At 39.9% G+C, this 63457-nt stretch overlaps 2 protein-coding genes and 1 pseudogene across 6 annotated transcripts; 1 reads left to right on the forward strand and 2 right to left on the reverse strand.

The window, feature by feature from the left end:
* Positions 1-15919: 15919 nt before the first annotated feature.
* Positions 15920-26211, reverse strand: LOC122015019 (wall-associated receptor kinase-like 14). 5 transcript variants are annotated; one of them, XM_042571647.1, is made up of 4 exons: positions 25383-26211; positions 18591-18647; positions 18421-18504; positions 15920-16466 (listed from the first exon to the last, which is right to left on the reverse strand). In XM_042571647.1, the coding sequence occupies exon 1, from the start codon at positions 26107-26109 to the stop codon at positions 25513-25515; it is 597 nt and encodes a 198-aa protein (XP_042427581.1). In that variant the 5' UTR covers positions 26110-26211; the 3' UTR covers positions 15920-16466; positions 18421-18504; positions 18591-18647; positions 25383-25512. The 5 variants fall into 5 exon arrangements, with proteins under 5 accessions (XP_042427581.1, XP_042427582.1, XP_042427579.1 ...); XM_042571648.1 differs by having other exon boundaries at positions 15920-18504; positions 18591-18627; XM_042571645.1 differs by having other exon boundaries at positions 15920-18504.
* Positions 26212-29004: 2793 nt separating this feature from the next.
* Positions 29005-31423, forward strand: LOC122013742 (annotated as a pseudogene).
* A 6003-nt stretch (positions 31424-37426) lies between these two features.
* On the reverse strand, positions 37427-40590 carry LOC122015319 (wall-associated receptor kinase-like 14). Its single transcript, XM_042572144.1, has 3 exons — positions 39661-40590; positions 38791-38853; positions 37427-38714 (listed from the first exon to the last, which is right to left on the reverse strand). The coding sequence occupies exons 1-3, from the start codon at positions 40379-40381 to the stop codon at positions 37543-37545; spliced, it is 1956 nt and encodes a 651-aa protein (XP_042428078.1). The 5' UTR covers positions 40382-40590; the 3' UTR covers positions 37427-37542.
* Positions 40591-63457: the final 22867 nt, after the last annotated feature.

Here is a 63457-nt window from a genome sequence, read left to right on the forward strand (position 1 = left end):
GATATTAACAATTTAAAAGAAATGCTAGAAAAATTTACAACAAGATCAAAAAATCTTGACTTAATCCTGAACAATCAAAAAGCATGTTATAATAAAACCAGACTCGGATACAAGTCGAACTCAAATAAAACTTTTAAGTCATTAATAACTCAATACAAATCAACTAATCAAGCTTGGGTTCCAAAAGTGTGTCTGACCACGCAAGTAGGACTTAATCAATATTATATACCTAAAGAAAAAATATATTATATAAACTCGATTAAACCAAATAAAAAACCAAAATACAAACCTAAATCAAAAAATTCAAAATTTAAAACTCAACAAAATATAAACTATCACCAAGTTAATTACAATTATAAAAGAAACAGACACAAACCTAAAACGAAAATTTAAATTAAAGGTCAATAATTCAGGGGGAGGCTCTAGAATAGCTGGCACCTCCAAAATTAACTAACCCGACAGGGTAATTAGGATTAGTTAAAAAGAGACCAAGTTTAACTTGAATAATGGTACTGGTGAAGTTTTTGGATGATAGTACGTTAGGAAAGCTTGGGCATTGCATGTCTAGAAAGATATGGTTTCGAACTGGTGCATTTGGCCAAGTGGAACTGACCGAAGCTACCCTTAAATGAATCCTAACCAGTTAGACCAAGATTTAGTACTAAACTCCGTGGATAGGACTATTCGGAAAACCTCGAAAGGTTGGTTACTACTAATGACGTCCATGTGACTCACCAAGCTTAGAAGTTTATCCGAAGATTGCCTATTTGTGGAGACCAAAGCTAAATCTGAATCTAACACAAGTTAAACCAAATCTCCATAATTAAAAATCCAATTTCATCTCACAAAATCATAGAATTCCCTGATTGATAATATAGATCAAGTGAGATGAATAAGGCTTAAATTTGTTTACTTAAAAATTAATTTCAAAATTTTAATTTTAACTTAAAAATTAATTTCAAAATTTTAATTTTAAACTTAAAAATTAATTTCAAAATTTCAATTTTAAACTTAAAAATTAATTTCAAAATTTTAATTTCAAACTTAAAAATTAATTTCAAAAATTTTAATTTCAAACTTAAAAATTAATTTCAAATTTTTAATTTCAAACTTAAAAATTAATTTCAAAATTTTAATTTTAAACTTAAAAATTAATTTCAAAATTTTAATTTTAAACTTAAAAATTAATTTCAAACTTAAAAATTAATTTCAAAATTTAATTTTAAACTTAAAAATTAATTTCAAAATTTAAATTTTAAACTTAAAAATTAATTTCAAAATTTTAATTTTAAACTTAAAAATTAATTTCAAATTTTCAATTTTAAACTTAAAAATTAATTTCAAAATTTCAATTTCAAACTTAAAAATTAATTTCAAATTTTAATTTTCAACTTAAAAATTAATTTCAAAATTTTAATTTTAAACTTAAAAATTAATTTCAAAATTTTAATTTTAAACTTAAAAATTAATTTCAAAATTTTAATTTCAAACTTAAAAATTAATTTCAAAATTTTAATTTTAAACTTAAAAATTAATTTCAAATTTTAATTTTAAACATAAAAATTAATTTCAAAATTTTAATTTTAAACTTAAAAATTAATTTCAAAACTTTAATTTTAAACTTAAAAATTAATTTCAAAATTTTAATTTTAAACTTAAAAATTAATTTCAAAATTTTAATTTTAAACTTAAAAATTAATTTCAAAATTTCAATTTTAAACTTAAAAATTAATTTCAAAATTTCAATTTCAAACTTAAAAATTAATTTCAAATTTTAATTTTCAACTTAAAAATTAATTTCAAAATTTTAATTTTAAACTTAAAAATTAATTTCAAAATTTCAATTTTAAACTTAAAAATTAATTTCAAATTTTCAATTTTAAACTTAAAAATTAATTTCAAAATTTCAATTTCAAACTTAAAAATTAATGTCAAAACTTTAATTTTAAACTTAAAATTAACTTAAATAATGCATGCTCAAAAATAAAAAGACTAACTTTAAATCCTACTTACTGTAGGAAACCAAGTGGATTTTGGACAGTGGTTGCTCCAAACATATGACTGGAGATCACACCAAGTTCACTCAACTCACTTACAAAAGCTTAGGAACAGTTGCCTTTGGAAACAACGGCAAACTCAAGGTAATTGGTATAGGTAATATTGAATTAAAAATAGACTTTATAATTACAAATGTTTTACTTGTTGAAAATTTTAAATATAATCTTCTGAGTATAAGTCAATTATGTGATACTAGGTATAAGGTTAAATTTCTATCCACAGAGTGTTTAATCAAACATCTAGATAATCCTACCATAAGCCTAAAAGGTTTTAGAAAAGACAACATCTATGCCATCAACTTAACCACTTCTTCCATTAAGTGTTATTTAACACAAAAAGAAGAAACATGGTTATGGCATAGAAGAATGTAGGGGTGTCAAAAATGAACCCGACCCGACGACCCAACCCGTGTCGACCCGAAAAAAATCAGGTTCGGGTTGGGTATTTTCGGGTTCGGGTCGGGTTCGGGTTGGAGGGTTGAAGAGTAAAAAAATTTCGGGTTGGGTTCGGGTTGACCCGGGTTGACCCGGGTTGGCTTAAATATAGGGTTTTGACGTTTTGTGGGTCTTTTTGGGGTTAAATCAAATTTTATTTTAAAAATTTAGATGTTTTTATGTACATTAATATCATATTTGTATGATAATGATGGAGTATTGAGATAAAAGTGAAGAATTATAGGAAAAATAGCCCAAAAAAGTCGTTTTGAATCGGATTTTCGGGTTATATGGGTCGGGTTCGGGTTGATCGGGTTGGTCGGGTTCGGGTTCGGGTTGAGGTGTTTTGGGTTGAACTCGGGTTCGGGTCGGGTTTGGGTCGGATTTGGGTTGGGTTAAAAAAAAAAAGAAACTCAACCCGACCCGACCCACCCGAATTGACACCCCTAGAAGAATGTCTCATTCCAACTTTAGAAATATAAGCAAATTAAATGGACTAGTGAGAGGCTTACCAAAATTACCTAACATAGATTCAACCATATGTAATGCTTGTCAACAAGGTAAACAAACTAAATCCACTCACAAACCAATAAATCAGCCACAAACCAACTCAATATTAGAACTTCTACACTTAGATCTTTTTGACTCTCATGGAGTCAAATCCATAAATGGAAACTTATACTGTTTAGTCATAATAGATGATTATTCTAGGTTTACTTGGGTAAAATTTTTAAAACATAAAGACGAAACTTTTGAAATCTTTACAAACTTTTGCAAATAGATTGAAAATGAAAAAGATCTTAAAATTAAAAGAATTAGGAGTGACAATGGAGGAGAATTTAAAAATCATAATTTTAACAAATTCTATCTTGAAAATGGCTACCATCACGAATATTCATGTCCTAAAACCCCCCAACAAAATGGAATTGTAGAAAGAAAAAATAGAACCTTACTAGACGCCTCTAGAACTATGTTAAATGAATATAACCTACCTAAATATTTCTGGGCAGAAGCTGTTAGCACAGCCTGCTATGTGCAAAATAGAACAACATTAAATAAAAGACATAATAAAACCTTCTTTGAAATATTTTATAACAAACAACCTAACATAAAATATTTTAAAGTATTTGGGTGTCCAGCCTTCATCCTAAATACTAGAGAACATTTAGGAAAATTCACCTCTAAAGTAGAAAATGAAATTTTTGTAGGATATTCTCTAAACAGTAGGGGTTACAGAATATATAACAAAATTACGCTAAAAATCGAGGAAACCACAAATGTAAAATTTGAAGAAACCCAAGGACAAACTCAACTTCAACCTACTGAAATTAATGATTCTGAAGAAACCAATAAATCCCTAGACTATGAAGAAGATGAACACACTCAAGAAAATGAACCCCCTAGAACTATAAAAGTAAATCCTAACCATCCAACTGATCAAATAATTGGTGACCCAGACCTAAGGGTTCAAACCAGATCATCTTTTAGGAACTTGAGTCAAATCTCCCTGATTTCAAAAATTGAACCCAAAACTGTAGATGAATCCCTACTAGACCCAGACTGGATTATAGCTATGCAAGAAGAACTAGCCCAATTTGAGCGTAATGAAGTTTGGGACCTAGTACCACCACCTAAGAATAAGAAAATAATAGAAACAAAATGGGTATTCAGAAACAAATTAAGTGAAACTGGGGAAATTACTAGAAATAAGGCTAGACTAGTTGCCAAAGGGTTTAGTCAGGTTGAAGGACTTGACTATGATGAGACCTATGCCCCAGTAGCCAGATTGGAATCCATTAGAATGTTACTAAGTTATGCAGCCCACAAGGGATTCAAACTATACCAAATGGATGTTAAGTCTGCCTTTCTTAATGGACTAATTAAAGAAGAAGTTTATGTAGGTCAGCCTCCTGGGTTTGAAAGTCTAGAACACCCTGATTATGTTTTTAAGTTAAAGAAAGCATTATATGGACTTAAACAAGCACCCAGGGCATGGTATGAAAGGCTAACATCTTACATAACATCTAAAGGATTCAACCAAGGTCAAATTAACCCAACATTGTTTGTTAAATCATTAAATACAGACATATTTATTGCACAAATATATGTAGATGATATAATATTTGGTTCAATAAATTCAGAATTTTTAGAAGAATTTATTAATCTAATGGAAAAAGAATTTGAAATGAGCTTAGTAGGAAAATTAACTTATTTCTTAGGATTACAAATCAAACAAACAAATGAAGGAAATTATATTTATCAACACAAATACACTAAAGAATTACTTAAAAAAATTCGGAATGAAAAATACAAAAGAAATAAAAACACCTATGGCAGTAAACACAATCTTAGATAATGACCCAAATGGAAAACCAGTTGATTTAAAATATTATAGGAGTGCAATAGGTAGCCTACTGTACAAGCCGACCTGATATTTTATTTGCAGTTAGTATGTGTGCTAGATACCAAACTTGTGCTAAGGAATCCCATTTGACACAAGTTAAAAGAATTTTTAGATATCTTAAGGGAACAACAAATGTAGGAATTTGGTATCCTAGGACCAATAATTTTGAACTAATAGGGTATTCTGACTCAGATTATGCTGGATGTAAATTAGACCGCAAAAGCACAAGTGGTGGATGCCAATTATTAGGTTCATCACTTGTCAGCTGGTTTAGTAGAAAGCAACATTGTGTTGCTCTATCTACCACTGAGTCAGAATACATAGCTATAGGCGAATGTGTTGCACAATTATTATGGATGATGCATACTCTAAAAGATTTCAACTTAAATATCACAAATGTAAAAGTATTAATTGACAACATAAATTCAATTAACTTAACCAAGAACCCTGTGCATCATTCAGGAACCAAACATATTGAAATTAGGCACCACTTTATCAGGGATCATGTTACTAAAGGTGATATTGAACTCAAATACATTGAGTCCAAATCAAATTACTAGCTTTTTGAAAACTAGCTTTAAAAAAAATCAAGTCTTTTATGTTCTTAAGTCTTGAAAGTTGAATCCTTTACCAACTCAGTTTTAGAAAATCAATTTTACCTAGTTTTGAAAAATAGATCTTTTAAACTTGTCTCAAAACTTAGCTCTTTTACAAAAGATAAATTACTAAATTTAACTCCCCCAGATTAACTTGACAAGACTCCTTACTTTGTCTGAAGTCTGTATTTTTAATTACTTGAAACATGCTTATTTTTGATGAATGCCAAAGGGGGAGGGTTAGGTGGGTTAAGTTAGTCAAACCAATTGAAAATACAAACTAACTTAAAAACCTCCACATAATGATGTTATCTATTTTTTTTGCAAATATCTTCACTAACTTAACCAGGTTGTCATTCCATCAAAAAGGGGGAGATTGTTGGTGCGATTAGCACTAACGATTTAACCCAGGTTTTGATGAATGACAAATAGGTTAAGTTAGGTTTATTGTTGATCTAACACTCTGATCGAGTGTGCAGGACAGGTCGACGGGCTGACCGGATGTCTGGCACGAAGCCCAGCTAGGTCGATGGGCTGACCGGATAGCTGGCACGAAGTCCAAGCGGGTCGACGGGCTGACCAGACGCTTAGGCACGAAGCCCAGCTAGGTCAACGGGCTGATCGGATAGCTGGCACGAAGTCCAGACGGGTCGACGGGCTGACCGGACGTCTGGCAGGAAAGTAAGGTAAGTCACTGGAGGGGAGTGACTGCGAGGACGCGTTCCCAGGAAGGGAACATTAGGCGTCGATCCGACTTAGATCCATTTCGGATATCTAAGTCGAGATCGTGACTAGATTCCGGTCTCAGAAAGACAGAATCTAAGTCATACTTTTTCTGTTAATTCATACTTTATAAATTGTGCTAACAATCTGTGTTGCAGGATATATTTTGCCTCAGACTAACCTTGTTTTGCAGGAGAAGGAATCTCTGGAAAAAGGTGGTCCGGGCGCCCGGAGGGGATCCGGGCGCCCGGAGGCAACTTTTATCCTCTGCGTCGCCTCACCACGTGGAGCATCCTGACTGGACTTGCCACGTCGCACCAGGGCGCCCGGAAGGGATCCAGGCGCCCGGAGCAGCATATAAAAGAAGCCCCAGGGGTGGAGCTTCAATATCATCTCAGAATTCCCAGATTGCTTTGCTGCTCTGTGCTCTAGCGACGCTAACAAAGATCCGACAACGCGCCCTTGCTCTTTAAAGCTTTCTTTTCTGTCGGTATAGCTTTGTGTTTTGTTTCATTAGCATTTCTTGCACTCTTTTTGTAATCACATTCGAATTGCTAGTGATTGCCCAACGAAAGTGGTCAAGGACCACGGGCCTTCGAGTAGGAGTCGTCACAGGCTCCGAACGAAGTAAAATCAATTGTGTTCATTTACTTTTCCGCTGCATACTTTTACACTCAAGTTTTCGAATCGATATTCACCCCCCCTCTATCGAACGATCACGGTCCTACAGAAACAACGGGGCAGAACCACATAAAGAACGTGAATGTCCAAATGAAAGAATTCTTTCATATAACTATGACTGAATACATAAAGAGATTAATATAATAATATGAAACATTTCAAAATCGCAATTCAAAATTTAAAACTCACCATCAAGCCAACAGTATAACCGTCTATATACATTTTGTAAGATCAATGCGCTAGTGGGGGGGTGAATAATGTTCCTGACTTTTTCACTTTTTTTTTTTTGCGTAAAACACAGAACACGCAGTGGAAATAAAGAAGCTAAGTAAAGGAAGAAAACAAAGAGCCAAGCTGATACGGGTTGGTTTTACTTAGTTCAGAACCTGTGACGATTTCTACTCCAAGGCTTGAGATCGACGATCGGTTACGTTAGACAATTCAATATCAATTTGTAAATTACAAGTACAAAGATGAGTATAATAAGATTATAATTTAAGTGTTATAAACAAAAATTATACCAATGACTTAAGGATTCAAAGAGTCATGCTTTCGATCGTCGGAGTCATGTCGCAGAGTCGTAGAGTCGTCTTTGAAGCAGTGCACAAGAGAGAGATCTCAATTCAAGTTCTATTTTGCTCTCCGGTTGAATACTGCTTTTATAAGTTGTTGAAGGCGCCTCCAGCTATATATTTTATCCCATTCTCCTCGGTCGTGATCAACACCGTATTCTGCGAAGTTTATCCCTTTGAAGGCACCTTCCAAGAGCTCCAATAGGTGCCTCCAATGCTCCATGGTACTTTCCATGTGCTCCAGGGCTCCTCCCCATGGTGAAAACCTTATCCGCATGGTTTATTTGTACGAGAGAGCCTTAGCCCTCTCCAAGGTGCCTCCGCGTCATTTAAGTACCTGCAGGCATGTTAGTCTAAATAACAAAGATACCCTATAAAATAAAGTTAGCATAATAAAATATGATTAAATTAACAGTCTCTAACTGTCTGGTTTTGACTTTCGGATTTCCTTGAAACCCTAGGTCGAATCAACGCCTATTATTTCCTCAACGGGGAATGCATCCTTACCTACTTTTCTCAGGAGAGTTTACATTTTGCCAAATAGCTTTAGACCATTTGGACTTTTGCTCAGTATTTGAGACTTCGGGACTTTCACTTAGTGTCCTCGACCCTAGGATTTTTGCCCTACGTCCTTGACCTGCCAAGACTTCGCCCAGTCCCACAGACTGGGACTTTATTGGCTAGTTGTAACTAAAACTTCATAGTCTTAACTAGGACTTTTACCTTACCTAAGATCATTTAGGACTTTCTTGCACACTTAGTTAGACTTATTAGAATAACAGCACAGCTTAATTTTGAATATTTGTCAATATCAAAACTCAAGTTAGATTATCTAGTGCCTCCAGCACTAACACATTTTGCCCCCAATCTTTCCTTTGCCATTACCGCTATCATATCTCTTTCAATTCTTAAATTGAAAAAGATAAAATAAGAACACAGTCATAAAATTGTAATTTAAACATTTTATTCGAACTAGTAGAATTGACACCATAAAAAATTAGAACAATTTATCCATTCATACCATAAAGTATAAACCCTAAAAACTTTGGGGTATTAACTGCTTAAATTAGGTACATTACTCATTTTATTGATAATTCACTACAAAAACTCACATATCTTATTCATTTTTTGAATTGAAAAAGAAGCAATATAAACTCATTAATAAAATTACAATTCGAACACTGAAACTTAATTTTATTCAACCTTACAAAATCGACAATACATGAAGTAAAGCTTTAATTTTTCACACCATTAGACAAAAACATAGACAAACAATAATCTTAATTTTATTCTACAAACAGGAATAAATAAATTAATCGAAAATTTAGGGCACAAAAACATAATTTACTTTCTACTCGAATACGTTGGTATTTGCATTCAAAATACAACACAAATGTCCCCAGTAGCAATCCCTATGTAGTTGGCTTGTGACACGTTGGAACTATTAGAAGATGCAATTGGAACCGGAAAGAGCTCGTCGTCTTCCTTACTGGTGCCGAGCCGCCCAAATGTCCCCCTTCCCCAAGAGAACAAGCTTCCATCCGCTGAAGCAAAACAAAAATTACATAGAAGATACAAGACTACGGATCGAGGGGATGAACTGTATGTTTGGGGGGAGAGAGGTGAGGATACCAGTAAGAACGAGAGTGTGAGCTTCTCCGGCGGCGACGGAGACGACCTTGTGAGACATACTTTGATCAGAATTTTCGGTGGCGGCTGCGCAATTTGTGTTCGCTATACGGATCACCGAAATTCACGATTTTTAACCCGCCGGTAGAGGGGCAGCGAGGATAAGGACCAATGAAAAAGACAAAAATAAACAAATAATTAAAAATCAATTTGATATGACTTTTAAACGAAAATTCTTCGATGATTTTTTTTTTATTTTGATTCAGCACAAAAATTGGTCCAGCGCTTTGCTTTGAGGCCACAATACGATTTTTCAGGAATATCCATTTATAAATATAAAACTGTGTGCAGCTACAGTAGTTAATTTATCAAATTGTCGAATTAAATATAAATATACCTAAATAAATTAGCATTTGTTAAATGGAGAATAAATTAAAATTAAATTATATTTTTTTAATTTCCAAAGTCATAAAATAAATGCTAATTATAAAGATTCTAATTATAAACAAATATTTTTTTGAACTTCAGCGACCTGCGAATCTTAGGCGCGAACTCAAAGTAAAGATTCTATTTTTGTAGAATTATAAAGAAAATATTATAATGTTTGCATGTTGAATTATAAGAGATTTTATAATTAAACAAGATCTTTTGTTTGATCTAAATAAAATTGTTTTGTTGTGAAAAATTTTAAAAGACGTTTAATCTATTTTTCACACCTTCCGTTGCACATCGAACAATTAAATACCAACATTAAGTGCTTAAATTAGGTACATTACTCAGTTTATTGATAATTCACTACAAAAACTCACATATCTTATTCATTTTTTGAATTGAAGAAGATGCAATACAAACTCATTCATAAAATTCTAATTCAAACACTGAACTTAATTTTATTCAACCTAAGAAAATCGATAACACCCATGAACTAAAGTTTTAATTTTTCACACCATTGTATAGAAACATACACAAATAATAATCTTAATTTTATCCTACAAATAATAAATCAATTGAAATTTAGGGTACAAAAACATAATTTACCTTCTACTCAAATACGTCGATTTTTGCATTTAAAATACAACGCAAATCACTTTTTCACGTTAGTAGTCCTCTGGTTATTCTGATTACCACCTTTTTACTTCTTCATACTTGCATTTGTCAATGATCCTTGGGTTGAAGGTGAAAGTTATATTCTGCACTCGAAGCTTTAAGTTCTGCACTTGAAAGTGAAAGTCGAGTTCTGCTCATGCCTCTTTGATTTTTGCCTTCAACGTTGAAAGAATTGTGTTGGACGGTCGGGGAGAGTTCGCTAGAAGTCAGAGGAGTATAAAATGAAGAAAAAAGGCAATTTGATAAATTGAAGTAGATTAGGGAGTTGAATAATAGAAAGACATTTGGTCAAGGAGTGGGAACGTATTTTGCTTACCTAGAGACTGTCAAGGGAGTGAAGGTTGCAGTTAGGGATTTAAAGGCAATTTACTATTTTTTTAATATATTTTTTATTTTTATTTTATATTTTTAAACTCAAGCTTATGAAATAAAAATAAAATAATTTGGTTGGTTATCTTTTTCCCGTGTAAATGTTGTTTTTTCTTTTCTATGACAATAGATTGCCATCCTAAAGCTTAGGATTAAGAGTGTTTCTTACCATACCTTAAATTTATTATTTTTTAAAAAATAATTTAAAAGTTTATAACATAAGTGCGAGACTAGTTCAATAATTTACACGAGCTATGAGCTATGAGTATGTACACTGTTCTTTTTAGATGAGTATAGTACTATAAATAAAGTGAATTAAGTTTGGTGTTTGACTGTCCATAAAAATCTATTTATGTTCATTTAATAGTCAGATCAATTAAATGAATAAATTTTTTTAAAAAAATTATTAATCAAATAAATAATCTTAAATATATAGTGTCATGTTAGTTAATATTTGTAAATAATGATCATAAATAATCGTTGTGAATAATATTCATGAATAATGTTTATCAATAAAATTTTTATCAATATGTTATATAAATAAAGAAAATTATAAAATAAATAAATAAATTTATATTATCAATTTTAATAACTAACGAAATAATTTAAAATGTACAAATTTCAAATAATCAAAGAATCAAAATAGTTTGAATTAAAAGATTGATAATATCTAAATCAATCAAGCTCTTAAAAAAAAAGTAAGCCAAGTTTAAATAATAATTTCAATGACTTAATTCAATTTAGGCTCCATTTAATTTAATTTAGTTGTCTTATTAAATAAATTTAAATTAAAAACTTAATAATATCTGAATGAATGAAACTCAAGCCCTTAAAAAAACTCAAAGTTAAACTTGAATAATAATTTTAACAATTTAATTTTTTTCATGCTCAATTTTAATTTGACTTTATCCTATCAAATAAAATTTAAATAATATAAAGTTTGTTTGACTCGTTTACCACGAACTTAGGAGGTTTTTTTTCCTTCTTTTTAAGAGCTAAAGGGCACAAACTGTAAACTTTCTTTTGTTTCATTTTATTTTTAAATTTTTAAATATTTTTAGATTTCTCAATGTTTCATGCTATGCAATGCCATGAAAAATTATAACCAATTGGACTTTTTTTAATTTTCAATGAAAAATATATATATTTTTAAAACGTGAAAATTATTTTCTTCCTATCCTGTCGTTGTTCTAAGAGCATCTCCAATACAGCTTTTTTAACAGATTTGTAAAGTTGAAAAAGCTCAAGGAAAAAGCTCTAATGAGTGGAGACATAAGCTTTGAGGTTTTTATTTTAAGAGCAGGTTTGATATTTCAAATATTCTTTTTTCTCTTGAAGATAGAGTCATTAATCATTGAAAAATTAATGTTGCATGTCTGATTTTTTTAAAATCATTAAATATTTTATTTAATAGTTAAATTATACACTTTTCTTTTGAAAATAAATATATTTGGTAAGTTAACAAAAATACAAATGACTATAATTAAATTAAAATTCATAAGTTAGTTAAATATTAAATAAAAATTACAAATTAAATTAAATTAAAAATCATAAGTTTATTAATTTATTAATTAAAAATTACAAATAAATTAATTTAAAGATGAGAATTAAATAAAATATTAAGTAAAAATTATATAGAGATATTAAATGAAAAAATAAAAATAAAGATGTATGATTTGTAATGTAGGACCCACAAATTAAGTAACTTAATGATGATGACGACAATCTCCGATGCAAATTTTGTGAAAGATTTGTAAAATTGAAAAATCTAATTAAAAAGAGATTTTATGATTGTGTAAGTGAAGTTTGGGATTTTTAATTTAAAAATATATTTGAGTTTTTAAATCTATTTTTTTCTCTTGAAAGTGATTATTTCTAAATAATTAAAAATAAATTATTTGGTGTAATATTTAATTATAATATTTTATTTCATAAATAGTTAATAATAATTAAAATGATTTTTTTATTTTAAAAATAACTATATTTGAGATAAGTTAAAAATATAGAAATGATTATAATTAAACTAAAATCATACATTTATTAATTAAAAATTATAAATAAATAAAATCAAAATCATAAATTAATTAAAATATTAAATGAAAAATATGTAGATATATTAAATAAAAAATTAATAAATAACAATATATGATTTATAATATAGGACACACACAAAAAATTATATAGAAATTTTTTCATTGTGGAGATATAATAGATGTTTATGCTTGTGATGTGGCATATTGAAAATTATAAAAAAGTTCATTGAAAGGTTTAACCATTGGAGATATTTTAAAAGCTTTTTATACTTCTGATGTGGCATATTGGAAACTACAAAAAAGCTTATTGAAATATTTAACCATTGGAGATGCCCTAATTACCAACAACCTTCTTTCCGGCTTTAGTCTTTCACCGACACTTTTTTGTTTTTTCTTAAATGATCCACGTATTAAGTCTTCTTGTCCCACGTAGGACTATAAACTACGTTAGTGATGGTAAATAAATTTAATATTTGATTTAATAAAAATTTATTTATATTTATTTAATATATTTAAAGTTAATTAAATAAATAAGTTTTAATAGCTCGTTAAATTAAATAAATAAATTTCAACACATATATATTGAGCTTGTTAATATTATTGAACAACGTTCGTCGGTAATATTCATGAATAACGTTCGTGAACAATATTCATGAGTCATATTTATTAATAAAGTTTTTTTTCAATATGTTAAAAAAAAATAAAAAAATTTAAATTATCAAATTCAATAATCAATTAAATAACTACAAGTTTCAAGCAATCAAACAAGCATGAATTATTCGATAATATTTAAACGAACCAAGTTCAAATCAAACTCAAGCTAAGCTCGAACCAAGCTCAAGTCAAGCTTGAATTGAGAGTTCGATAACATCTAAACAAATCAAGTTTCAAACAAGCTCAAGTTCATAAAAAATAAACTAAGTCAAACTTGAACAATGATTTCAAAAGCTAAGTTTGATTCATTTTAAGCTCGGCTCGCTCGGTTATCTTATCAAATAAGGTTAAACACCCCAAAACTCGATTCGGCTGGACTCATTTACACCCTTAGTCCCACAGTTTCACGGTTGATTTGATACTATATATACTGACAATAACCCTCTCTCTCCTCCCTCTCTTTTATCCATGTTTAAAAGTGCATATATTTATTTCTCCTATATGTCTTAGTCACTTACATTAATAGCTAGTAATCATTGGTGATTTACCTCTTCCGTATTAGTTTAGGAACGAATTGACGAGGGCACTAGGCCGAAGGAATCATCTTTTTGTTACATATTTAAAAATACATGGTTTCCTCGGGACGGTGTGATGGTTAAGACATGAAATATTATCATATAAGATCTTGGGATAAAAACTTGATATATCCGAATATGTCTTTCCTTATATCTTGATCATATATACTAATGATTAATAGTTATTCATAATTTATATCTTTCGTATCAATGGATGGGACGCTGAAAGCACTGAATAGTGAATTATCTTTTATCATATATTTAAAAATATATATATCCTCTCCTATATCTTAGTTATTTGAGTTATTTGTATTACCAGCTAATAGATATTCATAATTTATTTTTTTCATATTAATTTAAGGACAAATTGAGAATGAGCTTTCGACCACATGTTCGAAAATATGCTACGTTGAATCAAACCCTCCAGTTGCTCGCCATCGCACCATGCCGTGGGGCCCAACACTTTCATTATTGAACCTCCGACGTTGCCCTTTTGAATCATATAAATCGCTTGCCCACCTAAATCGTTGGTCTAATATAATTGACTCGTTATTTAGTTGACTTACCTAAACCACCCAATGTGTCTGTCATGCTAAATAACTCAACTTGCATATATAATTATATCTCGCCTAACCAACTTGACTTGCTTGACTTCACTACCCATAATTAACCGCTATGTTAATTATGGGTAGGAAAAATTAAAGCTATTGTACCTCTACCACGTTTTCAGCACTAAGTAATAAGTATAGAAAAACTAAAACCACTAATAATCAGTCTTCGAAGAACAACCAGTTTTCAAAAAAATTCTTCAAAAAGGGAAGGCATTCCGCATCTCAAATCACTTGGAGATGATTCGGAACAGCCCTTGGACCACCAATTCCTTCCTCCTGGATGCTACTCTTAGTGCGGTTGAGCAGCCTGATGTGGCAGAGTGGATGAAGGATGTGGGTGTGACCCTTGAGGATGTCGACAGCCTACTCGAGAGGATCCTGGACTACTGGAAGCCGAACAAAGAGGACGAAGCAAAAAAGAATAGGAAGATGATGATCAACTTCCTTTCAATGAGCAGCCGCCAAGCCATCCTAGTAGAGCTCAAAGAGATGGCCTGCTTGTTGAATTACCAGGTCAATAGAGGGGCGACTTTAGGCCTCTGAGTGGAGATGATGGAATCTATGAATCCAACCCATGATCACTACTCTGCTATTCTAAGAGAGGAGGTGATACGAAGAAATAGACCAAATCAAAGAACTCTTTCAACAACAACAACAACAATAACAACAACAACGATGTGATGAGGATGGAAATGCACCCTTCAACATTGGCTTGGAAGGTACAAAGTGTGGGAACACAATCCTGGCTCGCGCAATCTATCATCACCCTGGGGTGCGTCAACATTTCCAATATCGGATATGGTTGGATGCTCCTTCATCAATTGACTTCAAGAGTAACGTCATCGCCTTTAAAGAAATTGTAAGATTATTGACCGGGAAGCCATGTACGAACACTGATTGTTGGCCACTTATCAATGATAAATTAAGCTTCTTCTCCTATTGCTATTGATATGCTAATTCCACTTGCTAAGGAATGTTATGGCCTTGATGGATATCCTCTATGGGCAAAGAGTATGGGACTCATTTTTAGGCGGATAGACACGAGTCAGTTGCAAGGAGATTTTAAGACGATATGACCTTCACACTTTATTATGGGATTATTCTCGGCCAGGTGAAAGAGAACGACATTTTCAGTGCCAGGAATTGTTTGGAAGATATTCAAATCGATGTTATGATGAAGATCTGTTCCAAATATTGGTTGCAGAAGGCACAGTAAGATATAATTGGATGAAAAACATTGAACACGAGTCATTCGACTTCAAGACAGATCCATGCTTTTTCAGAATGAAGGTTGGTGAAGGTTCCAGGATACCACTATAATGCCGCCATCTGTATCTACCTATCCATTCAAAAAATATTTCAAAAATTAAAAAAGCCATTGAAAAGGCTGGAGTGACGAACAAGCTGAGAACTTTGATCTTGCACAGGGAAGAAGAGAAAAAAAAGAACATATTTATCATACGGGAACAAAGATACTTGAAAGTATATATATCTGTAAATCTCAAACATTTATGTACGTTACATATGAGAGGTATCATGATTCAAGAAGTCCCTAGTTCGATTGACACATTGCATTGCTTGAGGTGCCTCAACCTTGCGGAGAATAAGATAGAAACACTACCAGAATCCCTCTGCAACCTCCATAATTTGTGTTCTAAATTTTTCTAGTTGCAAAAAACTTAAGGAGCTTCCAAGACAAATCCACAAGCTCAGAAATTTACAGATTTTGAAACTCGCATGCTGCCTAAGGATTCAAAAGCTGTCGGAGTCGATCACTTGCCTTGTGAATTTGAAAGAATTAGATGTTGGTGATTGTTGTTATCTTTCGAAGTTACCTGATGACTTGAGCGACATGAAGAACTTGATGCAGCTTAAGATGCATGGATGTGCATCATTGACTAGAATGCCTATTGTTATTAGGCAATTGACAAATATGGAAGTGTTGTGGTGATACGATGCTATCGATGGTCTTGGGAATGTCATGTTGCCAGAGTTGCAAGCTCTTACAAATTTCGAGTACCTGCATATACAACACCTTGAAAGATTCGAACTATAGCAGAAGAAAAGAATATTACTCCACCTACAAATTTACTGGAGAATCAATGTCTAAATGAGTTGATGTTGCATTGGGAATGGTGGAATGATATGGTTGCTGAAGGAACTTTGGAGCCCACAATGCTACTGACCCAAGGCTTCCAACATAACCTACGAGACTTAAAGATGGTTTCATACATGAGTGACAAATTCCCAAGTTGGCCGATGATGGCCGAGGGAGATCCTCAGCTTGTATTTTTGATCTTGGATCATGAGCAATATCATGGAGTTGAAAGAAGCAATCTACTAGAACCTTATCCTCTTCAGAAGCAGAATATATAACAGCAACTTTAGCAACATGTTAAGTAGTTTGGGTTAGAAGATTACTTACAGATCTTCACCAACAATAAAAAAAATGCAACAACTATTTTTTATGATAACAAGCCAACAATTGCAATGACAAAAAATCTAGCTTTCCATATGAGACTAGTTGCAAATAATGAAATTATATTGGAGTGTTACAACACATATGAACAAGTGACAAATATCTTAACGAAGTCACTTCCAAGAGATAAATTTAGGAGTGTTAATAAAATGACTCAAAATTAATATTTGAGTTAGTGGGGGTGATGAGATGACAATTAGTAGTAATAGTGTTACATAGTGGTTAAAGAAAAATGTCTATGTTCAATGTATCTTCATTAGTTGTGTTAGTGGGGTAGAATAGTTGAGGTAGTGGGCTAGAATTATGGAGTTAGTTATTTTTCATGAGTTGTGTAAGTAGTTTAAAAATTGACGACGTGTTTGAATCAAGTATTGAAAATTATTGTATTCCACTTATCATCTTGTCCTCTTATCCGCTTCCCATTTTTATTTAACAAAATTTCATCTCTTTCCTCTCTTATATGTATGTAAAAAAATAAAATTCTCTATTCTCTCTCCTTTAATTGCATGCAGCAATCATTGTGATGTTGGCTTTTAAAAATCAGCAACACAATTTAAATACACCAACTATTGTTGTGGTGTTGTTTTTTAAAAATAAGCACCACCCTGATATTATTTTTAAAAAATAGTATAACCTTGATGTTGTTTCTAAAAAATAGCAATAAGGTGGTGTCGATTTTTAAGACTAGCACCACCAACGTGGATTTTTAAGATCATCACCACCAAGGTGTTGGTCTTTAAAAATTAACACCACCTTGATGCTCTCTCTATATATCATTGTTGATTTTTAAAAAATTAGCACAAAGATATTTTTTTTTTAAAAAAAAAAACAAGTACTGGTATTTAAAAATTAACACCTTGGTGTTCTTTCTCTATGCATCATTGCTGGTTTTTAAAAATTAACACAAAGGCACGAAGGTATTTTTTTAAAAAGCGGCATTGGTGATTGATGTATTTAAGGTGGCATTTGGTTTAGGAGTTTGGGAATAAGAGAATGAATTTATTCCTAAATCTTATGTTTAGTTGATAGAAATGAAATTAAAATTTTAGAATGAAATCCAAAATTTAGATATTTATGGTGGTTGTGGCAGAAGCGATAGATCAGGCATGATAGCCTTGAGCAGGGAGTTATTTCTCTCTTTTATGATGCTTTCCTATAATATACATTTTCTCATCTATAATCCAAAGGGTGACTTAAGTCCCAACGGATATAACCGAGTTTGTACAAAGTAGGAATCCCCTGGGATTTCATTCCCCTAAGGATGGACCATGGAGGAATATCTGGGATCACAAAGGATGACTTAAGTATAGAGGAGTTGGAGTTTTGTCAGATTAGATCGGTGCTCTCTCACGGTTGCTGATCTTGAGTAGGACGCACCCAACATCCCAACGTAACAAATATGTATATAAATAATGTTGCATGGTTTTTTTGGTAAATTAGATAGAAGAATAATTTATCTATTTATATATATATATTTTTTTATCTATATCTCTACCTCTATTATTTTCTAATTAATTTCACATAAGCACCACCACGGCGACAGCTAAACAAGATCCAGCTACGATGCCTACTCCGATGCCTGCAGTAGGAAGAAAACGCTTAAAGAGGGATTTTCAGGCAATTCTCAAAGACACAGAAATTGAGGGAGGGAGGGGGGGGACTTACCTTCTGTCAATTCCCCAACGTTCATATGCTCTTTGGTCTGATGAAGTTCACTTGGCCCTTAGGCATTGTCCAAAGGAAAATAAACAAAACTATAGAATTATTTCGGTAATTGACTAGGTCAACCACTTAACTCTAAGAAATGTTCAAAACCCTCAACAAACTACTTTGATATTCCTTTTCATCCATTGCAATCTCAAATCAAAGCATTAAATTGATTTTTATTTTTACATGAATCAAACCGAATTAAGACCAAAACAAAATAAAATTTTAGTTATTTCATCAAACATTTTCATTCAAAGGTCATTGATGATCCTAAAAAAAAAAAATCTTGAATTCATGTTAAATTAACATCACTGAACTCCTAGTAACCTCCTGAGTTTTTTTAGCGCCATTAATGAAGGCCTTAAAAAGATTAATTTTGTTTTTAATACATCCATGTTTTTTTTAAAAAGATTTGGAGTAATTTAAATCCTTCAATAACTTATGCCAAAAGTGTTCGATAACTCTTGGTAAAAAATGTTCGGTGGCTCTGAAAATCTCAAATTCATGTCAAATGAATATAGTTATACTCACATTGACCCCTGAGTCTATTCATATTTAAAAAAAAACACTTGAACTCTGTAAGTCTACCATTGAGTTTTGGCTAAAAAGTTATTGATTACCATAAAAGCTCGAATTAATTTCAAATTTGCATCCTTGCACTTATAGTGATCCTCTAAATCCATTCACATATATTTTTTTCAATCTTGGAACTTTTAAAATCCATCAGGATAGCCCTTTAGCCCATCAATTATTTTTGTACAAAAGTAATTGATGGATCTATACACATTAGATTCACTCCAAACATGCATCATCCTATCTCTAACACTCTTTAAGTCTGACCATGCTTGATTTCCTTGATTTCAATTCCTTTTCAGCCTTCAATGAGTTTTTACTAAAAGTGATCTAGATACCTCAGATTCACTTCAAACCTAAATAACTCTCTTCATGAAACTCTCTTGAAATTTGACAATACTCAACTTCTCAAATAATTTAGGACCCTTTTCAACCATTAGTGAGTTTTGAAAAACAAATACAGCCATCAATGAGTTTTGATACATAGAACATAGTTATTAATGGACCTAGATACATCAAATTCACTCCAAATATATAATATTCTATTCCTAGCACTCTCTTGAGTTTGACTATATTTAATTCCCTTAATCTTAGTCCCTTTTTAGTCATCGATGAGTTTGGCTAAAAGATATTGATGGGCATAAACACATTAAATTCACTCTAAACCTAAACCATTCTTTTCATTATACTCTCTGAATTAATTTGATCATGTTCAACTTTCGTAATTTCACATTCTTTAGCTATCAGTGAGTTCTGAAAAAGGATACTAGCATCAATGAATTGCAATAAGAATGAGAATGATAATATTATGGAATGGAAATAGGTATGAGCATGAATATCACTTTTAAAAATAATATTTGGTTAGTTGAATATTTTCTATCAGAATAAACTAAAATTTCTTTTTTACTCTTAGAGAAAAATAAGAGAAAAAATTAAATGTGAGAGGAAAATATGAGAGAGAAAAAGATAGAGAATGTGTGATGGGAGAGAATGAGGATAGAGAAAGTGTGATAAGAGAGATTAAGGAGAGAAAAAGTGTAATGAGAGAGAGTGTGTGATCGGAGAAAATAAGAAAGGAAAAATATGAAAAATGAGGAGAGAGTGTGATGGGAGAGAGTGAGAAGAAAGAAAGTATAATAAGAGAGATAGCGTAATGAGAGAGAAACTGTGATAAGAGAAAATGAGGAAAAAGAGTGTGTGATGGGAGAAAATGAAGAGAGAGAAAGTATGATGAGAGAGAATGAAGAGAGAGAAAGTGTGATGAGAGAGATTAAGGAGAGAGAAAGTGTAATGAGAGAGAATGAAAAGAGAGTGTGATGGAAAAGAATGTGTGATGAGAGAGAAATGGTAAAGAAAGTGTGATGAAAGAATGAGAAGAGAGAAAGTATGATGAGAGATAACAAGAAGAGAGAGTGATATGAAAGAAAAATTGAACAAATATATTAACAATATTTTCGTCCAAAATAATTTAGATGATATCCAAGTTTTTAGATATGGTGAAACTCAAGAGGTGGATTTCATCAATACCTAAGTTTTTGAATTTCATTTCAAAATCTTAATTCTCATTCCTATCAACCAAACGCAAAGTTTGGCAATGAATCCAGTTCTCCATTCCTATACCCGTGTACTAAACACCACATAAATTTTGGCATAGTCACTTATGGACCTAAACACATTAAATTCACTCCAAACCTATACTTTTCTATCCTTGACACTCTCCTAAGTTTGGTCCCTTTTCAACCTTCAATGATCTTTGACCAAAAGTCATTAATAAACCTAAACACATTAGATTCACTCCAAATATGAACCATCTCTTTCTAGCACTCTTCTAAGTTTGACCATGCCTAACTTCCTTAATTCAAATATCTTTTCAACTATAAGTGAGTATTGGAAAAAAGAAAGGTCGTTATTAATGAATTTTGGCACATAGTCACCGATGAACATAGACATATTAAATTCACTCCAAACCTACACTACTTTGTTCCTAACACTCTCCTAAGTTTGATCATGATTAACTCCCCTAATTTCAGTCCCTTTTCAGCTATTAATGAGTTTGGCCAAAAGTCATTGGTGAACCTAGATACATCATATTTACTCCAAACCTGAACCCATTTTCCTCTTGACACTCTTATGAGTCTGACCGTGCTCAACTTCCGTAACTTGTGTCCCTTTTCAGTCATCGATAAGTTCAAGAAAAAAAAAGAGATTACTATCAATGAGTTTTGGCACATATATGCTTTTATTATCACTGGTAGATCTAAACACATCAAACCTATATGCTTTTATTCCTTGCACCCTCCTGAATCTGACCATGCTTAATTCCCTTATTCCAATCCCTGTTTAATCACAATGAGTTTGGCCAAAAGTCATTGTTGGACTTAAACACATCATATTTACTCCCAACTTAAACCATTCTCTTCCTAAGTCATTGATGTACTTAGACACATCAAATTCACTCCAAACCTATATGCTTTTATTCCTTGCACCCTCCTGAATCTGACCATGCTTAATTCCCTTATTCCAATCCCTGTTTAATCACAATGAGTTTGGCCAAAAGTCATTGTTGGACTTAAACACATCATATTTACTCCCAACTTAAACCATTCTCTTCCTAAGTCATTGATGTACTTAGACACATCAAATTCACTCCAAACCTATATGCTTTTATTCCTTGCACCCTCCTGAATCTGACCATGCTTAATTCCCTTATTCCAATCCCTGTTTAATCACAATGAGTTTGGCCAAAAGTCATTGTTGGACTTAAACACATCATATTTACTCCCAACTTAAACCATTCTCTTCCTAAGTCATTGATGTACTTAGACACATCAAATTCACTTCAAAGTTGCATTATTCTATTCCTAAGTCTAACCATGCTTAACTTATCTAGTTCTAGTCCCTTTTAAGCCACAATGATTTTTGACCAAAAGCGATTGATGACCGAAAAGGGATGGGAATTGAGGAAGTTGAGCATGATCAAACTTTAAAGTGCCAAAAACAAAATGGTTTAGAGTTTGAGTGAATTTAATGTGGCTAGTCCATTAGTGATTATGTTCTAAAACTCATTTATAGTTGTCTTTTTTTCTAGAACTTACTGATGGCTATAAAGGGTCTAGAATTAGGGAAGTTGAGTATAGTTGGGATCAAGAGAGTATTAGAAAGAGAATGGTTCAAGTTTGGAGTGAATCTAATGTATTTCGATTCATCAATGACTTTTATTTAAAACTCATTAATGAGTGAAAAGGAACTAGAATCGAAGGAGTTAAGCATGGTTAGACTAAGAAGAGTGTCGAAAACAAAATGATATAGGTTTGTAGTAAATTTGATGTGTCTAGATCCATTAATAACTTTTAAAAAGTCACTTATAGTTGAAAAGGGACCTGAATCTCAAGGAAGTTGAGCATGGTCAGACTTAGGAGAGTGCCGTGAAGAAAATGATTTAGGTTTGAAATGAATATAATGTGTTTAGATTCATTAATAACTTTTGATCAAAATTCATTAATAACTGAAAATAGATCAAATCATAGAAGTTGGGTATTATCAAACTCAAGAGAGTTAGAAATAGAATAGTGTAGGTTTGGAGTGAATTTGATGTATTTAGATCCTAAAAGACTCCATACATATATATAACAAATATGAGCTCTTAACAACAATAACTTTTTAGTCAAAACACATTCATGGATTTAAAGGGCTAAAAAAATTAAAAATGTATAGATTCAAGGACCGTATTAATATGAAGTTAATCCTAGATTTTAAAATCATCTACGATTTTTAGATGGAAGTACTTGATAAAAAAAACTAAATCTTTTTTTTTTTTTAAATTCGATTCTGTTCAGCTAAGATAAAGGCTGGTTTGAGGCTGTAATGGATGGTTGAACAATTCGGAGAATAAATAAGCTTTTGATAAATATTGAAGTTGAGTGCATATATTTTGAATTTTGAGTATTTTTTTTTTAAATTAAGTGTTCTCATAAATTATCCATATTATTTTTTATTAAAATACTAAAAAAACACATTTATCATATCAATAATGGAGAATGTAAACAATCCCAAACATGTTATAGTGATTAGTCATATTATATTGGATCATTGCATAACTCTTCTTTAATGGGTAGGAAATGGATTAACGATATTTTACTAACCGCTTAAGTAAGTTTTAGTATTTTCTAAATCACATTTTTATAATACTTAAATCACGTACTGTTCCTGAAATACCTCTCTTTCTCTTAGCTCCACCCATCAATTTTATTCTAAACGGGATAATGGATCTAAAGAACTCCAAATTACTTTAAATTAAAATTAATATACTTCTAAAAAACTCTTTAATACATTTATTGTTGATGCAGGAAGTATTAGATGATTGAACCTAAGTTTTAATTATAACAAAGGATTCAAAGTTAAGGTTTCTTATTGTTCTAATAAGTTGAACTAAATATGCAAGAAAGTTCTAAGTGATCTTAGACAAAGAAAAATCTTAGTTGAGGTTAGGCAAGTGAAAAATCCTAGCTGCGGTTAAACAACGAAGTCCCAATCTAAAAAATTGAGCAAAGTCTTGGCGGGTCGAGGACGTTGGGTAAAATCCTAGGGTCAAGGACGCTAGATGAAAATCCTGGGGTTGCGGACACCAAGTGAAAGGCTGGACAAGTCAGGATTCGGACGTCCAACATGAAATCCTGATGTCTTAGACGCTAAGTAAAAATTCAGACAGTCTGGAGGATCAGTCTAGAAAAAGATAAATTCTCTTGACAGAAGTAGGTGAGGACGCATTACCCGTTGAGGAAACAATAAGCATCGATTTGACCTAAGATTTTCGAGAAATTTAAAAGTCAAAATCGGAGAGTCCGAAAACTGTCAAATATTTTATTTCTATATTATTTTATTGTGCTATCTTTATTTTACAAGATATATTTGGTATTTTGGACTAATGTGTCTTGTAGGAATGAAATGCACAAAAGATGACCTCATGTGAACAGTGTTCAAGTTGCCTTTCATGATTTATCACAAGCTCAATATAAGGTTAGAACAATGATATTCAATAACTAACACTATCAATAGGGATGTAAATGAACCAAACGGTTCGCGAGCTATTCGGAGCTCGATTCGGTAAAAAGCTCATTCGAGTTTGTTCGTTTATCTTATCGAGCCGAGCTCGAGCTTAAGGATATTCGGCTCGTGAGCTCACGAACATGTTCGTTTATAGGCTCGCGAGCCAAAAAAACAAGCATTAAACCGAGCAAACAAACGAGCTCTAAAACGAGTCAAAAAAACGAGCTCTAAAACGAGCCTTAAAATGAACAAAAAAACGAGCTCTAAAACGAGCCAAAAACAAGCTCTAAACGAGCCCGAAAATGAACCCGAGCTCGCTTAACGAGTTAGGCTCGTTAACTTTGATAATCGAGCTAATAATGAGCCAAGCTCGAACTGTTCGCGAGCTTGATAATTCTAAAACGAGCCGAGCTCGAGTCTTATGATAAAAGCTCGATTCAAGCTCGAATCCGAATATAACTTAAATGAGTCGAGTTCGAGCCTAATACTGTTCGGCTCGTTTACATCCCTAACTATCAATAAATTCATAGAACTACATGATTTAAAAATATCAAAATTTTAAATTTTCGAATGGTGTATATCCATTCGTAATTCTTAATATACTTTTACCCTCAGAACTGAATTCGTAACGTAAATTGAGACTAGTCATTTTTAAATTGGTATAAAAATATAAAGATGTGCTCTCAAATTAATTTATTGCTCTCAATTTAAACGGTCAAATTTAGATTTGGTATGAAATTGACTGATAGACCTATAGAAAAAAATGAATATTTAGGAAATACTATAAGTTATTAAATATTATGAAATTTGGATAAGTTGATTTGGATAATACAAAAACTTAGGGTGTGTTTTGTTTACGTTTTCAATTTTCATTTTTTTAAAAAATATGTGTTTCTAATAAATGATGTTTGATTTGTATTCATGTCTATTTTTTTAAAAAAAAATAGATAGTATTTTTTGAGAAAAAATAGAAAATGTTTAAAAATTATTTTTTATTTTTTAGAAAACGTGAGAATGAAAATAAATAAAAAAATGCTCAAACCAAATGTAGCCTTCAGGCTGCCGGATTAATTTAGCATATTTCTTTAAAAAAAAATCCAACCTAAATGACGGAAAACGTACGGGACTCACCTCCGGCGCAACCGCCGCCGTCGGCGAAGCCGTCGCCGGTGAACCCTTCCTTGCAGTTGCATCGGTACCCGGCGGTTCCATTCCCAGATGGCAAATCTATGCGGGAGCAGGTGGCGTTGCCCGCGCACCGTCAATCTCCTGGGAGCCACCATTCTACCTCGGCCGACTCGAACTCGAGCGTCGACTGGTTGAAGGCGTCCCTGCCGTACCTCAACGACGTGAACAGGAATTTGCACCGATTCGCCATCTCCGTGAAATTCTTCTTGGAGTAGAACCCCTCCGTCCGGCCGCTGGAGTAGCACCGGATGTCGTCGCCTGTACGGCCGCAGCTCGTCTGGTTGAGGCGCTTCGAGATGATTTCTGTGTCGATGCTGCACTCCTGCCCCTCGCTTCCAGTGCAGTTGCGGAGGAACAGCGCGTTGCTCGCCGCCATGGACAACGTGTCGCTAAAGAGCACGGCCGCGTCGGCGATGGAGCGGTTGCAGGAGGCCGACACGTCGAGAATTAAGGAGCTGGCGGCGACGTTCCGGACGAGGTACGTGCCGAGGCGGACCTCGCCGGAGGCAGAGCAGTTGAGGAGAATCTGGCATCCGGCGGAGAAGCCGAAGGGGTATAAAACGGTGGTGGATCCGCAAGTCCGGTCGCAGCGTGTTGATTCCACGGCGATGGAGGCGGAGGGGGCGGCAGCGTCGAGTAGAAGAAGGGCGAAGAGGAGGGATGGAACCATTGCAGTTCAGCTTCGAGAGAAATCAAGCAGTGAGGAAGGGCATGGGGATGAAATCAGCGGCTGCATATTAATCATTTATTTGGGGTGATGGATGGCAGAAGACTTGGGGCAAAAGCCCGGACTTTGTGTAGATAAGGCAGAGTGGAGTCAAGCGAGCAATAATTGATTTTTTGGAATTTAGTCTCGACACGGTAATAAAACCCCTTGACTAGTGTGCAGTCAACATCGAGTCAAGGGAGGAATAATTTGGAGTGTAAGAATGCTTAAAGAGGCAACCCTACGAGTAGTGGTGGATTCAAGAATTCAAATATGGAGGGATAATTTTTACATGAAATAAAGATGATATTTTCTATTTTCATCGGCGGAACCCTATACTACTAGGAGTTCCATTACCGGCAAAGGGAGGTGATCGTCGATGCCGCCCCCCCTCTGCATCCGCCCCTACCTACGAGCAATTTAAAAGCTAGATAACTTTTGTTTGTTTTCGGCTTGTCTAGTCTAGGCCTTCCTACTAGGTCACCATTAAGTTTATTTTTCAAGGAAATAAGACAAGAAGATTGTCCAGGGCACTATGGTCAAAGCCGCCACCTCCAACTACCACTGGAAAGGAGCGTGAGGAGTTCCGCGCGAGGAGTACTCCATTTAGTCGATGAGCCTAATTAAGGCCTAAGGGTGGTTCGTCCCTAGAGCTATGACAAATCGTCTTTTTATTTTTTATTTTACAAAAAAAAAATTTAAAGATTGAGTTTTTTTGACTCGTGTATTTTGACTCTCATCGTTTGGGAGAAATTTTTCATCCCTATAACAGAAACTGACTCTTTTGATTTAAATCACTTTTTTCAATTTTCAAAAAATCTCTCTTTTGTCTCTCCCTCACTTCTCTTAGGAGTTCTCGTATTTTGAAAATTCAAACGGACTCAAAATTTAGAATGGTTTTATTTTGAATGTCATTATATTTTGAGAGACAATTAATGATAAATACTAAGCACTTTAACAGGATAATATTCTTAAGAAATTAAGATTTTGCCTTTACTTTGACCTAACACTCTTATTCGTATGTATAAAGTTATCTGAAGTCGTATGTCGATATTTGAAGAGATCACGATTGACGAAATTAAGTAGATAACGACGGTACAAAGAAGAGCATATAGAGCTTTTCTTGGATTGCTTAATTACGCGAGACTCTCTACTTTAAAAATATAGGAAAAGTAAGCGGACCATTATATAACAACACCTCACTAATAGGACAAAAATACTTTAACTAACAATTTTTGAATTAGTCAAATAAATCAAAGAAATAGTCAAGCATATTCCAGCTCTAAACCTCCCTTTTGACTCTGATTACTTAATCATAGAAATAAATACATGATTGGGAAGGTGTTTTATTGAGAAAATCATCAATATGACTCCAAATCAACAAAAGTCTTATGTAAATATGTTTATGGAAAATATAAAGAAAAAGGTCATTTAACTTCTTTATATTATAAAATTTTAACAGTAATTTATTATTTTGATGTTTTCATATTATTCATTTGTACATGAAATTACTAGTAGAACAGACTATGAAGACATTGTAAAATATAACCAATAAATGAAAGGATTACAAAAATGACTGAGTTCAAAAAGATGACTAAAATTCACTAATATAATTATAAACAAAGAAGTAAACACATCAAGATGTTGGATTGAGACGCATGTGAAAGGGAGAGTGAATTACATGGTTTTCAAAAATCTTATCTTTTTGGTTTTGAAATCAAAGTACACAGCGGAAAGAAAAAAAACAAAAGCATGTAAAAGACACGATTCAGTTTTTACTTGATTCGAAGTCTTCAGCGACTCCTACTCTAAGACTCAGGTCTCGTAGACCTACTAATAGGTAATCCACTAAAAACCTCTTTCAAAACTGCCAGAAAAGAGATCCAATACACAAGAATCAGAAGAGTGTAACAATTTACACTTTCCGTTTGCAGAAATTAAGTACAAAACTTAAGTTTTTGTTATCAAACACTTTTGTAGATGGTCGGCTTGAGCTCAGTGTTTGGAAGGTTTCTCAGCAGCAATCAGGTGCAGTAGAATCATAGTAGGGCAGCAGCAGGAAGTCGGAGCAGTCAAAAAGTCGATCGGACGTGTAGAAGTTCGTATGGAAGTTCTGTTTTGAAGCTTGGTCGAGACACCCATTTAAAGGTGTGAAAGACGTCTTCCATAGCGTTGAAGGCGCCCCTAACGTTTCAAATCTGATTCCAAACTTGTTGTTCCTTATCTATGATGAAGTCCAAATTTTATACCTTCACTACAAGAAAAACCCTCATAGACATCGGTGGAACAACAACAGTTTTAAGTAAAAACCGATGTCTTTGAGTATTTTACATCGGTTTTTCCAAAAATCGGTGTCTATAAGCGCAGATTTTCGCTCATAGACATCGGTTTTTTAGCCGATGTCTATGAGAGCCTTTTTTTGTTAATAGACATCGGTTTTAACAGCGATTTTTAAAATCCAGTGTTAAAGAACCAAAAAATAATAATTTAATTTTTCCACTAGCCAAAATTTACAACACTTCACAAAGTTCCCTCCAAACCTAAACTAATATCGCGCCCCTTCTCTCAGCCTAAACCTAAACCTAAACCTCCGACCATCTCTCTCAGCCTCATCTCCCTCTTCCCCTTCCTGGATCTCTTCCCCTTCCTGGATCGACGCCCCTTCCTCTCCCTATTAGGATCAAAACCACCTGCTTCTGTCATAAGCAAAATCGCAGCATAAATCGTTCCATTCTGCCTCCTCGTCCGATCCTCTCTTCCTCCTCCTCCTTCCTCTCTTCGCTCTTCCCGGCTAAGGTAGGGGCCGACGAGATCGCATCGAAGCACTTGATTCGTTCGATTCCGGTTCCCGTTCGCGAAACCAGTTTCTTTCGATCGAGGTGATGGCGGACGTACAGATGGGGGAGACGGAGACCTTCGCGTTCCAGGAGGAGATCAACCAGTTGTTGAGTCTCATCATCAACACCTTCTACTCCAACAAGGAGATCTTCCTACGCGAGCCGATTAGCAACGCCTCGGATGTGAGACATCGCTGCTTTCCATGTTGCTGCTCCCGTTTTTTCCCCTGTGTTGTCGTTGCTGAAGCAAATCGTGTGACTGCAGGCACTCGATAAGATCCGGTTCGAGGGTCTCACCGACAAGAGCAAGCTGGACGCCCAGCCGGAGCTCTTCATCCGCCTCGTGCCTGACAAGGCGAACAAGACGCTTTCCATCATCGACAGCGACATCAGCATGACCAAAGCTGGTAATTTCTCTTCTCCGCACCTTGTCGGGATGCTCGTTCGAATGTTTGTGTTCACTGCAAGTAGTTCATCGTAATCCAACTTTTTGAGGGTACACCATTTTTTGGTAAATGATGCTCTCCAAGTGATGGATCGGCGAAACCTGAAAACATGAAATAGCTAGAACATTGGTAATTGTATTTGTCTTTGTAGATCTGGTGAACAATTTGGGCACTATCGCAGAGTCTGGCACCAAGGAGTTCATGGAGGCACTCCAAGCCGGCGCGGATGTGAGCATGATTGGTCAATTTGGTGTCGGTTTCTACTCCGCCTACCTGGTCGCCTAGAAGGTTATTGTGACAACCAGGCACAATGACGACGAGCAGTATATCTGGGAATCACAAGCCGGTGGTTCATTTACTGTCACAAGAGACACAGCCGGCGAGCAGCTCGGCCGGGGAACCAAAATCACCCTCTACCTCAAAGAGGACCAGGTACTTGTTTATCTCTAAATAGTCTAGATTTTTAGCTGCTACCGTAGTTTTCTCAATTTCTCCCACCAGTTAGTAATTAAAGATACAAATTGCCCCATCTTGTAGCTGGAATACTTGGAAGAGAGGAGAATTAAGGATCTGGTGAAGAAGCACTCGGAGTTCATCATCTATCCGATCTATTTATGGACAGAGAAGACCACCGAGAAAGAAATTAGTAACGATGAGGACGATGAGGAATCGAAGAAGGAAGAGGACGGCGACATTGAAGAAGTCGACGAAGACAAGGACAAAAAGTCCCAGAAGAAGAAGGTGAAAGAAGTCTCCCACGAATGGCAACAGATCAACAAGCAGAAAAATATCTGGCTGCGAAAGCCAGAAGAGATCATGAAGGAAGAGTATGCTTCGTTCTACAAGAGCCTGACCAATGACTAGGAGGAACACTTGGCCATGAAACATTTCTCCGTAGAAGGACAGCTCGAGTTCAAAGCCATCCTTTTCGTGCCGAAGCGTGCTCCGTTCGACCTATTCGACACCAGAAAGAAGATGAACAACATCAAGCTTTACGTGTCGGACGCTGAATGATGGACGCTGAATGATTGACACTGAATGACCAGATTGACGCTGATTGACGCTGATTGACGCTGAATGATTGACGCTGAATGATTGACTGCTCAAATGCATAGCATACTAGAGTTCGTTTTCCTAGTGCGTTCATTATGTTATTACTGATTTCTTTGTGTCATTTTGGCGAGGCAAAGTAACCATATCGTGGCATTGAAAGTGCTTTTCAAGAGCCAGCTCAAACAATCTCAAGTTGAGCATCAACTGCAACGTGAAGTTGAGATACAAAGCCACCTCCGGCATCCAAACATATTACGCCTATATGGTTACTTCTATGATCAGGTTCGGCTCTATCTTGACTTATAAAGATTGTAGGCATATTGAACCTGAATTTTGTTTATGCCACCTCAGTTGACCTAGATTTTGTATCACAGACTCAAGTTTACTTGATACTGGAATATGCAGCTAAAGGTGAACTCTACAAGGAACTACAGAAGTCAAAATGCTTCAATGAGAGGCGAACTGCTACAGTGAGTTCTTTGCAAACACACACTAACGGTTATCAGTGTATGAGCTTTTATCTATTATTGCCAATGAAGGACTAACACTCTAATCATGTACCCATAGAATTTGCAGTTCCTTTCTCACTGTATGTACAAGTGTTGTGCATTTGCAAATTTAATGAGGCTAGTGTGTCTGCAAACTTGAACAAACATTCTGATAATTTATAAGCTTTATGTGTTTTTTAAGAAATGCCTTAAGGTACTTCTTAATGAATTTTCTCATGTTGTCCAGGTACTTCTGTAGATTCTTCCTCATGATATTTTTGTTTATCATGGCAACGTCCAGAAGTCTATGGCAGCCGCTTCTGCTGAGGGTCGCCTCGATCCCATACTTGCCTACACTGCCGGAGCAGAGATCGAGCAGCTGCAATGGTCTTCCTCCCAGCCCGACTGGGTTGCCATTGCCTACTCCACTAAGCTTCAGATTCTGAGAGTTTAATGGAAAGCAAATGGATATTAGAGCAGTAAAGATATTGCCTTTGACTCAGCGCTTTTCATTGTACTACATCAAGATGATACATTGGATTTATTTGGATTAAATTAGGAGGAAATGTAGCACAATTACTCACTATTTGATTCTATTTACTGAACTGGTACCTGGTAGCACCCCACTCAATTGATTTCATAATTAGTGCATAGCTTCATTTCATGTCCTATCATTTCTCTATTGCACTAGGCTTTTGATTATTTTTGGGGTATAGTTTCCTTATTACTTGCAGGATCATAATACTAGTTGGATGAATTGTTTGGATCCTCTACTGGCATGTTCTTCAGTTTGCCTTTTTTTTTTTTTTTAATTTACTTATAACCTTCTTGGGCATTAAAATTATATTTTCTTTTCTATTAGAAACTTACATCTTTGCAGATGTTTGCCTTCTTCTGTGTATCTTCCTGCTTAACTTTATTTAGTTGCTTTTGATCTTTGTATAGCACTAGTTATACATTTTTTTTTAAGAGAGATGATTTAGGCGTGTTTAAGATCTTGGTGGATGATTCATTGGATTCATGGTGTTGGATATTGTCAGGTAGCTCTTGTAATTCCCTGTGATTGAACATTTTGAAGTGGAACTGGAGGTATATTTGGAAGTTAGTGTTTAGGGTTGCTGTAGAATGATGCTTTGAATTGTTGTTATCTGGAGCTTTGATCTTTTGCTTCACTGAACTTATGCAGGAATGCAAAACATTAAGGATCCTGAGATACAATTTTCCCATGTTATATGGAGCTTTGATCTTTTGCCATGAATTTTCCAATGTTATCAATGTAAGTAACATGATACTTTCTTATGTGATACATTTTTTTCTTTTCTTTTATTTATTTATTTATATATATGGTTGCATCTATATATGGTTGAAATTCATGTTGACTAGTTAGCATTTTAGCTATTTTCCCTTTGAAATAAAAATTTGTTTTGATGTTATTGTATCATTGAAAATCATATAAATGAATTGATGTTACTCATCTTTATTACTGCTGAGGAATTTATTTACTTTTCATGTACTCTTAGTGATAAGCAGTTATGTCATTTGGGTCGACTACTAATGAATTGAATTTCCATGTACTCTTAGTGATAAACAATTCCCAGGAATGATAGATCTATCACTATATGATGTGGTTGAGATAATTGATGAATGTTTCTCTTTTTAAGCATTCCAATTAGTCATCTTGTTACCTGGTGCTCTTACTGCTTTTTCAACTATGATTTTTAGTCTTGGTTTACTAATATATTATTTATGTATTTTTACAGTTTACAAATCTCAAGTACTCCATAGTTGAAATTGATGAAGTGTGGTTCGAGTGGGTTGAATGCATGCTAGATTACATTTGAAGTGCGGTTCTACCTTGATGTGTTGTTAAAAGAATGTTCTACCTTGATTCTGATATCTATTAGCTTTTGATGTAAAAAAAATGTTTGTGTATTTTATGGATATTGTTGTAAGAAGAATATTTATGTAATTTGTGAATATTTGTGTATTTTACGGATACTGTTGAATGAAGAATATTTGTGAATATTTGTGTATTTTTTTTGTTACTGTTTCGAAAATCAAATTTGTACTGTTAAAAAATACTGATATTACATCGGTTTTCCACCGCTGCAAAACCGGTGTTATTAACTAATATTACATCGGTCGTATACCGCTGCCAAAACTGGTGTTATTAACATATAATATTACATCGGTTTTACACCGTTTATGAAACAGTGTCATTAAGTGATACTACACCGGTTTTAAACCGATGTCTAAAATGGCAGACTTTTTACATCGTCTTCATAGACATTGTTCGAAAATGTAATAGACACCGGTGGAAAATCGATGTCTATGAGGGTTTTTGTTGTAGTGCTTGGAAGACATCTTCTATAGCACCAAAGGCGCCTTCCATGAACAGTACAAAGGCGCCTTCCAATCCTTGAAGGTACCTTGGGAACTGTTCACCCAAGGTATTTTTTGCTCCTTTTGTCCTGCAAATTAAGTTAGTCCAACACAACAATATCTAACATGCAAAACAAAGTTAGCACGGTAAAAATATGATTAATTTATGATTTAGACCCTATCTTCCTGATCAAGATCTAGTTAGAGTCTCAATTTAGGTTTCTGAAATTAACCTAAATTGGACTGACGCCTACTGTCCCCTCAATCAGGATGCGTCCTCACTTAGGGTTGTAAACGAGCCAAGCCGAACCGAACTTTGGGATGTTCAAGCTTGTTTGATAAGGTAACCGAGCCGAGCCGAGCTTAAAATGAACCAAGCTTTTGAAATGATTGTTCAAGTTTGTCTTGATTTATTTTTTATGAACTTGAGCTTGTTTAAATCTTGACTTGAGTTTAGTTCATTTAGATGTTATCGAACTCTCAATTCAAGCTTAACTTGAGCTTGGTTCGAGCTTGGCTTGAGTTTGATTCGAGCTTGGTTCATTTAGATATTATTATGCTCTCAATTCAAGTTTATTTGATTATTTGAAACTTTTAGTTGTTTGATTGGTTATTGAGCTTGATAATTTAAACTTTTTTTATTTTATTGTTTATTTAGCATATTGAAAAGAGTTTTATTAATAAATATTGTTCACGAATGTTATTCATGAGCATTGTTCATAAACACTGTTTATGAACATTGTTTACGAATGTTAATGAGCTGAACACATTACACATATATGTTATGGCTTGTTTATTTAGTTGAACGAGTTGTTCAAGATTGTTTGTTTAATTAATCTTGTCTATATTGAACGAACATAAACAAACTCTTACTAAGCCGAACACCAAACTTGTTCATGAACGTTTGGTTCATTTACAACCCTATTCTCACTTAGTCACTCTCCTCTAGTGATTTACCTTCACTTACCTGCCAAATATCTAGTCCTCCAGACCACCAAACCTGTTTAGACTTTCTCTGGTCTTGCTTAGTATCTGACCAAGCTGATCTACTAAGACTTTCCTGCAACACTGAGTTAACACAATAGATAAAATAGTAAAGTAAAATAGTGTTAACAAATTTCAGGATTCGCTGGTCCGGTTGACCGCGCGCGGTCAACTAGAAATCAATCGGTCACATATAACCTAGGGTTACCTCCCTTAGGGCTGCCCAACTTCACTCACTAGGACTTTCATTATCTAGCTTATCTCACCAGGACTTCCACCACCTAACTTTACTCACTAGGGCCCAACTTCACTCACTAGGACTCCCACTACCTAACTTCACTCACTAAGGTTCAACTTCACTCACCAGAATTTCCATCACCTAGTTTCACTCACTAGAGTCTGACTTCACTCACTAGAACTTCCACTATCTAGCTTCACTCACTAAGGTCTGGCTTCACTCATCAGGACTTCTCCTTGTCTAACCTCCAGCTAAGACTAGTCACTCAGTAGACTTCTCACCTGCCTATTCTTCAATTAGGACTTACTCTTGCTAGTCATCTGGTCCTGACTAGACTTTTTTCTTCCAAATATCAAGTCCTGTTTGGATCAACCCTTGGTCAAATTGACCAGACTTAGGTATATTGTCAAATATCAAAACTCTAGAAGTTGATTACACCAATACAAGAGAGTAAACCATTCCCTAGCAGATACTTTATCTAGTAAGGAGTTTAATCCTCCAAGACTTCCATTTGCCACGAGTTCACTTTTCCACAACTTTCATATGCTAAGAGCTCACATCTCTAGGACTTCCATCGATCATGAATTTACACCTTTCATATGCTAAGAGCTCACCTTTAAAACTTTCATTTTCCATGAGTTTAGACCTCCAAGACTTCCATCTACTATGAGTTCACACCTTTAAAACTTTCATTTGCCATGAGTCTAAACCTCCAAGATTTCCATCTACTATGAGTTTACACCTTCAAGGCTTCCACCTATCAGGATTTCATACCTCTAGGACTTCCATCTATTAGGTTTTCACACCTCTAGAACTTCCATTGCCAGGAGTTTACTTCTTGGGACTTTCATTTGTCAAGACGTCACGAACTTCCACCTACTGGGAGTTCACTTCTTCTAGACTTTTTGTCTTCTAAACTGGTTAAACTACACCTATAGTTACTATCAATATATCCTACATCTGCGCACTTGACATGAGTAAGAATATCATATCACTTTTGTTTAATATATCAATTTTGTCTAACTTAAACATTATGCCAATGATTTTGCCAACCATATCAAAATCAATCTAGCTCAAGTATGACTACATCAACAACCTCCTATTAGTACAATTATGTCCTAAGTGGTCAAGTCCAACCATATGGTTTTGATGTATTTGGAAAACGTTTAAAAGAAAGGTTTGTATTGTGATATTCAGGATATATGTCAAGTGTGCAAGTGCAAATTTTTTTTATACAAACATTAGAAATGCAATAAGGAAGTTCAAATGCGTCAAGGAAGATTGAACATTTAGTAAAGGTGGTCCAACAAGTTTTGGTAAAAGTCCAAGTAAATTAAGAATTAGATATTTAACAGTGAAAGTTCAAATGGCTCAAGGAAAACTGAATGTTTATAGGTAAAAGTAAATATAAGTCAAAGAAGATCAGATTTTGGTAGTTGGAAGTCTAAGCAAGTAAAAAAAAACTATATGTTTGGCAAAATATAAGTCCTGATAGGTCAAAAGAATTGGATGTTTGGTACTTAAAAATTTAGATAGGTTAAGAGAATTGGATACATGATAGATATGGAAGATCTAGAGGTGACATCTCTTAATAAATATAAAGTCCCAGTATGACAAGATTAGATAGACAAAATGTCCAAGAGATGACCTCTTGTGGCATTGTGGCAACAAGAGGTCAAGAGATGACCTCTTGCCATGTGAGGTATGAGAGAGAGAAACCTCTATTTTGGATACGGATAGTTCTCTTTCTTAAGCAAGGACGTGATCAAGAAACCGGTATTTCAGAATTAAAGTCAATAAGCTAGTCTAGAAATAGTCATAGTCAATCAATTGACCTAGTTGGTTAATTAGGTAGTCGACCAAAGTTTAAACTTTTTTAAAACAAAACTGCTCAATTCTAGGAGCACTACATTGGCTTGTTAATAGTTGATTGATGGCTAGACAATTAATGTTATATTCAAAATATTTGTACCATTAGTAGTGTTGATTTAATCATGCCCCAAGCGGTTGAGTTTGACTATATAATTTTGATGTATTTTACAAAAGTTTAAAGTTAAGTTTATATTGTGTGTCAAGTGTAGGTTGTTGACACTAATTACATTGCATTATGTTGTGTGTCAAGTGTAGGTTGTTGACACTAACATTGCAGATGCAATGAGAAAAGTTCAAATGTGTCGAAAATGATTAGACATTTGACAGAAATAGAATGTCCAATAGACATTGAGCCAATTAAATAGTATCGGATGTTTGGCCGTGGAAATTCAGGAAGGCTAAGAGGATCGGATGTTTGGTAGAGGGAAATTTAAATAGACAATGAAAGTCTAAGCAAATGAAGAGAATTAGACTATGTCAACAAAAGACACGAAGAGTGTTACAAAATAATGGCACTTTTTATCACGGGAAGGAAGTGGAGGAAATGAAGGTAAGCTCTCTATGTTCAAATATTTTAATGGACAATTTAGATGAATAAAATCAAAATTCATAACTTATGATTTGCTTTAATCTACAATTTATTACATTACATGGAACTCTAATTATCAATAAGATGGCACATTCTATTCATAAATTTAGAAGTTTAGAGCCTTATATAATGATTCAAATTAACTTAATAATGCTTTAGATAAGATTTCATGGAGGTGGAAATTATAAAGTTGTTGGATTTTTCTTTGTTCTTTAGTTTCTACATGATATCTAGTAATCCCCTGCTAATGACCTTACTCCAATCCAATAGAACATGCCTCCCTGACCTTACTCCACACTGGCATCACATGTTCCAAGACCCCATTCAAGGGGCCGATCTCTCGGATTGGATCAGCACGTTAGCATTTTTGGGCCAACCTACAAGATTAGGTCTTCTCGAGCTCCCTAATCTGAACTTGGGACATAATTAAATATGATTTATCGGATCATAAACTAAGCGTATAGATGCTCTCTCGCTCGATAATATTTCTTAACAAAATCAAGTTGGGCTAGCGATGAAGAATGCCGGAGGAGGAAGCATTAGACAAAGACGACGACGAAGAGCAGCTTTGCTCACTCCCCCATGGCTCCTTGACGCACAAGAACGGCAACGCCATCTCTTTGCCTTCCTCCTCTTTCACTTCGCTGGCTCCTCCTTCCTCCGCCCTGATCCTCTCCAGCTCCTCCGCCACCTCCGTCATCGCCGGCCGTGCTTCTTTGTGGAAAGCCAGGCACCGGAACGCCAGCTCCGCCACTTTCATCACCGACTCCATTCCCCGGCCATGGCAGTTTTCCTTCACCACAGGGTCCACGATTTCCTCCACCTGTCCCTTGGCGATCCTGTCCGCCGCCAGCGCTGCCAGGTTCACCTCGCTCGGATCCCGGCGAAAGTCCACCGCCTTCATGGCCGTGATCATCTCCACCAGCACCACCCCGAAGCTGTACACGTCGCTCTTATCGGAGAGATGGAAGTTCTGGTGGTACTGCGGGTCCACGTACCCCGGCGTCCCCTGCGGCGCCGTGGAGATATGCGACCACTCCGCCGCCACAGCGCGCGACAGCCCGAAGTCCGCCAGCTTGGGCCGGAGGCTGTAGTCCAGCAGGATGTTGCTCGACTTGATGTCGCGGTGGTAGATGGGCGGGCGCACGGCTGTGTGGAGGTACGCGATGGCGCGCGCGGTCTCGGCAGCGATCACCACACGCGCCGGCCACGGCAGGACGTCGCCGAGCTCTCGGTGGAGGTGCTGCGACAGGGTGCCGTTGGGGACGAACTCGTAGACGAGTATGTGGTGGCCGCGGCCGATGCAGCAGCCGAGGAGGTGGACGAGGTTGGGGTGGCTGACGGACGACACAAGCTTGATCTCGTTGATCACCTGCATGACGTTGTCAGTGTCGGGGTTCTTGAGACGCTTGATGGCGACGAAGCCGCCGTCGGCGGAGAAGCGGCCTCTGTAGACGGTGCCGTAGGCGCCGGAGCCAAGCCTGTACGCGTCGGAGAAGTTGCCGGTGGCGCGCTCAATGTCTTTGTGGGAGTAAATTGCGACGGTGCCGGAAGCGGCGCCGGAAAGGAGGAGGCGTTGGGCGACGGCTTCCTCTGTTTCCGAGGCCTTGTCACCGCGGAAGAAGAAGCGGTAACAGAGCACCGCCACGCCGAGTGCCAAGAAGGATCCAGCCGCGATTCCTGCGATCGGAAGTAAACGCTTAAACAAAGATTTGTGGACAATTCTAAAAGAAGAAAAAAAGGGAAAAACATTTACCTCCCATAATTACTCCAACGTTAATTCCCTTCCGGCAGGGGTGCTCTGAGGAGCACTTAGATGCTGTCCCAAGAAAAATAAAAATATGAAAAAAAAAATTATAATATTTATTAAAATTGATCTAATTTGATTATAAGATTAGAATTGTAGTTAGAAAAGTCATAATTAAAACTGTTTTATGTGATATTAATTTTGAGTAAAATTATTTTACAGTAATTGTTGTTGTAGACTTGTAGGAGAGAAAATTTAAAACGTGACATTATTTTTGGCTTTCATTTTTGCTAAAAACATAATTATTATCATATCAATAATAGAGATGTAGGGAATCCGAAAGATGTCAGCACCACCGCCACTTCCCAAAGTCAATAGAGATGAGTCATCTTGGAGCACGACACGACTCTTTTTTAATCATGCATTTTAGTCCAAAATCAAAAAGATCACTTCTTATTTTATTATTATTATTTTTTAATATATATATATATATATTATATTTTAAAATTATTTTTGTTTTGATTAAAATTGATCAAATTTAAACAACTTTTGATCGTCGTTTCCATTTGGAATAATTTAAACTAAATTTAATTGAAATTGTTTTAAATTATTTTAATTAATTTTTAATATTATAATAATTTTAGTCATAATTAATTTAATTATAAAAGTTTTAATTAAAATTATTTTAATTATAGTAATTTTATTTTAACAATATTTAATTAAATTAACTATTTTTTAAATACTTTAGCTAAAGCTAGAATAAAAATATTTTTGAAATATAAAGCGTTGTACTTTTTTTTTATTATTTTTTTAATAGATTAATTTTAGCATATTTCTTAAAAATTAAAAGCGAAGTGACGGAAAACGCGCGGCACTCACCTCTGCCGCAACCGCCGCCGTCGGCGTAGCCGTCGCCGGTGAACCCTTCATTGCAGCTGCATCGGTACCCGGTGGTTCCGTTCCCAGACGGAAAATCTATGCGGGAACAGCTGGCGTTGGCCGCGCACCGGCAATCCCCTTGGAGCCACCACCCGACCTCGGCAGACTCGAACACGAGCGTCGACTGGTTGAAGGCGTCCCTGCCGTACCTCAACGACGTGAACAGGAATTTGCACCGCTTCGCCATCTCCGTGAAATTCTTCTTGGAGTAGAACCCCTCCGTCCGGCCGCTGGAGTAGCACCGGATGTCGTCGTCTGTACGGCCGCAGCTCGTCTGGTTGAGGCGCTTCGAGATGATTTCTGTGTCGATGCTGCACTCCTGCCCCTCGCTTCCAGTGCAGTTGCGGAGGAACAGCGCGTTGCTCGCCGCCATGGACAACCTGTCGCTAAAGAGCACGGCCGCGTCTTTGATGGAGCGGTTGCAGGAGGCCGACACGTCGACGATTAAGGAGCTGGCGGTGACGTTCCGGACGAAGTACGTGCCGAGGCGGACCTCGCCGGAGGCAGAGCAGTTGAGGCGAATCTGGCATCCGGCGGAGAAGCCGAAGGGGTATAAAACGGTGGTGGATCCGCAAGTCCGGTCGCAGCGTGTTGATTCCACGGCGATGGCGGGGGCGGCGGCGGCGAGTAGAAGAAGGGCGAAGAGGAGGGATGGAACCATTGCAGTTCAGCTTCCAGAGAAATCAAGCAGTGAGGAAGGGAATGGCGATCGATGGAATCAGTAGTTTAATTAATAATTGAATTGGGGACGATGGATGGAAGACTTTGGGGATGAGCCAGGATTTGTGGGATAAGGCAGAGTGGAGCAGAGTAGTGGAAGAACACGCATTCTTTGGGTAGGGATCAAATAGGCACCGGGCGGACTACTGTTCTACCATTATCATTAAGACTCCTACATTTATAAGTATTTATTAGAGTAGAAGAGGGGTCCACTTTTACAAATATTAAATTAATATTTTATACAGAATAAAGATATTTTTAGGTTGAAAATTTTAATGAGATTGATTTTATATACTATTTTTTTTAAAAAAATAAGACAGAATCTATATTATTTTACTATATATATATATATATATATATATATGGAAATTTTGAATTTAGAGTTGGATGGTACAAGAAATTTTAGATGAGATGCTTTTTTAGACGCTTAAAGAAAAAAAAGAGTGCTCCTAGTGAAATTATGGTTTATCAAAAATAGTCTAGGCTAATTATGGCAGATTATGGGGTTTTTTCTAGGCTAATTGAATTATACGTAGATTTTTTTTTGTAGTTGCATGCCCCAGTAAATTGTGGTAGTCTTGTTTACCTTTTCAAGTCAACGTTGACCAGAAAATTTTCCTTCTCTCTTTGTGAACGCAAATCCCATCCATTTTAAACTTCTAGCCATTTTCTTTGCATTATAGAATTGTGGCCGAGACTAAATACTCCTTGGTCAAAGGAGTAAACCATGGGAGGGATGAAATAAAATTAAAGACATAAAAAGAAAATATAATGGAAAAAATCTCTTTCTTGATATATATTTATTTATAATTGAAAAAAATGTATGTGTTATTTTTTTTTAATATATGATATAATTTTATGAGTTAAAAATAGTACGTGTGTCATTTTTTTATTATATGATATAATTTTATGAATGAAAAGAAATAAATACATATGTAATTTTATTTATTTATTGTTTTTATCTAATTTTAAGATGACCGATTTTATCTTTAAAATTATCAGATGATCATATTTCTTTTATCTCTTAAAATTTTAATAAGATAAATAATAAAAATCTTGTTTTTACAAAAAAAAAAAAAAAAAATCTTATTTTTATTTTTCGCTCTTCCTAATTTTACTTTTCGCTAAGTGAGCATAATTTTACAGTAAAACAGAGTTGTCACGTTGACTAAAAAAAAAAAATTCTTCTGTCTCTCTTTGTGTAAACTTCTCGCCAATTTTTTGTTTTAAACAGCGATACAAGGTGGGTGTCCACAGTCGGCACGATCTCTTCGCATTGGAAACTTCACATTTTTTTCTCTGTCTGAACGCTGAAAACGGAGTCCAAAAACACAATAATTTGTTCTTGGAATTTATCATCGAGACAGTCACAAAACGCGCAGAAGCGGTCAATGCGGAGAAAAATCCAACTGAATTAGCGTGTGTGGCTAGCCCACATCAATTCTTCAAGAGAGCAATGGTTTGGCTTATTAATGTCAAGAAGGCTCAAAGAAGCAACGGAACCTGGGACATGGGACAGTTAGATTTATTTATTTCATGATGAATATGAAGAATATAAATCATGAATAATTATTAATTTTTAAAATAATAATTAGTAAATAAAGAAAGTATATATCTTAATTTTATCAAAATTTGAATCCTAGATAGATCAGTCCATCTGAACTCATCTGTAAATAAAATTTTAATTTTAATCTAATTAAATTATTTAATAGGAGGTGATCCTGTCCGAGAGTTGAGTCGATGGACGCTGGGAACGTGACGCTCTCTGTTGACTCCGCATAGACTTCGAGATGACGTGGTCTCCAATGAACCTGCAACAAAACCGAATCGGGAAGGGGTCCCGGCGACGGCTTTCCGATACTCAAGTCCGGCGAGAGGAAATCGAAACAGCGTAATGAGGCCAAGAGCTTCAGTAGATGAGAATGCATACCTCCGTCGAAACCTGGGGGTCCTTATATAGGGCTTCCGGGGGGGCATCCCAAAGCGTGCACGCTCCTCAAAGCATACTTGAAATAGTCGTGTCAGAAAAGCGTGTCTGACATCATGCCGCAATCGTCCGAGCATATCTCTGACGTGACAGTGGAAACTTCCACCGTACGATTCTCTATCCGGTCCAACCGCCAACCATGCTGTCTGTCGGCGACACACATCTCGAGAAGGATATCCTTAGTTGCTCCCTTTGTCCCCTTCTGCCCCTTGTCCGTTTCGGGCCGAGTGGAAGAGCCGCTCGGCACCGTAGGGCTCGGACCTGAAGGCACGCCGGACCGAGCGAGAATACTTCCTTGGCTGAGCTGTAGTTCAGCCGAGTGGACATGCCGATCGGCTCGACAATTTCTCTGTACTTGGCAGCTTGTGAGCGTCGGAAGTCCGACTCGTGGTCGAGTTGTCTTTGCACCAACCTTGGCGCAATCTTGGCCGAGCAGCCATAAGACTTCTCCAGGACGGGCGATCATGAGACCTCTCTGATCAGCCGAACCCGTAGGTTGACCCCTCTGACCTTAACCTCCACGTGTCGTTGATCCTTGCCCATGCGGGTCCCCCTATGCTTACCGCCAGATCACGTGTCTCCCCCTCAAGTCTAGTCGAAAGAGGCCTCAAGTCCGACTGACTGGACCATTAGCCTAGTGATCTGACAGCCGCTCTGCCGAAAATGCTTAACCGCTCGGGAACGCTGGAGGGGAACCCTGCCGCTCGGCAGCACATTTCCTGAAACTCTTGAGAGTTTTGGTTTGCCACCATCTGCCTCGCCGATCAAACGACGGTCAATGCTGACGTCTTCAGGATTCCCTCGGGATTCGCGTAAATCCTCACCATTGAGGGCGAGCATGCGGCCACGCCTCAGTAATGGAGCCCATTAAATGTGCCCCTATGAGCGAGCGACGCATGGCGCTGCCGCCAACACCACGCGATCAGGTTGTTAGGGCTGATACGACCCTTGCCCTTTTGAATTCCACGGTCGGATCCAGTCTTCGGACCCTGTGACCTGCATCCAACGGCTCAGAGTAATCGAGCCCAACCTCTATAATGCTCTTATCGCTTTCCTTCGCCGCTGCTTACTTTCGTGTTTTCGAGCTCCTGCTCACGTTTGGTGCTCCGACGGCTTTGTTCCTCAGCATTCCGGCGACCTCTCGTCTTCTCCTTCGATCACCTTCTTCTCTATAAGGCTTCCTTGCCCCTTGCCTCTCCATTCTTTTACGTTTTTCTTCGCACTCTCGCAGTGTTTGTGCCCTTTTGGTATTGTTCCAGTCATCTTTACCGTTGACCCTGCTGTTTCTCTTTTGCTTCGCCCCTTGTCTTGGTAATGGCCAATTCCTCTCACCAGTCTGACCCCGCCCCTGACCTCTGGTATACCACCATGGAGAGTCGGTTTGACGAGGGGGACGCGCTGAGCCTCGTACGAACCTTCGAACTTCCCTCTGACCACGAACTAATATTAGCTACCCCATCCAATCGGCCACATGACTCGCCGATCAGCACCATTTGTTTTTTCCGGGACCAGTTTGTAGCCGATCTACGCTTTCCCCTACATCCGTTCGTCAGTGAAGTGTGTAATTACTTCTGCCTCCCGCTCGGCCAGCTCGTTCCAAACTCTTTCAGGCTGTTGTGCGGAGTAGTTGTCCTATTTAGGCTACACAGCATCCCCTTAGTCCCCAAGATCTTCCATTATTTCTACTACCCCAAACAGTCTGAGTGAGGAACCTTTCTCTTCCAGTCACGGATCGACCTTGTTTTCTTCGACAAAATGTCGACCTCGAATAAACACTGGAAAGAGTACTTCTTTTACCTGCGTCTTCCCGAGCTGCCATCTTTCCGAACCCAGTGGTAGACCACCGTACCGCTTCCACCAGAGCTCGGAAAATAAAAGAGCCAGCCGGACTACCTTCACGCAGCCAACATGCTAGCCGACCAAAAGTTCAATATCCACAAGCTTCTTTGTGAAGGCGTGTTATACGTGTTCGGGCTGAGTCCGATCTGCTCAAAGCTTCGAAGCAACATGGGTAAGAGCATTCCTGATCCTTCTTCCCTTTTAATCTAACTGATTTGTTTTCCCTTTCTGCAGCTGACATCATGATGTACGCCCGTGCTACCGAGCGGATGAGGTTGAGGGCGGTTGAGATCGAAGCGACGGTTGCTAAGGAGATGGCCGACCTTGGTATTGCGCCGGTCGGTTCCCACGAAGGTGAGAGCGGTGAAGCACCTTCTGTTGCTGGTGGATTGGCCGCTCGGATTTCTGCAACCGAAGCGGTGGGCGATGCTACTTCGTCCGCTAGACTTCCTTCTGTCCAAGACGAGGACGCAGAGTGCACAGCCGAGGATGCTCCTTTGATAATCCGTAAACGGCGCCGGACAGAGATACCCGCCAGGTCAGCCACACCCGCGACACAGGTGTTTGATCGAGCCGGTGTTCCTTCCGCAAGGGTTGACCTGGCTCCAGCCTCGGTCGAAGCAATTTCCTTGGATCGAACTCCTTCACAGCTCAATCTACCGACAAACCCGATTGAAGCACAACCGGTCATCTCTCTGCCCCCGGCCCGTCGACGTATTCGTCGCCCAGGTATCACTTCTGCTCCGATCGGCCAGTCTTCCGGTCCTTCGGGTTCAGCTCAGTCTACTCCGAGCGGCCGCCAAGTGGTCAAGGTCGTTCTACACCTACCAACAAAAGAGTTCCTCCTGGCAGCAGACCGACCTACAGTTCCTGAACATCAGATCACCATTAGGGGGGCGCTCGCCAAAGTATGGGACGATGCGAGGGTCTGCGTTGCCCTGATGACTCCCGGTCAGCTCGGCGACAGCCATCTGCAGCAGGCCACTGGCGTATGCCTTCCCAACATCAGATTACCTTGTTATTTTGCTTGACTCCTAGTGTCATTTTTTCTAAGTGCAAAACTGTGTGGAGAGCATCGCAGTCAGCAACCGCTTGGCGATGCTAGAGGAAGAGTTGAAGAAGCTTAAGATCTTCGGGGGAGGCCCGGTCCAGGGGCCTTCTCCTGCTGAGCTGAAGGTCGAGCTGGCTAAAACAAAGAGGCTCCTGGAAGATGAGCGACATAAATCCTCCGAGCTGGGAACCGCGGCGGCTCTGCTTAAAGCCATGGTCAAGACACAAGACCAGGAGATCAGCCTGGCGACTTCGAGGAAGGACAAGGCCATTGCTGATCTAGACGCAAAAAATATTGAGGCCCGGGCGCTGGAGCAACGTGTTCAGGAATTAGCTGACATGCTGTCCGCCGAATGAAAAGGCCGATCGGTGGAGAAGACTGAACTCCAAGGAGAACTGAAGAATCTCCTAGACACCCTTGAAGCTTCCCGAGCTGCCCTCAAGGAGTACCAAGATGGTGAATCGGGCCGCTTTGCTGTGATGAGGCAGGCTTATATCCGCTCGGATGGCTTTGCCCAGAAGGTGTGTGACCGGCTCGTTATCGCCTTCGAGGAAGCCATTAATTCGACAACTGCTTATCTGAAAGGCAAGGGTCAACTTCCCGAAGCGACATCTATCCCTCCTAAGGACCTAGCCGGGCTACTCGATGCCATCCCTGAGCCGATTTTTGATTACTTGGAGTGAGGAGTGCCTCTAAATTTTTGAAGTTTTATCTGTACACTCGCCGATCGGCGAGTTAGTGTTACCCAGCTTTTGTCTGTGTACCCGTCATTCAGCGAATTAATATAACCTCTCAATTTTGTTATTTACTTTTTAAAACGCATTCTTCCCGAGCGGCACTTCATGGTTTTTTAGGCGGGGTGTTTACTGTTGCCGCGCCGACTCTAGAGTTTAACGTCGCCGCTCGACGGTCTTCGGGTCGGGGGGTTTATAGTCGCCGGTCCGACTCTGGGATTTAACGTCGCCGCTCGACGGTCTTCGGGCCGGGGGGTTTATAGTCGCCGGTCCAACTCTGGGATTTAACGTCACCGCTCGACGGTCTTCGGGCCAGGGGGTTTATAGTCGCCGGCCCGACTCTAGGATTTAACGTCGCCGCTCGACGGTTTTCGGACCAGGAGGTTTATAGTCGCCGATCCGACTCTAGAATTTAACATCGCCGCTCGACGGTCTTCGGGCCAGGGGGTTTATAGTCGCCGGTCCGACTCTGGGATTTAACGTCGCCGCTCGACGGTTTTCGGGCCAGGGGGTTTATAGTCGCGGGTCCGACTCTGGGATTTAACATCGCCGCTCGATGGTATTCAGGCCGGGGGTTTATAGTCGCCGGTCCGACTCTGGGATTTAACGTCGCCGCTCGACAGTCTTCGGGCCGGGGGGTTTATAGTCGCCGGTCCGACTCTGTGATTTAATGTCGTCGCTCGACAGTCTTCGTGGAGCTTTGCCGTTCGGCATAAATTGCTCGTATCCCTGGTTTTCTTTGATTTTACTCCTGCAGTCAAGATACAGAAGAACAGAACGTACACGTAATGAATTACACTGGCACACCTTTCACCCAGCTTGGTACGTCTGGAGATGGCTTGCGCTCCACGGTCGTTCTAGCCGCCGTCCATCTTCATTTTCTAGGTAGTAGGCGCTCGATCGGAGCTTCTCGATGACTTTGAAAGGCCCGGTCCAGGGAGCCTCCAGCTTGCTTACATCGCCGACTGACTTTACCTTTTCCATACCAGGTCACCAACATGGAATGCTCTGGGAATCACTCGCCTATTGTAGTTTTGCTTCATTCTTTGACGATACGCCATTAGCCGGACGGTTGCTTTCACTCTCGCCGCGTTTACCAAGTCCAGCTCTAGTAGTCTCCGCTCGGCATTATCTCCGTCGTAACTCTGGATCCGATCTGACTCCACACCGACCTCGACGGGGACGACCGCCTCTCCTCCGTATACAAAGTGGAACGGAGTAACGCCTGTCCCTTCCTTTGGGGTCGTGCGGATTGCCCATAGCACTCCTGGAAGTTCATCCACCCAGGTCCCCCCTATATGGTCGAGTCGAACCCGAAGAATCCACAGGATCTCCCGATTGGCGACTCTACTAGTCCGTTACTTTGTGGGTAAGCTACGGAGGTGAAGTGCTGCTGAATGTCATACCCCTCGCACCATTCTTTAAGCTCCTAGCCTATGAACTGTCGCTCGTTGTCTGACACGAGCCGACGTGGGATGCCAAACCGACATATTATGTGTTGCTAGATGAACTTTTTGATCATCTACTCGGTTATTTTTGCCAACGGTTCGGCTTCGACCCATTTGGAAAAGTAGTCGACCGCCACTAGTAAAAACCTCCGCTGTCCGATCGCCATAGGGAAAGGCCCCACGATGTCCATGCCCCACTAGTCGAACGGGCAGGACACCGTGGATGCCTTCATCTTCTCCGAGGGGCGATGGGTGGAGTTGTGATATTTCTAACAGGAGAGACAGGTGGCGACGACCCGAGCTGCGTCCTCTTGGAGCATTGGCCAGAAGTACCCGGTCAGCAGAATCTTTCTTACCAACGAGCAGCCACCCGGATGTCCCCCGCGGGTTACTTGATGTACTTCTTGTAAAATATACTTTGCGTCTTCCGAGCTGACACACTTTAGCAGCGGCCGAGAAAAAGCCTTCTTGTAGAGCTGATAGCCGATAAGGGTGAACCGGTCGGCTCTCCTTCGCAACAACTGGGCTTCTTCCCGATCGGACGGCATAGCCCCCGATCGCAAAAATTCCACTATCGTCGCTCTCCAATGGCTTGGGAACGCGAGACCCTCCATTCTGTCGATATGCGCCACCAGGGACACCTGCTCGATCGGTTGCTGGATGACGACAGGCGATATCGAACTTGCAAGTTTAGTTAATTCGTCCGCCGCCTGGTTTTCCACTCGGGGAATTTTCTGTACGACCACTTCCCCGAAGTTGGTTTTGAGTTTCTCGAAGGCCTCCGCGTATAGCCTGAGCCTTGCGTTGTTTATTTCAAAAGCTCCTAAGAGTTGCTGGGCGGCCAGTTGAGAGTCTGAGTAGAGGATTACTCGACTAACCCCCACGTGTCAAGCGGCCTGCAGGCCGACTATAAGGGACTCAAACTCTGCTTCATTATTTATTGCTCGGTAATCTAGCTGGACAGACAGATGCATCCTCTCTTCTTGAGGAGAAAGCATTAAGACACCAATTCCACTTCCGAGCCGAGTGGATGATCCATCCACAAATATTTTCCATAAAGCTTCGAGCTCGGGGTTCTGTACCTCTCTTACGAAATATGCCAAGGATTGCGCCTTAATCGTCGAGCGGGGCTGATACTAGATGTCGAATTCGCTGAGTTCGGTCGTCCACTTAATCAGCCACTCGGACGCCTCCGGGTTAAGCAGGACTCTCCCTAGAGGGCTATTCGTCATGACGATTATTGTATGCGTGAGGAAGTAAGGACGGAGTCTTCGTGCGGCGAGGACTAGCGCGAAAGCAAGCTTTTCGAGACCAGTATAGCGAGACTCAACATCCTTTAGAATGTGACTCAGAAAGTACATAGGTTGTTCCTCGCCATCCAACACCGAGCTGACAACTGGCTTGGCTAGTACGGGTAAAGAGTTTAGATAGACCTTTAGTTCTTCGAACGCCTGGTCACATTCTTCATCCCATTGGAATTTGGTAGCCTGGCGCAGAATCATGAAAAAGGGCAGGCTCCGGTCAGTCGTTCTGGAGATGAATCGCGACAACGCTGTTATCCGACCGGTGAGACGTTGCAGTTCCTTCAGATTTCTGGGAGGCGGCATATCTTGCAGCGCTTTCACTTTGCTAGGATTCGCCTCTATGCCTCGCTCGGTCACGATATAGCCTAGGAAGCGTCCGCTTTTCGCTCCAAACAAGAACTTTTGGGGGTTCAGCTTGACTCTATACTTCCTCAGCGTTCGGAAGGTTTCCTCTATATCTGCACAAAGATCCACCGCTCAGGATGATTTAATAAGAATGTCGTCTACATATACCTCCAGGTTGCGTCCAATTTGCTCCCGGAACACTTTGTTCATTAGCCGCCGATATGTTGCCCCTGCGTTCTTTAGTTCGAAAGGCATCACGTTGTAGCAATAGGTACCGTCCGCAGTGATGAAACTTACTTTCTCTTGATCTTCCCGGGCGAGCGGCACTTGGTGGTAACCCTGATAGGCATCCAGCATGCATATCAACTCGCACCCAGCAGTGGAGTCCACCATTTGGTCGATTCAGGGCAGAGGGTAGAAATCCTTCGGGCACGCCTTATTCAGATCCTGAAAGTCGATGCAAACTCTTCATTTGTTGTCCGATTTGGAGACCAGCACCACGTTCGTGAGTCAGCTCGGGAATTGCACTTCCCGTATGTGGTCGACCTCCAAAAACTTCTCGATTTCCGCCCGGATTATTGTTAGAGTGTATACTAAAAACCTAGCTTTTGTATAAACATTTATTTAGAAATAAAGAATCACAAATGGTCAAATATCTACATTTATTTGTTAAATGTAATTTGTTCAATTAATTTATATAGTAGACAACATGGTGTGTGGTGTCACACACAGAAGATCATGTTGTCGGTTCTTTATAAATTATAAACAGTTGCTCGCGACTAAAATGGGAAGGAACAAACCGTTGAAGTAGTCATAGTGTAATTAAGTATTATTTTATCTTAACTAATAAATTACACTGATACACTCCAAGTGTATTGAGTAGGACCATTTTAGGTAAGTTCTTTTTGTACTGACTTTATAAAAGAACTAGACCTTAGTTATTATGAAAGTGTGTGCTCTTAATCCTAATATAATAACAAACACATATATTTAGTATTTATTTCTTTGACTTATCAATGGGTGAGATTTAGCTCGATAAATCAATATGCCCGATAAGTTGGGAAATGATATTACTTATAGTGCGTGTTGTTGATTATAGAAGGAAACTGTGTCCTAGTAATCTAGGTTGAGGATGACCCCAAGAGGAGCTCATAAAGATTGTCATGTTAAAACTCTGCAGGTGGACTTAGTCTGACATGACGATAAGGTTGAGTGGTACTACTCTTGGACTAAGATATTAATTATGTGAGTTGTCAGTAACTCATTTAATTAATGGACATTCATTATCTTAAACACAGGGAGACTAACACACTCATAATAAAAATGAACCCAAAATGTAATTTGTGATTGATGCGGTAGTTCAATAATAGTTCTTTAGTGGAATGAATTATTATTGATGAAATTAAGTTATGTGTTCGGGACGAACACAGGATGCTTAATTTCTTCCGGAGACCAAAACCAATTCCTCCACTTGGTCCCTATCGGAGCCTCTTGTATATAGAGATTTATACCCACCACATACCCACCTTCTTACCCACTCTTTGGTGGTCGGCCAAGCTAGCTTGGAACCCAAGCTAGGGTCGACCAAGACCCAAAGGTTGAGCCAAGTTGGTGGCCGACCAATGCTTGGAGTCCAAGCATGATGTGGCTGACCACATCATATTAAAAAGGATTTTATTTATAAATTTTTTCTTATATGGATTCCATGGTTTTAAAAGAGAGTTTAAAATTTAAATCTTTCCTTTTATAGCGTTCTACAAAAGATTAAGAAAAAAATTTGAAATCTTTCCTTATTTGTAGATTGAAAGGTGGATTTTAATTTTAAAGAAACTTTCCTTTTTTAACCATGTTCATGATTTAAAAGAGAGTTTAAAAATTAAATATTCTCTTTTATAAGTTTCTACAAAAGATTAAGAAAAGATTTGATATCTTTCCTTATTTGTAGATTAAAAGGGGATTTTAATTTTTAGAGATAACTTTTCTTTTTGGAAATCATTCACATGTTTAAAAGAAAGATTTTAATTTATAAAATTTCCTTTTTATAAACCACCATGAAGGGAAAAATTGTTAGAGAAATTTTTATAAATTTCTGGAAACAAATTAGGAAGTTTTAATTCTGGTGTGAATTAAAATTTCCTTGATTTGGGGATTGTAGGTGGCCAACCATTGTTATTAAGAAAAGAAAATTATTTTTAATTAAATAATTTTTGTTTTTCATGGCAAAAGAATTAAGGAAGTTTTTTATTAAAATTTCCTTATTTGCCAAGACCAAGGATTATAAAAGAGGGGGTAGAGGTGCCTTCATGGCTAACGACTCTATTATTTTATTCCTCTCTTTTTCTCCTTGGTGTGGTCGGCCCTAGAGGTTCTCCCTCTCCTCTTCTCTTCTTCTTTAGTGGCCGATTTTATCCCCTCTTGGAGCTCTTGTTGGTGGCCGGTTCTAGCTAGGAGAAGAAGGAGAGAAAGGAGGTTTTGTTTCTAGTATCCCTTGGAGCTTGGTGGTGGTGGTCGGACCTCTACTTCTCTTAGAGAATTATGGGGGTCGAATCTTGCTTGGAGAAGAAGGTGGCTTAGGTGAATTCTCATCTCGGTAGATCGTTGCCCACACAACGTCCGGGATAAAAAGAAAAATACGGTAGAAGATCAAGAGGTTATTTGCTTACAAAGAAAGGTATAACTAGTAATTGTTTTCCGCATCATACTAGTTTTCTTTGTATAGTTATTTTTAGAAATACCAAACACAAGAGGCATATGATTCTAGAGTTTTCGGATTTGTTTCGAAGTTGTGTTTCTTTTCTTTTATTTTTCGAATTTATAATTCGATTGTTCTTTTTGGTTAAACCTAGAGTTATTTAAGGAAATTAAATATTAGCTTTCCTTAAAAGGCTTTGTCTAGGCGGTGGTGGTTGTTCTCATATCCAAGAAGGTCATGTGCCTCGCCATACAGTCCTGGAAGCCAATTTTAGAAATTAATATTTAATGGAATTAATAACATAGGTGGATTTAAATCAATAGTGTTAAGTTCCGCTTGCGATTCAAATCTAAACTGATCCTGTCCGAATCGCTGAATCAACGGACGCTGGGCACGTGGCACTCTCCTGGTTGCTAACGTAGATTTCTGACCGGTCGTACGGCGCTCCGGCGAACCTGCAAGGAAGTCGGGCCGGGAGGAGGTTCCCGGCGACGACCCTCCGACGCTCAAGTCAGGCAAGCAGACAACAAAGAAGTGGCTCCAAAAATCGTAGCGCGCGTACCTCCGGCGAAGTATAAGGCTCCTTATATAGAGCTGTGAAGGTGCTCACGCACACCTACCGAGGCAACTACGTGTCCTTAGCCCATACCTCGGTATGTGCTTGTCAGACAAGCTTACCTGACACCATACTGCTACTGTCCAAGCACGTCTATGATGTGACAAGGGAACCCGCTGTCATAAGATCCTGCGTATGGTCTAATCGTTGAACATGCTCGCTGTCAGAATATACTTCTGTCCTTTTGTATCTTATGTTCCTGCACCGAGCAACCTACCGGTCGGCAGTCATGGGCATCGCCCGACCGATCATTCGTGCTGGTCCACTTGGAGCTTCCCGGTAATGTGCTTTGAGACAGTTAGCAGTCTCCGCTCGGCCATATGCCTCTGTTCAACGAGCGTCGGAACCCCTAGTCCCGTCGGGTCGTCTTTGGTTCAGCTGTGACCCCGTTCGGCCGACCGGTCTCCGCTTCTCCGGTCGGACGTCGGATACTTTGACCTCCCCGTGGCGTTGACTTCCCAAAAAGGGGGTCCCCCGTTCTTACCACCGGATCACTTGCCTCCCCTTCAAGTCTAGTCGAAGGAGGCGCATAGTCCGACTGACTGGATGCCCGTAGTGCCGAGCGACGCATCCAAGAAAACATCCTCCGCTTCTCCTCGTTAATCGCCTCTCATCCCACCTCTCTTGCGTTTTGCAAGGGATTTCTCACGAAGTATTTTGTATAGCTAGTCCGCTCGGCTGAATATATCTCGTTTCGCAAATGGGGTTTTCGCCAGATGTTTATGGGGTACTCGTGGTAACCCGCCCGCTTGCACACTTGGTCCGCCAGACTCGCTTAGTTGAATACATGCATGGCTTTAACTGGAATTACCGCTAAACAGCATTACTTCCGGCCGGAGGGTTTATACTCGCCGGCACGACTCGATATTTAACGTCGGAGCTCGACGATCTTCTGGCCAGAGGGTTTATAGACGCCGGTTCGTCTCTCGATTTTTAACGTCGGAGCTCGACGGTCTTCCGCTCAGAGGGTTTATAGTCGCCGGCTTGACTCTAGATTTTTAACGTCGGAGCTCGACGATTTTCCGCTCGGAGGGTTTATAATCGCCGGCTCGACTCTCGATTTTTAACGTCGGAACTCGACGGTCTTCCGACTGGAGGGTTTATAGACGCCGGTTCGTCTCTCGATTTTTAACGTCGGAGCTCGACGGTCTTCCGGCCGGAGGGTTTATAGACGCCGGTTCATCTCTCGATTTTTAACGTCGGAGCTCGACGATCTTCCACTCGGAGGGTTTATAGTCGCCGGCTCGACTCTCGATTTTTAACGTCGGATCTCGACGGTCTTCCGCTCGGAGGGTTTATAGTTGCCGGCTCGACTCTCGATTTTTAACGTCAGAGCTCGACGGTCTTCCGGCCGGAGGGTTTATAGATGCCGGTTCGTCTCTCGATTTTTAACGTCGGAGCTCGATGGTCTTCCGCTCGGAGGGTTTATAGTCGCCGGCTCGACTCTCGATTTTTAACGTCGGAGCTCGACGGTCTTTCGCTCGGAGGGTTTATAGACGCCGGCTCGTCTTTCGATTTTTAACGTCGGAGCTCGACGGTCTTCCGCTCGGAGGGTTTATAGACGCCGGCTCGTCTCTAGATTTTTAACGTCGGAGCTCGACGGTCTTCTGCTCGGATGGTTTATAGTCGCCGGCTCGACTCTCGATTTTTAACGTCGGAGCTCGACGGTCTTCCGCTCGGAGGGTTTATAGTCGCCGGCTCGACTCTCGATTTTCAACATCGGAGCTCGACGGTCTTCCGACTGGAGGGTTTATAGACGCCGGTTCGTCTCTCGATTTTTAACGTCGGAACTCGACGGTCTTCCGACCGGAGGGTTTATAGACGCCGGTTCATCTCTCGATTTTTAACGTCGGAGCTCGATGGTCTTCCGCTCGGAGGGTTTATAGTCGCCAGCTCGACTCTCGATTTTTAACGTCGGAGCTCGACGGTCTTCCGCTCGGAGGGTTTATAGTCACCGGCTCGACTCTCGATTTTTAACGTCGGAGCTCGATGATCTTCCGACTGGAGGGTTTATAGACGCCGGTTCGTGTCTCGATTTTTAACGTCGGAGCTCGACGGTCTTCCGCTCGGAGGGTTTATAGTCGCCGGCTCGACTCTCAATTTTTAACGTCGGAGCTCGACGGTCTTCCGCTCGGAGGGTTTATAGTCGCCGGCTCGACTCTCGATTTTTAACGTCGGAGCTCGACGGTCTTCCGCTCGGAGGGTTTATAGACGGCTCGACTCTTGATTTTAACGTCGGAGCTCACGGCCGGAGGGTTTATAGGCGCGGGTCTCTCGATTTTTAACGCCGAGCTCGCCGGTCTTGCGCTCGGAGGGTTTATAGACGCCGGCTCATCTCTCGATTTTTATCGTCGGAGCTCGACGGTCTTCCGCTCGGAGGGTTTATAGACGCCGGCTCGTCTCTCGATTTTTAACGTCGGAGCTCGACGGTCTTCCGCTCGGAGGGTTTATAAACGCCGGCTCGTCTCTCGATTTTTAACTTCGGAGCTCGACGGTCTTCCGCTCGGAGGGTTTATAGTCGCGGCTTTACTCTCGATTTTTAACGTCGGAGCTCGACGGTCTTCCGCTCGGAGGGTTTATAGTCGCCGGCTCGACTCTCGATTTTTAACGTCGGAGCTCGACGGTCTTCCGGCCGGAGGGTTTATAGACGCCGGCTCGTCTCTCGATTTTTCACGTCGGAGCTCGACGGTCTTCTGCTCGGAGGGTTTATAGTCCCCGGCTCGACTCTCGATTTTTAACGTCGGAGCTCGACGGTCTTCCGCTCGGAGGATTTATAGACGCCGGCTCGTCTCTCTATTTTTAACGTCGGAGCTCGACGGTCTTCCGCTCGGAGGGTTTATAGACGCCGGCTCGTCTCTCGATTTTTAACGTCGGAGCTCGACGGTCTTCCGCTCGGATGGTTTATAGTCGCAGGCTCGACTCTCGATTTTTAACGTCGGAGCTCGACGGCCTTAAGGCTAATTTCAACATGGTCCGAGCGGCACGTGGTCTTCGTGTAGTCGGCCGTTCGGCCAATAATTCCAAAATGCGTTTTATCACTTTTCCTCCTGCATTAAAAGGACACAGGCGACCAAGACATACATAAACTGAATTACATCGGCGCACCTTTCACCCACCTCGGTACGGCTGGAGGTGGTTCGCTCGGCCATCCTCTTTCCCCTTGAATGCTGACCGGATCTTTATCTCGGCTCCATGTTGAGATATTCTCCTGTCGGAACTCTGATGCCGCTCGACCTCTTGACGTTGACGTCACTTATTGCTCGGAACGCTCGGCTTGCGCTTTCTGTTTCTGTTGCTCGACGAGCTTAGCTGCTCTTGCCTCGATTAGAGCGTCGGTCCCCTCCTGGGAGAGCATCACGGTGTGCGGTCGTCCAGCTTCGTCCATTGCTTCAGATCGGATGCAGGTGCGTTCCCACAGACGGCGCCAAATTGATCCTGTCTGAATCGCTGAATCAACGGACGCTGGGCACGTGGCGCTCTCCTGGTTGCTGACGTAGATCTCCGACCGGTCGTACGGCGCTCCGGCGAACCTGCAACGAAGTCGGGCCGGGAGGGGGTTCCCGGCGACGACCCTCCGACGCTCAAGTCAAGCAAACAGACAACAAAGAAGTGGCTCCAAAAATCGTAGCACGCGTACCTCCGGCGAAGTATAAGGCTCCATATATAGAGCTATGAAGGTGCTCACGCACACCTACCGAGGCAACTACGTGTGCTTAGCCCATACCTCGGTATGTGATTGTCAGACAAGCTTACCTGACACCATACTGCTACTGTCCAAACACGTCTATGATGTGACAAGGGAACCCGCTGTCATAAGATCCTGCGTATGGTCTAATCGTTGAACATGCTCGCTGTCAGAATATGCTTCTGTCCTTTTGTATCTTATGTTCCTGCACCGAGCGTCCTACCGGTTGGCAGTCATGGGCATCGTCCGACCGGTCATTCGTGCTGGTCCACTTGGAGCTTCCCGGTAATGTGCTTTGAGACTGTTCGCAGTATCCGCTCGGCCATATGCCTCTGTTCAACGAGCGTCGGAACCCCTAGTCCCGTCGGGTCGTATTTGGTTCAGCTGTAACCCCGTTCGGCCGACCGGTCTCCGCTTCTCCGGTCGGACGTCGGATACTTTGACCTCCCCGTGGCGTTGACTTCCCAAAAAGGGGGGCCCCCGTTCTTACCACCGGATCACTTGCCTCCCCTTCAAGTCTAGTCGAAGGAGGCGCATAGTCCGACTGACTGGACGCCCGTAGCGCCGAGCGACGCATCCAAGAAAACATCCTCCGCTTCTCCTCATTAATCGCCTCTCATCCCACCTCTCTTGCATTTTGCAAGGGATTTCTAACGAAGTATTTTGTATAGCTAGTCCGCTCGGCTGAATATATCTCGTTTCGCAAATGGGATTTTCGCCAGATGTTTACGGGGTACTCGTGGTAATCCGCCCGCTTGCACACTTGGTCCGCCGGACTCGCTTAGTTGAATACATGCATGGCTTTAACTGGAATTACCGCTAAACAGCATTACTTCCGACCGGAGGGTTTATACTCGCCGGCATGACTCGATATTTAACGTCGGAGCTCGACGGTCTTCCGGCCGGAGGGTTTATAGACGCCGGTTCGTCTCTCGGTTTTTAACGTCGGAGCTCGACGGTCTTCCGCTCGGAGGGTTTATAGTCGTCGGCTCGACTCTCGATTTTTAACGTCGGAGCTCGACGGTCTTCCGCTAGGAGGGTTTATAGTCGCCAGCTCGACTCTCGATTTTTAACGTCGGAGCTCGACGGTCTTCCGCTCGGACGACGCCAAATTGATCCTATCCGAATCGCTGAATCAACGGACGCTGGGCACGTGGCGTTCTCCTGGTTGCTGACGTAGATCTCCGACCGGTCGTACGGCGCTCCTGCGAACCTGCAAGGAAGTCGGGCCGGGAGGGGGTTTCCAGCGACGACCCTCCGACGCTCAAGTCAGGCAAGCAGACAACAAAGAAGTGGCTTAAAAAATCGTAGCACGCGTACCTACAGCGAAGTATAAGGCTCCTTATATAGAGCTGTGAAGGTGCTCACGCACACCTACCGAGGCAACTACGTGTCCTTAGCCCATACCTCGGTATGTGCTTGTCAGACAAGCTTACCTGACACCATACTGCTACTGTCCAAGCACGTCTATGATGTGACAAAGGAACCCGCTGTCATAAGATCCTGCGTATGGTCTAATCGTTGAACATGCTCGCTGTCAGAATATGCTTCTGTCCTTTTGTATCTTATGTTCCTGCACCGAGCGTCCTACCGGTCGGCAGTCATGGGCATCGTCCGACCGGTCATTCGTGCTGGTCCACTTGGAGCTTCCCGGTAATGTGCTTTGAGACTGTTCGCAGTATCCGCTCTGCCATATGCCTCTGTTCAACGAGCGTCGGAACCCCTAATCCCGTCGGGTCGTCTTTGGTTCAGCTGTGACCCCGTTCGGCCGACCGGTCTCCGCTTCTCCGGTCGGACGTCGGATACTTTGACCTCCCCGTGGCATTGACTTCCCAAAAAGGGGGTCCCCGTTCTTACCATCGGATCATAAACCATTAAGAACAGATAAATTAAATTTGGAATCAATGATGTTAAGTTCCGTCTGCGATTCCTAATTTAACTTCTAAAAAACACAATAGGTTATTTAAGGAAAGGTTCGACACTTGTACAAAATTTTTGTAAAGTGGAGCCAGTACGATTTTCCTAGGACTAACCAACAATTATGACATTCTGCTCCACACTGAAGTCCCTCTTTCTCTGCTTCACTGGCCGAGCGTCCAGCCGGACATGTAGCTCGTGTTGCGCGATGCTGGGCGAAATACCTGGCAGCTCATGAGTTGACTATGCGAAGACGTCGTGATTTCTTTGGAGACATCGGATCAACTCCCTCTTCTGGCCATCCTCCAGGTCAGACGCTATGAATGTTTTGGCTTCTGATCGGCCGGGATGGATATGCACCTCCTCCTTTTCCTCATAAACCAAAGTAGGGGGCTTTTCAATTATAGCGTTTACCTCAAGGCGCGGTGCTTTCCGAGCGGACTTTGCTTCGGCTCGAACCATCTCCACATAGCATCGCCGGGCCGCCAGCTGATCTCCCCGGACTTCTCCCACTCAATCTTCCACGGGGAATTTGATTGAGGGTTGGTCGTCCCAATATTACATTGTAGGCAGAGGGGGCATCGACCACGATGAAGTTAGTGGTCCGCGTTCTCCGAAGCGGCTCTTCTCCTAGCAAGATAGCCAACCTGGTATGCCCAATCGGAAGGACTTCATTGCCAGTGAACCCATATAACGGGGTCGTCATTGGCAATAGCTTGGCTCGGTCAATTTGAAGCTGGTCAAACGCCTTCTTGAAAATAATGTTAACCGAGCTACCTGTATCAATAAATATGCGGTGAATAGTGTAGTTAGCTATTACCGCTCGGATGATGAGAGCGTCATCGTGGGGTACTTCAACTCCCTCAAGGTCCCCGGGACCAAAGCTGATCTCGGGTCCGGATGCCCATTCTTGACTGCAGCCAACCGCGTGGATCCTGAGTCACCGGGCGTGTGATTTTCTGGCCCGATTAGAGTCACCGCTCGTCGGTCCACCGACGATAATGTTGATCTCGCCTCGAGCTGCATTGCTTCTATTGTCCTCCTCCCGAGCGGATGGTCTCGCTCGCTCCTGTGAGGCTCGGGGGTTGACCCTTGGTTGGTGATGATGCTGCTCGGGTGAACGCCTAGCCATTCGTCGTTCGGTGTTCTGATGATGAGCCCGCCTGTCCAGTGAAGGTGATCGGCGACGATAATTCCTTAGCTCAGGTTGGCTGACCGGGGGGGAGACTCCGACAGTCTCGAGTGTTGTGAGTGGCTAATTGATGGATTCTGTAAAACATGGGCGTCCATACCTTGCCTTTTTGCCTAGGTCGTTCGACCGCAATGTGCTGAATGGTGGGTGACCTGGAGTCTTGATGTTGCCTCATCCCCTCGGCACGTGGTCCTCTTGGCGGTTGTTGGCTGGTGTGTGGTCTCCGCTCGGTCGGGACCGAAGGCTCGGCTGGTGTTTCCTTCTTTCGGGCCGCCTGCGCTTCCTCCACGTTAATATACTCATTTGCTTTTTTTCAGCATGTGGTCGTAGTCGCGGGGCGGCTTCCTGATGAGCGAGCGAAAGAAGTCCCCATCGACTAAGCCTTGTGTGAAAGCATGCATCATTGTCTCGGACAAGACCGCGGGGATGTCCATAGCTGCTTGGTTGAAGCGTTGGATGTAGGCTCACAGAGTTTCTCTTGGCCCTTGCTTCATGGAAAAGAGGCTGACGCTGGTCTTCTGGTAACGTCGGCTGCTGGCAAAGTGATGAAGGAATTGTTGGTGCAACCTTAGGTCAAGGTTGACCTGGTTGACCCGACTCGAGTTGACTTGACTCGAGTTGTATTTTGATGTTTGACTTGGGAAGATTGTTGATGCAACTTTAGGTCAAGGTTGACCTAGTTGAGTTGCATGTTGATGTTTGACACTCGTGAGAGAGTTCTATTCTTGATGTGAGACAAGAATAGATGTTTGGGGGATTGTAGGTGCAACCGTAGGTCAAGGTTGACCTGGTTGACCTGATTCGGGAAAAAGTCCAAGTATAGAGACTTGGCAACGGAAAAGTCCAAGCAGGGAGCCTGGCACTGGAAAAGTCCAAGTATGGAGACTTGGCACTGGAAAAGTCCAAGTATGGAGACTTGGCACTGGAAAAGTCCAAGCAGGGAGCTTGGCACGTGGGAAAGTCCTAACTGGAATGTTAGGCAGTGTGGAAAGTCCTGGTGAGTGGAGCCAGGCAGTGGGAAAGTCCTAACTGGGATGTTAGGCAGTGTGGAAAGTCCTGGTGAGTGAAGCCAGGCAGTGGGAAAGTCCTGGGGGATGTTAGGCGGTTGGAAAGTCACGGTGAGTGAAACCAGCAAGGGAAAATCCAGATGGATCGGGATGATCGGACTTCGGTGTTGGAAAATCCAGATGGATCGGGGATGATCGGACTTCGGTGTTGGAAAGTCCAAGTAGGTCAAGGGAGTGATCGGATACTTGGCACGAAGAAGAAAATCCAGATGGATCGGGGATGATCGGACATCGGTGTGGAAAAGTCTAAGTGGGTCAAAAGGATTGACCGGACACTTAGCGGGGAGTGCTAGCAGTCAAGGGGGGCTGCCTGATTAGATATACATGAGCGATCGGACATGACTGTCGGATGGAAGCCTTAGGTTGGTATGGAAATTTAGACTGTCGGCACCGATCCTGGGCCTCCAGCTCGATTGGAGTTGGCATAGCAACCGTGGACCGACAAGCTCTTCATCGGTAAAGAACGATTTCCCTGATCCGCGGTCAGAATCGATCGGACCTCAAGGTCAATCGAGCTCAATTTTCCTCCACTCTGTTCTAGGAATGTGTCGAGTGAGCACCGAATTAGGTGTTGTACCCCATGAGACCGATCAGGCATCCTCCCGATCGGTCCACGACCGATCGAACTATAGCGAGACCCATCATGTCTTTTTGTACTCTTTTGAAAGTTTTGTCACTATCATCTAGCATGTCTCAGCATAAAAGGATCGAGGGCATCTTCTGTGCGATAACTCTTCTTCCTCCTTCCTGTTGCTAAGTGCTGCTGTGCTTGAGTTTTGTTGAGCTCGTCCAAAGCTTCGCGTGAGCTTCACCGACTGGAACAGCTGCTGCTGTTAGAGTTTTTGAAGCTGCTGCTTCATCCGGACTCCAGTCGACGAGAAAGCAAGATTGGTAGAGTGCTTGTGTATTCTTATTGTATTTCTTGCTTACTCTTTGTTCTTGTACTCTTTGTTTGCTGTTGCAAACGTTTGTGGCGAGGTTTCTCCACCCACAAGGAGTATATTGTATTAGCCGGTTCTCCGGGGACTCATCCACCGACGGATTGACTGGACTCGTCCACCTTACGGACACGCCGAGGAGTAGGAGCCCTAATCTCCGAACCTCGTTACATCCTCGTGTTAAGGTTTGGTTTTCTTCTTTTACGTTTCTTTGTATTTTCCGCTGCGCTAACGAATTGTAGGAAGAAACGCGAGAGATTTGGGGTCGGCTATTCACACCCCCTTCTCTAGCCGTACGAAGGATCCTAACAAGTGGTATCAGAGCGAAGGTTCGCTCTTCATCGGATCAACACCCGTGGGAGCAAAGCTAGAGAATGGATCTCTATGGAGAAGACGTCACCATTCCACCCTTCTACGAATGCGGCGACTTCGCGTATTGGAAGGTAAGGATGAAGTATTTTCTTATGACTAACATAATGAATTGGTTTTGTGTACAAGAAGGATTTACTCCTCCGGTGGATAAGGAAGGAAAATCACTTGAGAAGAAGGAGTGGACAAGAGAACAAATTCACAAATCCGAAATCAACGAAGAGGTAACGAAAATAATTGAATTTTCATTGCCTACTAACATCTTGTGTAAGATAGGTTACAACAATGCCAAGGAATTATGGGATAACTTGGCCAAGTACCATGAAGAGAGCTCCACTTCAAGCCATGAAGAGGAGCCTAGTGAGCCAAGTAGCTCACATCATGGAGGGAGCAAATTGGAAGTTGAGGGTTACTCAACATCTAAAGAAGAAGAGGAAGTGAGTTCTTCTTCAAGATCGGAGCACGAAGAAGAAGCTTCTACCTCCGGGAGGGATGAAGAAGAGAGCATCCATTCATCCTCAACCCTAGGTAACTCAAACACTTTAAGTTCAAGTAAATTGCATATAATGTGTTTTGAGTGTAGGGAATTTGGGCACTACAAGAGTAAGTGTCCAAAGAGGGTTAGAAAGACTCCACCGGCGCCAAAAGTCAAGGAAGCCGGAGTCCCGACACGCAAGGGCAAGGAGCACGTGGTGTGTTTCCAATGCAAGCGAAGGGGACACTATAGGAGCCAATGTCCGAGGGGGAGGCAATCTCACAAGGACAAGAGACCGAGCACATCGATAGGGGGAGCTAAGGCAAACCCTAAGGTAATCTCTAAGGTTCATTATTGCAATTCTAATAAAACTCATGCTAGTAGTTTGGTTGCAATTGTTAATAATGATAAGCATGTTAACCTTAGGAATCAACACATGTGCTTAGGTGCTAAACATGTTAGCCTAGGTAAGGATAACACTAGAAATACCAACCCTAGGTTTAACGCTTCTAAAATTAAGGAAAACCTAGGTAGAAATCCCAAGAAGACTAGACACATGCCTAGGAATATCTCAAGAGAAAATGACAAATTAAAACTTGAGGTATTAGAGAGGGAAAATCAAGTCTTGAGGTCAAGACTTGATAATTTAGAAAAGGCTCTTAAAAACATGGAGAAGTCATCTCTAGGGTTTAAGGGTCAAAAACCCAAGTCCAAGGACAAGAAAGGTTTGGGTCACAAACCTAAGTCCCAAATGGTCAAGCCCACCTATCATAATGTTCCATTCGATTATGGAACAAAACCTAGGGCTAGGAAGACCAACACCAAGGTCACAAGGGGAGTCACCCCTAGAGTTGATCTTGATGAGTCCCAAATGACCAAGGCTTTAAAGCCTAAGAGGGTCATTAGGAGGGTTGCTAGGGAAGTCATCCCTAGTGAATTTTTAGTGAACCCAATGAGCTCAAGTAGGTATTGGGTTCCTAGGAGCATCTTCTCTACCCCATAGATGGGTTAGAGAGTGTCAACTCCAATAAGAAGGGTAGTTAACCCAACTTTAAGGAAATTGACACTCAAGGAACATTTTCAAGGTTTTTGGAACCTTTGAAAATGAAATGGAATAATCTTTATCATTCACTCCTTGGAAGAGTAAAGTGTGCCAAAGTGAGAATATTTTAATCTTATTTGGCACAATTTAAGGAAACCTAGAGAAAAACCATAATTGGGATTTTGGTTTTCTCTTAGGGATATATGGGCAATCTAGGGTTAGATTTTAAGTTAGCTAAGGCTAAGGATACTTAGATAGGGAATTTAGGTATTTCATTTGTGCTAACTTACCATGATTGTTTGCCATATGCCATGTC

This window comes from Zingiber officinale, chromosome 8B (genome assembly GCF_018446385.1).
Source record: "Zingiber officinale cultivar Zhangliang chromosome 8B, Zo_v1.1, whole genome shotgun sequence".
Lineage (NCBI taxonomy): Eukaryota > Viridiplantae > Streptophyta > Magnoliopsida > Zingiberales > Zingiberaceae > Zingiber > Zingiber officinale.

Coding starts and splice junctions, on each gene's coding strand:
- LOC122015019 (XM_042571649.1), bottom strand. CDS start 26,109: ATGGTTCCATCCCTCCTCTTCGCCCTTCTTCTACTCGACGCTGCCGCC.
- LOC122015319 (XM_042572144.1), bottom strand. CDS start 40,381: ATGGTTCCATCCCTCCTCTTCGCCCTTCTTCTACTCGCCGCCGCCGCC. Junction 38,854..39,660: donor CGGCGGCGGTTGCGGCAGAG/GTGAGTGCCGCG, acceptor TTCTTGGGACAG/CATCTAAGTGCTCCTCAGAG. Junction 38,715..38,790: donor CGTTGGAGTAATTATGGGAG/GTAAATGTTTTT, acceptor TTCCGATCGCAG/GAATCGCGGCTGGATCCTTC.